The sequence below is a fragment of the Myotis yumanensis genome, unplaced genomic scaffold (genome assembly GCF_028538775.1).
Source record: "Myotis yumanensis isolate MYYU_CA2020_CCGP unplaced genomic scaffold, mMyoYum1.0.hap1 SCAF_16, whole genome shotgun sequence".
Lineage (NCBI taxonomy): Eukaryota > Metazoa > Chordata > Mammalia > Chiroptera > Vespertilionidae > Myotis > Myotis yumanensis.
In genome coordinates, this window is record NW_027223767.1 from 22,714,615 (window position 1) to 22,771,745 (window position 57,131).

Sequence of the window (57,131 nt, forward strand, 5' to 3'; positions counted from 1 at the left end):
TGATATCCCATTACCCCCGAATACACCGGAGTATCCTTCCTAAACACAAGGCCACTCTCCAGCATAACCTTCCAGGATCAGGAAGCCAACATTGGCTCAGCATCACCATCCAATCCACACCACATTCACATTTCATCAACTGCCCCAACAATGCCTCTTTTTCCTTTCTGGTCCAGGACCCAATCTAGAAATACACCTTGCATTTATTTTTGTAATATATTTTTATTAATTTCAGAAAAGAAGGGAGATGGAGAGAAAATCATTGATTGACTGCCTCCTACACACCACCTACTGGGTATCAAGTCTGCAACCCGGGCATGTGCCCTGACCGGAAATCAAACCGAGACCTCCTGGTTCATAGGTCGACACTCAACCACTGAGCCACACCAGCCGGGCGACATCTTGCATTTAGCTGTCATGTCTCTCCAGGCTCTTTCAAACTGCAACATTCCCCACTTCCCCCCCACCCCCATCTTTCATGTCTTTCCTCAACAGCCATGTTTTTATTTAAGAGTAAAGGCCTTTCATTGTGTAGGGTAACCCTCAACATGAGGCAGTTTCCTTATGAGGAGACAGGCCATGCACTCTTAGCAGAAATTGGGGTTCATTCGCATCAGGAGGCCCATGAGGTCAACCTGCCCATGCTGAGTTAGGTTAATTTTGATCACCTGCTCTACTCGAAGTCTGCCAGGTTTTTCTCCCAGAAAGTCACTATTTTTCCCTTTGTAGTTGAAAAATATTTTCTGGAGATACATTCCAGTACTTTACCAATATCCTCCTCTTCAAACATTCACCTGCCAGTCTTAGCATCATTGGCAACTCCAGCCTGAATCAACCATTACCAGGATGGTTGACTAATGTTGATTTTTCTTATATGTCCATCATTCCTTCTACAGTTATTAATTGGCAACCTCTTGCAAGAAAGAGCTTTCCCATCTCTCCTATTAATGTATTCATTCACTTAACTATGTCTATATGGACTCATGGAATCCTATTTTACTCAATGCCCTTTACCCAGTTATTTATATGTTGATGCTCAGCTTGCCCAGGTTTGAGCAGTAAGAGCCCCTTCTAGCTGATCCCTGTGCCTGTCTATGTCTTCATCATTCCTTGAGCACTTCCTTGCTTTCTGGCACAAGATGCTCCAGACTCATCTTGTCCTTTCCCTGCTCCCTCTCTGGAAGCAGCCACTTCTCCGAGAAGCCCTGGTTCACTTTAGTGGAGAATGGTGCTTAGAAACCGAAATCTGGGAGCTTGGCGTATTCCTCATGACTGGAATTTTATTGCTCCTAGCTCCTCTAGAAACTAAGAAATGCATGTACGTATGTAAATATATGTACACACGCCCACAGCTACACATATTTCCATATATGTACTTAAATGCATGGTTTTGATGTGTGTGCAAATATACATCTATCAATGAGATCATACTATCTAGCACCTCAGGTTCTTGCTCGCCTTCCCCCTTTCCATGTTTGCAGCTCACTTCTCTAACAGCAGGAAACCTGGCTCCCATTGGCCTCAGTTTATTCATTTATTCGCTCACTGTAGCCAATCTCCCAACGGCCCTCTCTGCTCACCACACCTGTACTCATCCCACCTCCACCACCACCCGGCCCACTAACGCCTCTGTAAAGCCCCAACACCCCCCTGCCTCAAACACCAGGCATGCCAACACCGCTGCAAAATGCTCTTTCTGTATTGTCACTTCCTGCATTTTCCCTTCCTTTTGTATTAATTGTAAAAGCCGTTTAAGGCATAACACCTGTTCTCCTAAGGAAGGTGCCTACCAGCATCTCACGCGGCCATAGCACGAATCGCCAGCAGGTGCGGGAATGCTAAAGGGTTACAACGACCCCTCCCTGTGCCTCCTTTGCACCTACCCCCGACCCCTGGCTGCAGCTTCCAGGGAAGTGGCCTTGGCAAGGGCCCCTCTGCCTCTTAGGTGCATCTTTCTAGAAGGCAGCCAGCCCCTCCCAGGCACCCCGAGGCCTTTCACAGCTCATCCCTAGGGGGACTAATCCTCAGCCACAGGAGCACCTCCTAACTGAAGGGGGAGCCCCACAACCCAATCCTCCTCTTTCTCATCCTCACAGACCCAGCACCAAATTTTGTCAAACCCAGAGAGAGACGGCGTGGGAGCAAACATAAGAAACACACAGGTCTGCTTTGACCAAAGCGGCTTTTATCTTAGAAAGCTGGACCGTCAACGTATCGCTTATAGGTGAGCAGAAAAGCCACAGAAAGATGGTAGCAGCAAGAAATGACAGGTTCTGGGGTCAGAACCCAAGGGTGGGGGGCCCTACACAGAAGTAGCCAGAGTGGTCCTTCATCCCCGGCCCCGCCCCCCCACCCTCTCCAACACACACACAAGCTACCCCAGAGAACAGAGGTCACCCAGCCCTGGGTCTAGTCCACAAATGAAGTTCAGGGTTATGAGTTCTCTCCCCTCCTCTTTTAACTTCTCCGCCTCCAGTAGAAAATGGTGCCGGGGGAGGTGGGCCCCCCTCAACCCTTCATGGCCAGCCAGGGGCCTCTGGGAACGTCCATCCCACCCTCTCCTTCCTTCTCCTCCAAAGCACTCACAGAACCAGCTTGTCTTGTTCACCCCTCTGTGCCCACTGGCCTAGAGCCCAACCTGGCCCACCTCAGAAGGGACCAAGGCCGGCGCCCCTCCCCCGATCCTCAAACCGCTCCAGCTCCTCACATTTTACCAGAATTAAAATGTTTGAGGGCCACGGACTCACCAAGATTCCTAGAGCTTAAGAGGCACTTCAGAGAAGAGGTTGTCCCAAGGCTCAGAGAAGGTGTGACCAGTCCAGGATCAGATGCTGGCTGAGCTGGAACCAGATTCTGGCTCCACAAGTTCAAGATCCGAAGCTGGGGGGACCCAAGACCAGGACCTCCTCCAACTGGCTTCTCAGGAGACGTGGGCTGAGCCAGGGAACCTGTGCCTGCTCAGGAGCATCACCTGCGTGCTTGTTAGAAATGCAAATTCGCAGACTCCACCCAGCCCTGCGGAATCAAAGTGTGGGTGTGGGTCCATCAAGGGTCGTTTATCAAGCCCCTGAGGTGACTGAACCACTGCCCTACGCTAGGCCAATGGTTCTTAACCCCCATGTCCATGAAAATCGCCTAAAGAGGCTTTCAAACATACCAGTGTCAGGGCCCAAAGTGCAAATTTAACAGGTCTGTCCCTGCGTAGGCATCTATAGTTTTAAAAGCATCCCAGCCTGGTTGGTGTGGCTTCAGTGGTTGAATGTCCACCTATGAACCAGAAGTTCCCGGTTCGATTCCCTATCAAGGCACATGCCTGGGTTGTGGGCTCAATCCCCAGTATGGGGCATGCAGGAGGTAGCAATCAATGATTCTCTCTCGTCATTGATGTTTCTATCTCTCTCTCGCTTTCTCTTCCTCTCTGAAATAAATATTTTTTAAAAGAATTGTTTAAAAATAATAAACAAATACATAAGTAAGTAAATAAATAAATAATAAAAGCATCCCAGGTGAGTCTAAGTTGCAGCCGGATTGAGGACCCTGGATCACACCGCTCCATGTTGGTCCCTCAGCTGTCTCTAAAGTTGGGGAGCAGCTGCCCATAGTGGGAAGCAAAGCAGAACTCATTTCCAGCTAAATTCCCTGGTGCTTGGAAAGCACAGTCACTCCCCACAGCTTTTTCATCTTAATAATAAGAACTAGGATTTATCAGCACGTCCTCTCTGCCAGAAATGGTGTGGAGAGCACTTTACAAGCATCATCTCATTTAATCCTCACAACAGTCCTCTGAAGTTAGAGTTATTATCCCCATTTTTCAAAGCAGAAAGTCTCAGAAAGGTTAGGAAAGTCGCCAGCTACTAAATGTGAAGAGCTTGAACTCTTAACCATTAAGTGAAACCGTCTCTCCTTAAATATAACCTATTTCCCCTTCCACCAGCCTCCTGACTCCCCATCAGGCAGAGAACAGCCGGATGTCCCATCACTAGGCACTAGGATTAGTCAGGGGTGAAGGGTGTGGAGCACATTGAAAAGGCTGGGCGTTTGACCTTACGGAGGAGGTTTGTCTTTCTGTGGGAAAGTTTGGGGATGAATGAGGATGATTAAAAGAATATTAAGCAACCTGGAGAACAATAATGCAATGCTGAAAGCATTAGCTATTCATGGCAGCTGCCACAACAGACACATCTTGAAATCTCAGTGGCTTAGCCCAGAAAGGTTTATATTTCATCCACATCACAGGCCTGGCTCTCCTCCAAGTGGTGACTCAGGAACCCAGGCTGCTTCCATCTTGCAACTCCACCACCTCAGAGTCCCTCACTCCACCTGCCTGGAGGGGAGAGCAGAGTGTGGAGAAGGCCTCGGGCTGCCTTGGACTGAAAGGGCCATATCACCTTCACTTGCAAAACTTAGTCACATGGTCCCAGATGAATTGCAAAGGAGGCTGGGAAATGTAATCTCCCATGTTCGCAAAAATAGACAGGGAGATGAACTACATAGCATTTTTCCCTACCATCTTATATAAGAAATAAAATGTAATCATTGTACCTCACATGATTCAGCTTAGGATAATATTTACATAGTCATAATAAGGCAAACACTGGATGTTGTTCAACCAAAAATCACAATATAGCCTGGCTGGTATGGCTCAGTGGTTGAGCGTTGACCTATGAACCAGGAGGTCACAGTTCGATTCCCTATCAGGGGACATGCCCAGGTTTTGAGTTTGATCCCCAGTAGAGGGTGTGCAGGAGGCAGCCAATCAATGGTTCTCTCTCATCATTGATGTTTCTGTCTCTCCCTCTCTGAAATCAATAAAAATATATTTTTAAAAAAAGAAAAAAATAATAAAATAAAAAGAAAGGGGAAAAATCACAATGTAACTGCATTAGGAGGACGAAGAGAGCAGAAGTGAGGCAGGCCACAGTGCAGGGAGCGGGACTCAGGCAGAGCCAGGTGGACACCCTGATTGAGGAAACTGAGGCAGGTGGATTTCACTGGACAGAGTACCAGAGGAGAGAGCTATACAAAGGGAGAACTCCAGAGACCCTAAGTGTCTCTTGACTTCATCGACTTCTCTCCATTCTCTCTGCCATCCCGAGCTCAGACCTCTGTCATCTCTCACGAAGATTCCTCAACACCCCTGCAATCTAATCTCACCGCACAAATAAATACGCGTGTGCTGGGCAAACACTGCTGTAGCTCCCCACTGCCATCAGGATGAAGTACAGACTCCACACCTCTGCTAATAAGGCCTCTGAGGATCTGGCCCTTGACTGTTTTGCCAGCTCTCTCTTCTTCCTCTCCCAGATCACGTTTCAGATCCCAGCCAGAATGAATACTCCCAGAATGCATCAGACTCACTCTTGCCTCTGGCCTTTGCCCATACTGTTTTCTCTACCCATGCTTTCATCTCTTCCCTCCTCCCCTTTGCCTGGCCAATTCATTCCGATATCTCCTTAAGGTCACTTCCCTGGGGAAACGCCCTAACCCCGCAGACCGCACTAGGTACCCCTCCTGCAGGCTCCCCAGGCTCCCCCGGCTCCGTGTCCCTACTCCTAACACCGCATTGGAAAGGTGTTGTCTGTCTTCTCTGCTAGGCAATGAGCTCCCGGAGACCAAGGACTTGGCCTTATTCACAGCGGGCTTCCAGCTCCCAGCACAGAGCAGGCACGCAGTAAACACTTGTCGAATTATTAGCTGCCTTAATAAATGAACGGCGGTCACACAGCTCTCTTACAGCGGCCAGCACGTCACCTGTCTGCCTCCAAAGTCCCCTCCCTTTCATTTCTCTGGGACACTTGAGACGGGCTAGAGAGAAGTTTCGGGACAGATGATGTGTGGAAGGTGACCTGCAAGGCTGTGTTTTTTTGTTTTATCTTTACATTTTTAGGTGACTTCCATTTCCGTTCTCCTTGGTTTCTAACGTTGGCTGCACTTTGCAATCACCTCGGGAATTTTAAAACCTGCTCATGCCCAGGTCTCTCTCATCCCGGGAGGTTCTTATTGGATGGACTCTGGAGCAAGCACGTGAAACTCACAGCCCGCAGGCCGCAGGCCTTGTTTATTTGGCCCCTGTTAGCCTTTGAGTTTGACATGCTTGGTCTGGAGTGTAGCCTGGCTCCCCTGAGGACTCTAGTCACCTGGCTGGGTTGGCGACTGCCCCAGGGTTTGCTCCCTTTCAATGTGGCTCCTGTCTACTCTTCAAAACCCAGGGCAGAGGGCTCCTCCTTGGAGAAGGCTTCCCAAGTCACACTATACACACACACACACACACCAGAAATAGTCACTCACTTCTTAGTTCTTTAATGTTGTAAACATATCTCCAAAGTGGCACTTGTCACATTTTATCTCTACCACCACCCCACCCTGCCCGCCCCCAGCACAGGGGTGCTCGACAGGCTCGTGGAATGAATGCACAAATGCACGGGTGAGCCAGTTCCTAAACTGCACATCCTCCTTGAGGTCCCAAATCCCAGGCAGACGCCCGGCATTAGCACGCAGTGGGCGGCGGTGCCGGAGAATGATGGTCCCTCTAAACCAGCTGGAAGGACGCTGCACGCGGAGGAAGCACAGCGAGACACAGGGTAATGGTTGTTCCCCAGAAATTAGGTCTAAAAAGCCAAAGGGATGCATGATCATTAAGCAGGGTTTTCTCTTTGGCACTTTCACAGCAGGGCTGAGCAGCAGTTATGAAAAATATCGAGTCACTAATGAAAGAATGGCCCAGGAGGCCTCTGCCTAGGAGAGCTCACGCGGTCGTTTGTACCAGCAGGAGCGCAGGTTCATCGAATCTGGCAGGTGTGCTAGGTCCTGCTCTCAGCTGAGGCCCTGAACAAGCCGCTTTCCACAGAACACTGGGGGTTATAAAGGCTTCGGCTCCGAGGCTTCGACGCTGCTCAACTTACTTGCCTGCACGCAGCCACGTTCCCAGGGCCTCACCCCTTACCTGTCAGAAACACCGAAGAAGACTTTTGAAAATAACCACCCCAGCCTCTCCACTCCCCCACCCATGTGCTTCTGGTTTCATTGGTCTCCGTGTCAGCTTGGGGGGCTGGGAGTGTAGCAGCTCCCCCTGCCCAGGTGGCTCACGCACAGCGGGATGTGAGAAACACTGATGGGCACGTTGTGACCTCAGGGGCGCGGGGAATCGCACCTGGCCCAGCACACCCCCTCGGTGCCAGGAGGGCCCTCATCAGAGGTCCTCACAGCGGTTCTCAGCCCGAAGGCCCGACCAGAGTTATCTGGGAGCTTTGAGGAAAAATGGATAATGGAGCCCAACACCGGATTTTTTGTTGTTGTTAATCTTCACCCGAGGATACTCTTTTCTATTGCTGAGAGAGAGAGACAGAGAGACATCGATATGAAAGAAACACATTGACTGGTATTGATTAGTTGCCTCCGGCACCTGCCCAGATCAGCTGGGAGTTGAACCTGCAAGCCAGGTACATGCCCTTGACTGGGAATTGAACCCGAGACCCTTCGGTGCACGGGCTGACGCTCTAACCACTGAGCACACTGGTCAGGGTGAACACCGGATTACTTTAAAGCCCCAAGTGAGTCTAATGAGCAGCCAGAGTTGAGGCTCACTGGGCTAAAGCAGCACATCCCCCACTTGTTTGAGAGTGAGACTCACCTGGGGGGCTTGTTAAACATACCAGATTCTGCCCTAAAGATTCTACAAGAGGATCAGATCCCCATCAGATCCTCATCAGATCCTAACCAGAACCTAGCCAGAGAACATGGCAAAAGATCCTGTACAGAACCTGGCTACAGAACTTCACTGGAGAACCTAGCAAGAAAATGGCAAAAGAACCTGCATAAAACCTGGCTAAAGATCCTGGTGACAGAACCTGCCTGGAGAACCTAGACAGAACATGGCAGGAGAACCTGGAGAAGCTGGATGGAAAACCTAGCAAGAGAACATGGCTACAGAACTTGGCTGGAGATCCTGGCTAGAGAACCCAACTCTACTGATGAACTGAACACTGCCTTCATGTCATTCCTTCTTCGCCGACTCCGTCCACACCTTTGGGGACCCCTGGACCCACTGGGATTGGACCCCAGCAACTGGCGCCCGAACAGGCGCCCAACGTGGGGCACGAAGGTAAGTCCCCCCGTACTTGGGACGTACTTGGGATGGATAGGACTGCACCATAGGGTGCTGCAGACCCCTCCTATAGAGGATAAGTAGGGTAAGCGGGTAGTTAGTACAAAACTTAGATTGACAAGATGGGTCATACTGAGTCTAAAGAAAAAAGACTGTGTTAATCTTTTAATGCATCTGCTTGCTAGCAGAGGAGTTGAGATTACTCCCAGTCAGATAGAAAGTTTTATAGAATATGCATGTCAATGGGTTCCTGAGGATGGAACTGTTAATTTAACAACTTGGACTAAAATAGGAGAGCAATTTATGAATTATCACACCTTCCATCCGCAGGACCAGAAGGTCCCGGAAAATGCCTTTCCCCTCTGGAATTTAATTCGTGGCATCTTGGCACCAGAGGCAGAAACTATTGAACGTTCTCAAACTTTAAATAGTCCCTCGGATCCACCTAGAGAAGACACATCATTATTGTCTCCAGCTCAATCTAAGAGCAATTTAGCTATGCCTACTGATCGGAAGGAGAATAAATATTATAAACATGATCATTGTTCCTTTCCAGTCAGTAGAGAGGAGAGAGGCCCTCCCATTCAAAACAGGCTCCCTAAATTAGAAAGGAAGCCTAAACCAGGTCCTGCAGCTCCTAGGAGCTCCATGTCTAAATTTCAAAGGGTGATAAGAGAAGCTGAAGCTAATGGAGATCTTGAGTTCTCACTCTGCTTCCCAGTTGCATATGAGAATGAGTTTGATGAGGACGAAAGCCCCACCTGGGAGGCTATACCTTACAAAATACTTAAAGAATTAAAATTGGCCTGCTCTGAATATGGACCTCTAGCTCCTTACACACTAACCTTGGTAGAAACCCTAGCCAATAAATGGATGACTCCTTATGATTGGTCACAGTTTTGTAAATCCTGTCTCTCAGGAGACAATTACTTATTATGGAAAACTGAATATGATGATCTTGCTAAGAAAGCTGTAGCCACTAGCAAAAAATCCAGAGGAGGAGTAACCCTAGACATGATATTAGGAGAAGGTGATTTTAACACGGCTCAGGAGCAAATGTATATGCCCAAAGAGGCACTTATTAAAGTAACCAGTTGTGCAGTAAATGCCTGGAAATCCCTACCTTATACAGCAGGAAAAACAACCTCCCTTACAGAGATTAAACAGAAGGTCGAGGAACCATATCAGGATTTCCTTTCTCGCCTCATACAGGCAGTCAAGAGAGTAATCAATAATGAAGAGGCTGCCGATATCCTAATCAAACAACTGGCTTTTGAAAATGCTAATAATACCTGTCAGGCTTTATTAAGGCCAATTCGCAGAACGGGAACTATAAATGATTTTATAAAACAGTGTGCTGATGTAAGTCCAGCATTTATACAGGGTGTAGCTATAGCTGCAGCTCTCAAAGGGGAGACATACCCTCAATATGTACAGGGCATAGGACAAGCCAGCAATAATACAGGTAATAAAAGAAATATGAACTGCTACTCTTGTGGCTTATCTGGGCACTTTAGCAGAGAATGCCCAAATAGAAATAATAATACTCAAGCCAGATGGCAAGCTCCTCGACAGCCTGGAAATACATCAGGGAATAATATTAATCCTCCAAAAACCGTTTGTCCCCGATGTCAGAAAGGATTCCATTGGGCAAAGGAATGTAGATCGAAATACCATAAAAATGGTCGGCCTTTAAATTCTACAAATCGCTCCCAAGGAGGTTATATCCCATCACCTCAATTGGGAAACTTGAGAAGGGGCCGGCTCCAGGCTCCTGCAATAATAGGGGCATCGACCCTCAACCCCTCTGCTGCAAATTTCAATCCGTCAGTGACCTCTTCAGAGCAACCCCAGGCAGTGCAGGATTGGACCTCCATTCAACCACCCACGCAATACTAACCCCAGACTCGCCAGTAGCAGCCATTCCTACAGGAGTGTCTGGGCCGCTGCCTGAGGGAACTGTAGGATTAATATTAGGGCGGAGCTCCACTTCGTTACAGGGGATCTTCATCATCCCAGGAGTTGTTGATGCAGACTACACAGGAGAAATACAGATTTTACTTTCCCCACCCACCACAACTATATAGATTCAGCCCAACCAGAGAATTGCCCAATTACTCCTGTTACCAATACATAAAATAGGGACAGCTGTTACCCAGGAAGCCAGAGGGGCCGGAGGCTTTGGATCTAGTGATGCAGCATTTTGGATACAAGAAATCCATGCTACTAGACCTACAAAAATTTTACAAATTCAGGGAAAACCAATTGAAGGCATATTGGATACAGGAGCAGATGTTTCCTGCATAGCAGGGAAGGATTGGCCCTCTTCGTGGCCCACACACACCACCTCCACTTCCCTAGTAGGACTAGGCAAGGCATCTAATGTAAAAAAGAGTTCTCAGATTTTAACTTGGGCTGATGAAGATCAACATTCAGGAATATTCTGTCCCTATGTAATTACGACTATCCCCTTTACATTATGGGGAAGAGATATCTTGTCTCAAATGGGAGTTCTATTATATAGCCCCAGTGATAGAGTAACATCACAGATGCTAGACATGGGATTTAATCCAGAAAAGGGATTAGGAAAAGAAAGTAATACCTCACACTCCTCGACAGGATTTATAATTGGGGCCATTGCCCATAAGACTGCTGATCCCACAGTATGGGTCGAGCAATGGCCCTTAACATCTGAGAAAATATCAGCAGCCCGACAATTAATTGATCAGCAATTAGCAGAGGGACATATAGAGCCATCAAATAGTCCCTGGAACACACCCATATTTGTAATAAGAAAGAAATCAGGCAAGTGGAGACTTTTGCAAGATCTAAGAGCCATAAATGACACCATGGAAGATATGGGCTCCTTACAACCTGGATTGCCCTCCCCTGTGGCAATTCCACAGGAGTATTGTGTTGTTGTTATTGACTTACAGGATTGTTTTTTTACTATACCTCTTCACCCAGCTGATTGTCAAAGATTTGCATTCAGCATACCATCAGAAAACTTTAAACAGCCTTATCAGAGATATCAATGGAAGGTTCTCCCACAAGGGATGAAAAATATTCCTACATTATGTCAAAAGTTTGTAGATCAGGCATTGCAAGTTATTAGAAATTTTCAGATCTATATCTTATTCATTATATGGATGATATTTTAATAGCTCATAAAGATCGGGCTACTTTACAGGAAATTCTTACTCAGACCGTCCTTGCTTTAGAAGAACATGGTCTAAAAATAGCCCCAGAAAAGATTCAGACTGAACCTTCTTTTTCCTACTTAGGCAGAATATTACATACCTCTACTATCACCCATCAGCCTTTACAATTAAGAAAAGATCATTTAAACACATTAAATGATTATCAGAAACTATTAGGTGATATCAACTGGGTCAGGTCATATCTAAAAATAACCACTCTTGACTTAAAACCTCTATTTGACATTTTAAAGGGAGATTCTAACCCTAAGTCTCCCCGACAATTAACTGTAGAAGGAGAAAAGGCTATAGCAAAAATAGAACAGGCCATCAATAAACAGCAACTACAGTATCTAGATTATTCCAAATCTTGGACCTTAATTATTCTAGCCACTAAATATACTCCTACAGGATGTTTATGGCAGGAAGGACCATTAGAATGGATACATTTACCTGTCACTCCTAGGAAGATTGTACCATCCTATCCCTCCCTAGTGGCCACTCTCATTATCAAAGGTAGACGACGCAGTATCGAACTCTTTGGAAGAGAAGTTACTGAGATAATAATACCTTATAAAAGAGAACAATTAGACACACTATTACAATTTGAAGAAGAGTGGCAAATAGCTATAGGTAACTTCCCAGGACAAATTTTACATCATTTGCCAAGATCACCTATATTGCAATTTCTCTCCCTACATCCGTTTATATTTCCTATTAAATGTTCAAAAGAGCCATTATCACCTCCTGCCTCCTTAGTATTCACAGATGGCTCCTCTAATGGTAAGGCAGTAACAATCATTGACTCAATAAGCCATGTTCAACAAACCCTAGAGACGTCAACCCAGAGAACAGAGCTTTTGGCAGTCATTTATGCCTTTGAACAATTTCAACAGGTTCCCTTTAACTTGTACACTGACTCTCAATATATAGTTAAATTATTTCCTCATATTGAGACCGCCTCTCTCCCACAAGGAAGAACAGCCATTTTCTCTTTGTTAACTCAGCTACAAACTTACATTCATAAACGAGAAAAGGCTTTCTATATTGGACATATTAGAGCTCATTCCTGTCTACCAGGACCCTTAAGCGAAGGAAGTTATCAGGCGGATCTACTAACTCACCCAATAGTTTGTACAGCTCTAGAAGAAGCCCGGCGGTCTCATGCCATTCATCATCAAAATGCTTCTGCTCTCCGTCTATATTATCGCATATCTAGAGAAGCTGCTCGAAGTATTGTGCGTGACTGCGGCCATTGTCCTACTCATTTTCCTAGCCCTGCTACTGGAGTTAATCCAAGAGGACTTAGACCCTGTGATTTATGGCAGATGGATATTACTCATGTCCCATCTTTTGGCAAACTTTGCTATGTGCATGTTTGTATTGATACCTTTTCTCATGTTATCCTTGCTTCTGCACGTACAGGAGAAGCCTTTAAAGATGTAAGTCAACATTTATTCCAATGTTTTTCCTACCTAGGAATACCAAGGGCACTTAAAACAGACAATGGGCCTGCCTATACCTCTAGAGCTTTTAAAAACTTATGCTCTACATTCGGCATCGCACATACTACAGGAATACCTTACAATCCTCAAGGCCAAGCAATAGTAGAAAGGGCTCACCAAACTTTAAAAACACAAATTAAAAAAGTACAAGAAAATGAGTTTAAATATTCCTCTCCTCATCATGTTCTACAACATGTGCCTCCTTTTTGTCTGTCCTTATGTTCCAGCTTTGCCCCACATCTCCTATCCTTTTTCTTTTTTTTTCTTAATCTGACTACTTGTTTGCTGGTTCTTTGGCCTTTCTCCTTCTCTCCTGAACACAGCCTTTTCTAGAATCTCCCTACCCTACTGTTCCAGGAAGGGCACCTCCCTTTTCTGCCGTGACTGGGGGTGTCTGGTATATGTCCCATACAGGAGTTGTCTTGTGCCAAGAGCCTGACATCCTGGGCTGAGAAAGCCCTGTCCCGGGACTCTCCTTTGTCCTATATTGGCCCCTCTTTCCCTTGTGTCAAGAGGGACCCTCTTCTCACAATCCAATTGCCCACAGCTGTTGCCTGAGTTCTCTGTTAATGCTGAGGTCACGGTGGCTGGTACCATGGATCTGTCTCTCGCCCAATGGAGTGATCTGGGTTCTCTCTGGAGAACGAATAGAGACTTGGCCCAGCTCAGATCGGGAACAGAAAGAGACTTGGTCCAGCTGAGATCAGTACCTAGATAAGAGACCTGGCTGACAGCAGCTGCCCTCTCACTGCAACAGGACTTGTTTCCCATTTCTACCTTGGACCACAGGGAAAGGGGCAGATGAAGGAAAGGGCTGTGTCAGGATGCTGCCTTCTTCCCTTTCTTCTCCTTCTTTTTTCTAAACATTTCCATGCCTTGTAGTTCTTTTGCTTTCTTTTCTTTTTCTCTCTACTACCCTCCATCCATAACAGCTGACCCAGAGCACACAGCTTACTCTTCCTTGGACACCGACACCACCATCAAGCACGGCCCTGATGGACCCTTTGATGCAGCCCTTCAACTCGCTGACACGTCGGGAAGCCCGTCGCCAGTGATGCTGCCCGCTAGCCAGACCAACAAGGACAACCAAACCAACAACTTGAGGACAGCTGAAATCTCTTGACTGAAGAGGCCGGCAACCTCCTAAGGAACGGGGCTCCTTGTGCGCTTCATCCACTATGTTTATAGCTATGCTTGTTGTCATTGCTTGCCAGTCTTCTTCCGAGTCTTAAACAGCACAATCTGAGAGGTGGCCGCTGATTTGCATGTGCTATCATTTAAAAAATAAAAAAGGGGGAATTTGCAAAAAAAAAAAAAAAAAAAAAAAAAAAAAAAAAAAAAGATTCTACAAGAGGTCTGTCTGGGTGGGTTCAAAGTAGATATTGTTTAAATAAGCACCTTCTTGCCCTAGATGGTGTGGCTCAGTGGATAAAGCGTCGGTCTGCGGACTGCAGGGTCCCGGGTTCGATTCCAGTCAAGGGCACATCCCCAAGTTACAGACTCAATCCCCAGTAGGGGGCATGCAGGAGGCAGCTGATTAATGATCCTCTCTCACCATTCGTGTTTCTATCTCTCTCTCCCTCTCCCTTCCTCTCTGGAATCAATAAAAACATATTTTAAAAAATAAATGAATAAGCACCTTCTTTGTTCTTCCTTTCCTGCTAGTAGCAGTCTCCCATGACCTGGGCTGGTCTGCCTCGCCTGGAGGACCATCTCCAGGAACTCCCCAAGAATCTAACACTCTCCCAGCCAGTGTGGCTCAGTGGTTGAGCATCGACCTATGAACCAGGAGGTCACGGTTCAATTCCCGGTCAGGGCACATGCCCGGGTTGCAAGCTCTATCCCCAGTGTGGCAGCCAATCAATGATTCTCTCTCATCATTGATGTTTCTCTGTCTCTCTCTCCCTTCCTCTCTGAAATCAATAAAAACATATTTTTTAAAAGAATCCCACCCTCCCATAACTCTCCTTCTCCTTCAAGACCTGCTCTGAGCTAATGTTGCTGAGGAGCAGAACTGACCTCCACCCTCTGTTCTACCCCCCACCCCTGGACACACGTCTGCCAGCCCTTTTACAATAATAATGGCAGATATCTGTCGGACGGAGACTAGCTCTCCTAGGGGACGGAGACTGTGGCTGGTTTATCTTTGTAACCCTAGTAGCTTGTTCCTGGGGGGCACATGGTGGAGGCTTACCATTTATCAGGGCAGAAAGACACGCAGGCAGATACTCAGCAAGAAGTGCTATGAGAGGTAAATAGTTACAGTGAAAACACCAGCACCGGGGCCAGACTTGGAGCTTGTCTCTGTGGGGGACAGAGAGAGGAATAAAGCAAAATCCTGTCCCCAGAAGGCCCCCCCCCACCCCCGGCTAGGAGAAGAAGTGGGGAAGGGACATATCATTTCCGGTTATTAACCCGGGGATGCTTCAAGGAGAAGTAGTATTTTTTCTTAATTTTTCAACTACAGTTGACAGTCAATATTATTTTATTGAATAACTAGAGGCCTCATGCACGAATTCGTGCACAGGTAGGGTCCCTTGGCCTGGCCGCCAATCAGGGCTGTCTCGCCCAGTCCCCATTGGGGCCAATTGGGGCCAGCCGGCCAGGGGGAGGGACCGCGGGAGGTTGACTGGTCGCAGGAGGTTGGCTGTGGGAGCACACTGACCACCCAGCCAACACGGGGAGGGACCACGGGAGGTTGGCTGGCCGTGGAAGGTTGGCTGTGGGAGTGCACTGACCACCAGGGAGCAGCTCCTGTGTTGAACATCCGCCCCCTGGTGGTCAGTGCACATCATAGCAACTGGTCATTCAGTAGACTAGTCATAATGATCACTTAGGCTTTTATATATATAGATAGTTTCAGGTGTATAGCATAGTGATTAGACACTTGTGTACTTCACAAAGTGTTCCCCCAGAATTTCTAGTACCCACCTGGCACCATATGTGAGAAGTGGTATTTGAACTTGGACTGAAAGGGAGGATTGCAGATTTGAAACAGCAGACATGGGAGGGCAGGGCACGCCAGGAGGAGGGGACAGTGGGAGCGACGGTCTAGCGGCAGGAGCCCGGAGGATATATCTAGGAGGGTCTCAGGGGACGTATGACCCGGAGCAGAGCATCTGGGAATTGGAAAGTCAGAGGCAGGAGTCTGAAGGGACCCCCCGCCTCTCTCGTCTTCATGGCTCCCCAGAGTCGCCTGTTCTCCCTTTGTTATTGCCACACTTGCTAGATTTATACCTCTTAATTAAGTCCATTTCCTCAATTCCCACATTCTCAGTATTTGCAACATTTCCCCGGGGCCTCCAAAGAGCATGAACGCTGGCTTATCCGTGTTGCACAGCAGTGGGTGGGGCTGCCTAGGCAGGGCCCGGAGGTGGCCAAGTAGAGTCTCATTGGGGAGACTGGACCTGCACTGGTTTTGTTCATAGGATGAGTTCAAACTAGATCACAGGTTCCGTGAAGGAAGAGGCTGGCCTTCTCTCCTGATCCCCAGGGCTGAGGCCAAGGTCACGTACCCGGGTCAGAGCCCAGTGAGCACCAGGGGACCTGGGCCCAGACCCCAGGGTCCTGAGTGACTCACATGGGGAGCCATGAGGGTGTTGGGCAGCCCTGGGCCCAGGAGTGGTTGGAGGGAAGGAACCAGAAGTCTGTTCTTGAAATCCCTGAGCTGAGGGAGAAAGTGGCAAGAGCACTAACCAGGAGGGAGCCGGGCCAGAGGTCTGAGTAGCTAATGATTGCAGCAACACAAGAGGACAAAAGTATCAAGGGCAGAGGTTAGAGATCATCACTAAGTGAGGATAAGATACAAGCTGTGTGCTCACCAGGATTCCCTGCAACAGGGGCTAGAGACTCAGATTCCTCTCATCTTCAGTCTATGCCCTAAATATGTTGTGACCGCCTATGACGCACAGGAGAGCTAGCTGGTAGCAGATGGCTGGGTCCGTGCAGCACTGTCCATAAGACATTCAATGCAAGCCACCTATGCAATTTTCAATTGTCCAGTGGCCACATTAAAAAGTAAAAATAAAATTTAAAAATTCTGGCCAATGTGGTTCAGCAGTTGAGCGTCGACCCAGGAATCAAGAGGTCGCCAGCTGATTCCCGGTCAGGGCACCTACCTGGGTTGCGGGCTCGATCCCCAATATGGTTTGTGCACATTGATGTATCTATCTCTCTATCCCTCTCCCTTCGTCCCTTTCTAAAAACCAATAAAAATATTTTTTTAGCCCTAACCGGTTTGGCTCAGTGGATAGAACGTCGGCCTGCGGACTGAGGGGTCCCGGGTTCGATTCTGGCCAAGGGCATGTGCCTTGGTTGTGGGCACATCCCCAGTGGGAGGTGTGCGGGAGGCAGCTGATCAATGTTCCTTTCTCATCGATGTTTCTAACTCTCTATCTCTCTCCCTTCCTCTCTGTGAAAAATCAATAAAATATATTTTAAAAAATATATGTATTTTTTAAAAATAACTTATTTTTTAAAAGTAAAAAAAAAGCAGATGGAATTAATTTTATAGATGTATTTTATTTAACCCAAGCTATCCAAAAAGTTTAAATATGTAATTTATATTAAAATTATTAATAATATTTTTGCATATTTTTCCAACTAAGTTGTTATTATTTTACATTTCCAGCACATCTCAGTTCAGACAAGCCACATGTCAAGGGCTCAAGGGCCTCGTGGGGCTGGTGACTCCCTTATTGGACAGGACAGCTTGAGAGTGTCAGACTGGTGGCCTGTCTTGCAGATGTGAAAGAGATGAGCATCCTTGCCTCACCCAGGACCAGAGTTGGAGCAGTGTTCATGGCTGGCTAGAATGGTGTCCCCTCTGTCCTCACTGATCCTTCACATCCCTCCTGAACACAAAGGACAAAGGTGCCCTTGCAGACAGAGGTGGATACAGACATGGTGTGCTCCCTTCTGAACTCTCCAAACCATTGCTCAAGGCCCGCATGCAGGGCAGCATGAGGTAGGTCTCATGACTTGATCAGCATTAAAAGAGGAAAGGCTTTTTGCAAGGACAGCAAAAGGCAAGGGTATAGTCATCTACTCAGACTGCCATAACCGAGAGCCACAGGCTGGGTGGCTTCAACAGCAGAAATGTGTTTTCTCACGATTCTGGAGGCTAGAAGTCCAAGATCCAGGTGCTGGCAGGGTTGGTTCCTTCTGAGGCCTCGCCCCTGGACTTGTAGACGGCCGTCTTCTTCCTGTGTCTTCACAGGGTCTTCCCTGCTTGTGTGTGTCTGTTGCTGATCTTCTATTCTTTTTAATTTAATTTTTTTAATCCTCACCAGACGATACTTTTTCCATTGTTTTTCTAAGAGAGTGGGAGGGAAGGAGAGGGAGAGGGAGAGAGAGAGAGAAACATCAATATGAGAGAGACACATCCACTGGTTGCCTCTCACACTTGCCCCAACCAGGGCTGGGATTGAACCTGCAACTCAGGTATATGCCCTTGACCGGGAATTGAACCTGCGACCCTTTGGTGCATGGGGCAACGCTTTAACCACTTGCCACACTGGCCAGGGCTGATCTTCTATTCTTATAAGGATAAGAATCTATTGGGTTAGTGGGCCACCCTACTGGCCTCATTCTAACTTAATCACCTCTTTAAAGATCCTTTCTCCAAATACTATTGTCATATTCTGAGATATTAGAAATTGGGACTTCATCATATTCTGAAAGTTCCCAAGATCCTGGAGACCTCCACGGAAAGGCAGAAGCTGAAGGGGTGGAGGAGAATCCATTTTTTAAAAGCTTCAAGCAGGTCTCTATTTCCCCAGAGTGGAATTCATCTCTGGCGAAGATGGCCTGTTCTTGGAGGACAAATCCACTCCCGTGTGTCTCACAGCCGCTAAGATGTAAAGCAAGTGTTCCTGCAGCTATGGCGATAGTGAGACAGCCGTGGCTCCCGGGAACCAAGCGAGCCCCTGAGACGCTGGGGAAGGGTATCTGTGGAGTGGAGCAGTGCCCTGCAGACGGCATGTCCTTCAGGGAAATGGTCCTTGCGCTGGGCATGGGTGTGGACTATCCTGTCCCGTAAAACCGTTTCTTACCCGGAGGAAGTTGTGTGGTCATATGCAGGCATCACACAGAGGGGATGAGAAAGTGGGGCCGGCCTGGTCTTCACTTGGAACCGAAGAAGAGGCTGGAAAGAGAACCTGGACTCGGCTGTTAGTGCCCCCCTCCTGCTGCTGTTCAGGACTGAGGTGGCTGAGGCTGGGCTGGGTCATTGCGTTTTCAGGTGTAAGGCACACTGTGCTCTCAGTGCAGAAGGGGGTGGAGTCATTTCCCTACTACAGTGGTTCTCAACCTTCTGGCCCTTTAAATACAGTTCCTCATGTTGTGACCCAACCATAGAATTATTTTCGTTGCTACTTCATAACTGTAATGTTGCTACTGTTATGAATCATAATGTAAATATCTGAATATCTGATATGCAGGATGGTCTTAGGCAACCCCTGTGAAAGGGTCGTTCGACTGCCAAAGGGGTCGCGACCCACAGGTTGAGAACCGCTGCCCTACCAGGAGTAGACATCCCCACTGTCAGTCATCCTGGGAAGAGGTCATCCTGCAATACAAAATAAAGACGGGGGCCACAGGCAGTCACTAATCCTATATAATAAAACCCTAATATGCAAATTGATCAAACGGCCGAACAGCTGCTTGCCATGATGCACACTGACCACTAGGGGGTAGATGCTCAATGCAGGAGCTGCCCTCTGGTGGTCAGTGCTCTCCCACAGGTCAGTGGAGCCTCTCCCAGCTCCACTGCAGATGGGTGGTATGGAGCGAGGGGTCCCGGACTGCGAGAGGGCGCAGGCCGGGCTGAGGGGACCCCCCCTCGCCAGTGCATGAATTTTGTGCAATGGGCCTCTAGTATAATAATAAAGAGAAAGAAACTAATGTCCTCTGTGAACCTGCAAGAGTATAGGACAAAAGCTGGGCAGATGATGACCAGGCTCTGTGACATGCCCACTGACCCATGTCCTGTCCAGGACGGCTGAGGTGGCAAGTGACGACCAGGACAGAAGAGTTGAACACAAAAGTACACGTACACACACACACACACACACCTCAGAGAGAAGGCAACCAAGACCAGACTGGTGTGACTATATGGATATTAAATGATAAAGTGATCTCTTTCTGTAGCTACTGTCTGAGGCTTGAACCTGATTGCTCCACTTCCGCTGGGCTGCAAGTTCCTGAAGGCCACACCCCTTACTTATCTTTGTATTTCCAGAATGGTCCTGGCACAGAGAAGGGCTTCCCTCATAACATAATGCAGGGCATCGGAAGCCAAGCCCAGTCCTGCAGCCAGGAAGGCTGAGGCACGGGGTGTCAGGCTGTCAAGGGTCGGAGAGGAACCTGGGGAATCTGGGATGCTGTTTTTTCTCTCTGCTTCCCAACAGAAACAGGCAGCCTGCCCCCGATCCTCGAATATGCCTTTTAACAGACAGAAGTCGCCTCTGAGAGAAACAGTATGGAAAAGCCAGCAGAAAATTGTAACAGAAAAGAAAGAGGAATGGTTAGCAGTAAGCCTGCGTCCAGGCAAACATTCTTTGGATGAGGAAGAAAAATAATCAGGAGCAAACCCCTGGACAGGGCCAGACCAGCAGGGCCTCCCTTTCCTGGCAGTGACCAGTTTCTGAAAGTAATTTCTCTCCCAGGAACCCCAACAAGGAGGAGGAGCTATAGCATCCCAGACATTACCCGGCCTGGACTAAAGCCAAGGAGAGACGAGGAAAGAGCTGGGGCCTGACCCGCTCGTTAGAAAAGAGCTCAAGAGTGAGGCAGCTTTGCCAACAGCACCCAAAAGCAAGATGGCAGGCAACCTTGGTCTCACCATGCTCTGCGGCCCTTTCGATGAAAACCGGCAGGGCTCTAGCACCAGCTGGTTAAACAAACAAAACAAAAAAAGAAAAGTATTCAAGAGCAGACTTGCCCTAGCCAGTTTCACTCAGTGGATAGAGCGTCAGCCTGCGGACCGAAGGGTCCCCGGTTCAATTCCAGTCAAGGGCATCTACCTCGGTTGCAGGCTCCTCCCAGGCCCTGGTCAGCGCATGCAGGAGGCAACACATCAATGTGTTTCTCTCACATCGTATTTCTCTCAGTCTTTCCCTCTCCCTTCCACTCTCCCTAAAAATCAATGGAAAAATATCCTCAGGTGAGGATTAAAAAAAAAAAAAAAAGAGTAGACTTGAGGCCCAGCTGGTATGGCTCTGTGGTTGAGCCTCATCCCATGGAACAGGAGGTCCCCAGTTTGACTCCTTGTCAGGGCACATGCCCGGGTTGCAGGCTCAACCCCCAGGAGGGGGCATGCAAGAGGCAGCCGATAGATGTTGGTACATCGATGTTTCAATCTCTCTCTCCCTCTACCTTCCTCTCTCTAAAATCAATAAAAACATTTTTTTAAGAGTAGACTTGAGACAAAAAAAAAAAACAGAAGTAACACCCAAAACCATGGCCTCAGAAGGAAACTATGGCCAATGCCAAGCTCTAAGGGTCAAGAACCTGTCCCCCTGTCCATAGTGCAATCATGGAGCAGCCAGCGCTATTTTCCCTTCTGCATCAGAAACTTGACCTTGCTACCTCTGGGAACCACCACCACTGCAGCCGCCGCCACCACAAGCTGGACACCTCTGCTGCCGTCCACGCCAGCAAATACGGCGACTTCCCCCACAGCCTTTTTCTTCCTGTGGCTCCCCTCTGGACCAACATTGCACCGTCGCATCCGATTGCTGATTGGTGGGGCTCGGTCACAGGCTGGCATCCCAGTCCCAGGGCAGGTACAGATATGAGTTCTGACTTCCTCACTGGGGAGACAGAAGAGGAATTTCCGCAGGAACAGAAAGACAATAAAGTGAAAAAATAAAAACATCAGCACTGCAAGATGAGAAAGGCTCTGTGGGTGGATGCTGGTGATGGCGGCACCAGGTGAACGTACTTAATGCCACTGACTTGAACACTTAAAAATGGTTAAGGTGGTAAATATGTTATGTGCATGTTACCATCATTTTTAAAAATTTTAAGTTAACAACTGAAAATAAAAGGAAACATCCGACAGCTGTGAATATGACAAGTGGCCACCGCTAATCTCAGTAAATGTTTGGCAAATAAGTAAGTACAGGTATTAGGTGGGGATGCTGGGCTCCCAGACACCACACAGTAGTTGGAACCCATCGCTGTTCGACATCTCTCAGTTTACTGCGCATTTTGAGTGCACTTTGTACTTCCTGCTAGCACAGATCATGCCACATAGGGTGACTGTTGTTTATAAAACTACAGCTAATTTGTAAAAGCATTTCCAATGTGTCTGGTGCTCACACACGCTCTCTCAATCACTCCCTGCACTAATCTGTGGGGCAGGGGACGGGTGACTGTACTGCTCAGAAGTAACCATTTATATACTGGAGGGGGGTTGGCAGTATGAGAATAAGTCAACAGAAATAAAAAGCGAAGTCGGTGAACTCAGAATAACGTAAAGATCTAGAAGAACTCGCAGAGAACCAGAGAAAATAAGAAGAGAGGAACTTCGACATGTTTATGTTTTTGTGACCACAAACGTGAGAGGCCCAGAAGAGTCTGGAACACAGGGGAAGTGTAACCAGTGGAGTCAGGACTCAGCAAAGGCTAAACTGGGTATACCGACATCCGGTAACCCTGGCAACAGGCCCCCCACCTTATGCTATGACGTTATAATGAGAAAAAGCCACATGCAAATGAAGCCCAGGGTCACTCCAGACAGGCGCAGAGCATCCTTAGGGAACGTTCGGGGGAGGAGTTTGAGAGGAGGTTGTGCCACCGCATACATGGAGGTTGTGGGAGATTATCACCTGAGAGGAATACCTTGGACCTGCACACTAAAAGGAACCTGTGGGTTCAGCCCATACCTGCTGGCTGTCCCACTGAGGTTGGTCAAAGTCAGCTGTGTGCTCACTTACCCAGGTGGCCTCAGGTGCTCTTCCCCCGGCACCTCTGCCTGGAGGGAGCCCAGACTGGAAAAGGGGAGAAGTTCGCTCCCCCAGTTTGGATTGGACAGCTCTAGGAACCTGTTGCCTACACTGCTATCTTGACCCCTACCACCCAGCCAGAGCCTGCCCAGAAGAGATTTGGGAGTAGAAAATTCCTAGGATTCCCTTAGGAATGGGAGGTTAGACTGGTTAATTACCATGCTCAAGATTCCCCAGCTAGCAAGAGATGAAGCAGGGCCTGGCATGGCTCAGTGGTTGAGCATCGATGAACCAGGAGGTCACAGTTCGATTCCGGGTCAGGGCACATGCCCGGTTGAGGGCTCGATCCCCAGGGTGGGGCGAGCAGGAGACAGCCAATGATCCTCTCTCCTCACTGATGTTTCTGTCTCTCCCTCTTCCTTCCTCTCTGAAACCAATACAAATATTTTATTTTTTAAAAAGAAGTGAAGTGGGGATTTGAACTTAGTCTAATTCCAAAGCCCATCCCCTTAACCACCAGGAACGGTGGCAGGTGCCTGTTCAGGCGGTAATTAGCTGTGTGACCCTAACAGGTTCCTTTAGCTGAGTCTGTTTTCCCATCAGTAAAAAAGTAACAGAAAGATTTACCCGGCGGGGTGTTGAGAGGATTGGAAACCATGTATGTCCAGCCTTAGCTCTTTGTCAGGCTCCCAACAAAGGAGAATCAAGGAGCAAAAGCACCATTCTCGTTTTCAGGTGTAAGACTCTCAGCCTCATAGGGTTGAAGAACATGACCAGGGCCACATATCCATTTGCTATCAAAGACAGATCTTGATCCTGGGTTTTTACCCCAAGTTCCACACCCATCTGGCTCATTTGAGGGTTCAGGTGGGAATGTGGGGAGAGCTACATCTAAGGGCCCTCGGTAAGAAACTCAATGTTGTTTCATTGAGGCCAAGACTGTGTGCATCTACTCTGTGTAAAGACCTATGGCCGGCCCAGCCAGTGTGGCTCAGTGGTTGACCGTTGACCTGTCACGGTTCAATTCCCGGTCAGGGCAGATACCCAGGTTCTGGACTCGATTCCCAGTATGGAGCATGCAGGAGGCAGCCAATCAATGATTCTCTCTCATCATTGATATTTCTATCTCTCCCTTCCTCTCCCTTCCACTCTGAAATCAATAAAAATATATATTTTTTTAAAAGAGAGAGCTATGGTGGGCACTGCAGAACGGGACAAGGCGAGGGTGACCCAGCTCTGTCCTCAAGGGCAGTGGTGCGTGTGGCCAGTGAAGTGGGCCTGGTGCAAAGGTTATAGAAGAGTGCTTTTCCTTTCTCCTTCCAGGGGGGAAATGGCTGTAACTATGCCAGTGATTCTTAGCCTTGGCTGCATATTGTTATCACCTGGGAAGCTTTAAACATGCTGCTGCCTGATCCCAGAGGTTCCAATGAACTGGTTAGGCGTGCAGCCTGGGCATTGGTGAATGGGCAACCAGGTTGAGAACCCCAAGCTAGGCAAAGATGAAGTTCCAGGACCAACTGGGACATGGGGGAGGAGGGAGCATGAGGGGGTGGCCCAGGGCTGTGACCTCTAGGGCCCCAGACACAAGACCCAGGCACTCAAGACAGGAGCAGGATGGGGCCTCTGCCTCCCAGTGGGCAGCTGCGAAATCACAGGCGAGACCTCAGACCTGCGGTCAGGATGCAGCCAGAGACTCCGCCTTCATTACAGAAGCTGTCACTAGGCCACATGGAAAGGAAAGGTGTGGCTACAGGTACGGACTGGCCTTCCTGGCCGGGGGAGGCGAGAAGCATGGCCACCTGGAAACAGTATGTTGCATCTCCAAACACAAAGTCAGATAAATAAAATGCATGACTATTTTATTAGCGACTCTTAATAGCTCCCGCAGTGGTGTGAGTTACAGCAGACACCACTAGTTTTATAAATTTACTTTATGTGTTTGGTACTTAATTCCACCAACTTGCATTACAAGACGCTCAGCTGTAACACATTTTTACTATGTTATGTTCTTGCACATTAATCAGACTTTATTGATTAGTCACAGCTGGGGTTTTCAGAAAGCAGTTGTCCTGGTTCCCACAATTCCCCTCGTTTTTTAGTGTTATCTGGCCACCTTTGTTCTGCAGGGTTTGGTTTCCAGGTTACATTCTCTTTCATTTTCAGTCTTTCATTAGTGTTTTTTCTATGGTTTCTCGGAGTTCTTACATATTATTCTACTGCTACCAATTCAAGGTTTGTGTGCCCAATGCTTCAAAAAAATGCCAATATCCAAATGTCAGAGTTTGGCCCTAGCCGGTTTGGCTCAGTGGATAGAGTGCTGGCCTGCAGACTGGAGGGTCCCAGGTTCTATTCCGGTCAAGGGCACATGCCTGGGTTGCAGGCTCGATCCCCAGTAGGGGGCGTGCAGGAGGCAGCCGATCAATGATTCTCTCTCATCATTAATGTTTCTATCTCTCCCTTTCCCTTCCTCTCTGAAATCAATTTTTTTTAAAAAAAAATGTTTTTAATGTCAGAGTTTGGAGTATGGAAAGGTCTATTGATGGAGAAGGCACCAGCTTGTAAAAATGGGAGCAGAGGGGGTGCATAAAGCTTCGACAAATGCATCTTAAGAGAGCCCAGAATTCAGGCGTCTTTTATGTCAAGGGAGGGAGGAGGCAGGCCAAGAGGTACGTGACACCTAGGCGCCAAGCAGGATACAAGGAAGTGCAGGGAAATTTCTAAATCTCTTTGTTCCCGTTTGTTGACCGCTGCTGATTTGAGTCTGGTCTTGATGCTCCTGCAAATTTTTACCAAAAACTCAAGCCTCGAGCAGAATTCCTCTAATAATTATATCTATAGCAGGAGCTATTTGCCTGGAGCCACGGGAGAGATGCAGGCTAGAATTAAGATAGAGTCCAGCCAGTGTTGCTCAATGCCTGGTTGAGCGTCGACCTATGAACCAGGCGGTCATGGTTCCATTCCCAGTCAGGGCACATGCCCAGGATGCGGACTTGATCCCCAGTACAGAGTGTGCAGGAGGCAGTCGATCAATGATTCTCTCTCATCATTGATGTTTCTCTCTCTTCCTCTCCCTTTCTCTCTAAAATCAATAAAAACGTATTTAAAAATAAAAAAGAGACAGAGAACGAGAATTTCACTCTTACACTACTATGCTATACTCTTAAAATACTAAAGCATAAGGTTATTTGAGTCAGGAACGTGGAAAACACAATTTTTATAAGTGCTTTTATGTTCTGTACTAAGTCCAAAATTGGTGGCATGTTGAACATTACCTGATGTAGAAATTCTAACGTTGGCTTTTCAAACACTAAACAAAAACTCAGAAACGTGCCAACGTTAGAATTATGGATCCAATCCTGTGAAGAGAGGAAGGAGGAAAATAGAGCAGGAAATGTCTCAGGCCACAGTGCAAATTATGCCCCAAGTCTTGGACAACCCGGTGGGGAGTGGAGCAATGTTGGCCATTCAAGAAGTCCCCCATGGGGCAGACGTGGTGGGTGTTGGTGCCTCCACCAGGTTCAGTCACTGGCGTGGGAGCTGCCTGGGAAAAGCATGAAGCTGGCTCAAATGGGGCAGCTGGAGGCTGTGGGCTAAAACATCCTCTCAGCTGAAAGCACTTCACAAGTTCTGTCTTGCTCGCTGCAGCTGCCACGCCCCTGACATCTCCTGACAATGTGAACCTTCATAAACAAAAAGACACGGCTTCACTCAGGTGACTAAATGCTTCTCTTCTGGGCCTGGAGTGATCAAATGAATGCCCTGCCCAGTTGAACTGTGAAGGAAATGCAATTAAACACGTTATACAGGGATACAACTGATTGACAGTCAGGGGTAGAACCATGGGTAACTGTTTTTCTTTCTGCTTTTCTCTATATTCCAAATTTTAGACAAATGCTCATTATTTTCCTTTTGATTGGAAAAATGTATAATGAATATTCTAAAACCTATCTCCGCAATCATACCTTTTTGATCCAAAATGTTATTCCGCCCTAGCTGGTTTGGCTCAGTGGATAGAGTGTCGGCTTGAGGACTCAAGGGTCCCAGGTTCGGATTCTGGCCAAGGGCACATGTCCAGGTTGCAGGCTCGATCCCCAGTAGGGGGTGTGCAGGAGGCAGCCGATCAGTGACTCTCTCTCATCATTGATGTTTCCATCTCTCTCTCCCTCTCTCTTCCTCTCTTAAATCAATAAAAATATTTTTTTTAAAAATGGTATTCCCCAATTTGGTAGCTCAACAATTGCTTCAAAGTAGGAGAACATTGTAGGAGACCAAGCGTGGCTTGAGCTAAAACAGATCTGAGCTTGAACCCAGGCCCTCACATGACTACCTGTATATGGGCAGGCTCTTACCTTCTCTCAGCCTCAATTCCCTCACCTGGAAAGGAAGTCACCTGTCCTTACTTCCCAGCATTGCTTTATTAGCACCAGATCAACACCTAGTAAGAAACCAATCCGTTTTAGTGCCCCTCAAAAATTGCTGGAAGTTTCTAAAAATCAAGTCCACATTCAACGGACAAAGAGCAGCCTTAGCTGAGGAATTTCAAAATAAGGTCATAGGAAAGTCCCAAAAACAAATTCTAAAAATCTCCTTGGCAGCAATTCCACTTCTAGGTACACACCCCAGAAAGCCCGAGAGCTTTTAAGGAGACATCTGTACACCCATGTTCATAGCAGCATTATCACAACAGCCAAAAGGTAGAAACAACCCAAATATCCAAGCATGGATGAATGGATAAACTAAATGTGGTGTATGCATACTGTGGAATATTAGTCAGTCTTAAAAAGGAAGGAAATGGGAAACTCTGACATATGCTACAACATGGAAGAATCTTGAAGACATTACGCTAAGTGAATAAAGCAGACACAAAATACTGTGTGCTTCCACGTATGTGAGGTACCTAGAACAGTCAAATTCACAGAGACAGGAAGTAGAATAGGGTTACCAGGAGCTGAGGGGAGGGGGAATGGGGAGTTATTGTTTAATGGGGACAGAGTGTCAGTTTGGGGAGATGAAAAAGTTCTGGAGGTGGATGATGGTGACGGTTACACAACAATGTGAATGCACTGGATGCCACTGAACTGCATACTAAAAAAAGATAAATGTTACATTATGTATATTTTACCACAGTAAAAAAGTAAATATTTTTAAAAACCTCCTTGGCAATATGATATTACCACTTTGTATAAAGCAAAGCTAAGCAACCGGCAGGTGTTCTGCACAGAGCAAAGCAACATCGAGCTTGTGCAACTCACTGCATTTTTTATAACTTTTCATTATAAAAATAATCACATTATAGAAAATTTTGAAAGTAAAGAAAAACTCATAACCCCATCTCTTTAATATGGTTTTTAATATGATTTTTTATTGATTTCAGAGAGAGGAAGGGAGAGGGAGAGAGGGATAGAAACATCAATGGTGAGAGAGAATCATTAAACAGCTGCCTCTTGCACACCCCCTACTGGGGATCGAGCCTGCAACCCGGACACGTGCCCTGACTGGGAATCAAACCATGACCTCCTGGTTCATGGGTCGACGCTCAACCACTGAGCCACACCAGCCAGGCTGCATGACTTTTTAAAAACCTAGTTATAACCATAGTGTTTGGACACTATGGGCTCTGAAGACAATTCCAAAAATGGTTTCCAGAAACCTCGTTGGCAATTCACAGAGCAAGATGCACACTATGATTTCTCTTGGGCACTCAGCCGTGCTTCCCACAGGATGGGAAGCAGCCATACCTCTGGCACATGTGAAGGTAGAGCTGTGGGCCAGGGAGGGTGAAGACAGGAAGAATGAAGGCTAATGGCTAGTTTCCCTTATAGTAGCACCAGGTCTTAGGCACATGCACACAAGCGCACACGCACACATATATCCCTACCTCCCCATTTTTCATGTTTTTATTATATTCATTTAAACATGGCTGGCCCATTACAGAGCATTCAGACAGAAACAATCATGATTAAATTCAGTCATGTTTACTATTTTGTCAATTTCAGCAATAGGAATTACATAGCTATACACATTATTTGTACACATACTTCCACATATTTTTAACGTTGTCATTTCAATGGCACGTTTGTCAAGGTAGGAGGATGGAACACATTTAACACTTTGATAGCTTGATTCATAACTTTTAAATATTTGGCTACATGGTACATGGGTCTCCTTTTGTGTTTTTGTCCTGAGTTTGTCTGGAGTAGGGGCAGGCCTGATGAGAGGCACTGTGGTGGCCCTGGCTGTGGGCAGGGAACCCATTTCTGGCTCCAGGAAACTCCTGCAGGCAGAGGGCACCAGGCAGGTGAGTCAGGATGTCCTATTTGAAAATGTCAATCCAGCCCTATAAAGTTAGTTCCTGGGAAGAAGGTGCTGGGCCTTAAAGGCAAACCTACTCAAGCTGCCGAGGGAAACTTAGGCATCAGAGGCCTCTCACTCATGGCTGTCTATGTCGAGTCAGGGCTGGACGATGGGTAGGTTCGACAGGAGGTTCTAGAGAGGAGGCTGGGGATCACGGAGGAGAAGGGAAAGCCACTGCTACTGGCTGGCTGTGCATGAGCCAAGTCTGAGATTCACTCAACAAACCTTTCCAGAGTGCTAACCATATCATCACCATCACCATCACCATCACCATCACCATCACCATCTCATCAAAACCAGCGAGCACTGACATCCCAGGTCCTGGGGAGGTGACTTTTACACAGAACCACACAATACATGTTATACACAATCGCCATATGAATTAGGTACTATTATTCCCCCAATTTTGCAGATGAGGAAACTGAGGCTTGATGTTGGGCAACGTGTCCAGGTCAGATAGTGTGTACGTGTCAGAGCCAGGGTTTGAATCGGGATAAACATGGGCTTATCTGGGTCTACACATTGGACTGTGTGCCAGTGTCGAAGTTATAGAAGTGAGTCAGCCACAGTCCTTACCTGCAGGGATATCATGGTCCAGCGGGAAAGTCAAATATGCACGTAGATGTGTTTGGATAAAACTAGATAATCAGGAAGGACATTAGATAAAGCAAAGTTAATGGGCTGGGGTGGCAGGTATGTCACTGGAAGACAGTGAGAGGCCTACCAGATTCTAGAAAAGGTTCCTATAGAAAGACAGTAGGCGAGTGTTTACCAAGTTAGGACGGGAAGACTTCTAATTGGAAGTCCTCTTGGATTGTGGAAGACTTCTAACACTTACCGTAAGAGTTTGGACTTGATCATTCAGTTCATAATAAGGTAGAGAAGTTATATGAAAAGCACAGCCTTAACATGTACTGTCTCCTCTGGTTGGGTGTTGGGTAGATGAAATGGCAGGGCGACCTATGGACCAGTGAGGAGGGCCCTGGCATGTGATGACCTGGCCTTAAGGCAGGGTGTTAACAGTCAGGTAAGGAGAAAGGAATGGTTACGATGAGCGTAGCAAAGGAAAAGTGGACAGGGCTTGCAGCTGGTAGGCCATCCAAGAGAAACTAGTTAAGATAAAGACCAAGAAGAATGCTAGGGTACCTACAACCAGGAATGCAATCAGCGTTTTAAAATTATAATTACGAACACTACACAGCAGTATTGAGAAATGCTTATGATATAATGATTAGTGAAAAAAACAGAATTGCTTCAAATCACAATGACTACAAATATCTTTTTAAAGCACAGGAAAAAATAAACCCAAACAAATTAAGTGACTCATCCCACCCCCAAAGACTTATTTCTTCTTGGTTAGTGTTATGGGCTGAATTGTGCCCCACTCCCTCAAATTAATATGTTGAAGCCCTAACTCCCCGTATAACTGTATTTGGAGACAGGACCTTTAAGGAAATAAAGTTACATTAAATCATAAAGGTAGGGCCCTAATCCAATAGGACTGGTTGTCCTTATAAAAGGAGGAAGAGTGTGTGCTCTGTCCGCCCTCCCACAAAGAAAAGGCCGTGTGAGCACGCAGTAAGGAGGCCCTATGTCCAGGCTAAAGAGCAGGCCTCGCCAGGAACCAATGCTGCTGGCACCTTGATCTTGGACGTCCCGCTTCCAGAACTGCGAGGAAATGCATTTCTAAACCACGCAGCCTGTGCTATTTTGTTATGCAGCCCAACAGACTAACACAGTTAACCAATCAGTCACCAAGTCCTGTGGATTCTTCCTTCACAATTCTTGCTGCCACTGCCCCTTCCTTCCCATTCCCACTGCCAACATGGCTCAAGGCCACCTTGTTCCCAGAAGAATGTAAAACACCCCCTCCTCTCTGGCTAGCTTCTCATACTCCCAGCCACCAATTCTTACCTTGCTCCATCCTATCATCTCAAACATCTGAGGTGTCTGAATCTGACAACTGACATTTTCCTCCAGAACCAGACCTCAGCTCCCTCTTTCTAGAACTCTCTGGGCTCACCCCTCAGATGCAAGCTCTCTGACCTCCCCAGGTGAACTATAGTTTTTCTGTTGTAATTGCAAAAATTAGCCCAGTTCAGACAAGTGGGCATGAGGACGGGTTCTTTTTCCCTCTGGCCTCATCTCTGTGTGTCTCCTCAGGGCCATATTCCCAGGCTTCTGTTGCAGGGAGGGAAAGAGAACTACCAGCAGCCTTAAGCCCAAGTCATCCCAGTTTACCAGACTTTCTGGAAAAACAAAGTCTCTTTCTCCCGGCGTCCATATATCAAATTGCAGGAAGGACTGCAACTGGTCCTTCTTGGGCCACAGGGCGGCTCATGAGTCCATCACTCTGGCCAAGAGAAAAGGGGATTCTATTGGGCCAGGGCTAGGTCACGATTCAATACTTTGCAAGAGCAAACGAAGCCCCTATTTTACCAGAAGAGGAGAGAGATGTTGAGCAGATAAAAACAGAAGTCTCCTCTCCCAGGTGACACCTTCCCCAGGGTCACCTCACTGACTTGCCACATCCCAGCAAGAGTGCATCGGACGGCACCTCCCCAGACAGAGCCAGACGCGCTGAGCTGGCCACACCTCGGGGCCGTGGGTAATCCATTCCGATTAGTGATCCAGCAGGGAAGCATCCATGTCAGCACTTCTGGGGACAGCAAGGCTTTTCTTCTACAATGACTCGTACCAACCTGGCCGTGGGGTTTTACCAGGAAAGGAAAACTGACATCTCTGATGCAGAACTCTAAGTCCTCCCAGAACAGATCTGAGCCTCGGTGTGACAGGAAGGATTTGGTTTGCCATCCAAACAGGGACAGTCCCCTGGCTTTAAGGGTTCAGCTTACACTGGGTCAGAGCACAAAATAACTGCAGGAGCGGAGCCTGGGAGAGCCTTTACATGCGCAAACCAGTGCCGGCACTGGGACAGTGAGCTGGGCACACGGGCGCGTCGCAGTGGGGTTGTAAACCAGTATGAGCTTTTCCAAGAGCATTTGGCAATCATGTCGTTAAAATGCCAGTACCCTTTGACCCACAGATTTCATTTCCAAGAATCTACTCCAAGAAAACAAAACAAAATGCTGCAGATGCTTTATGCAAAAAATAAAGATGTTCACTGTGGTATCCTATGTAATAAAAGGCCAATGACCATAAGCGTAATGACCGGAATGACTGCTCGACCAGTCACTATGAGGTGGGGGGCTGGTGAGGGGAAGCTGATGGCTGGCAGCAGCAGCAGGGTGGGGCAGGACCGGGACTGGCGAGCGAGCAGAAGATAGGCCTGATCGCAGGCTAGGCCTAGGGACACTACCTATGCACAATTTTGTGCGCTGGGCCTCTAGTCTATAATAATAAAAGCGTAATATGCTAATTAGACAGGACATCCTTCTGGACAACCTTCAGGACGAAGCCGGGGCTATGAGGGAAGCCCGGGTCCCAGGTGCCAGAGGGAAGCTGGTGCTGGCAGCCAGCGGGAGGCAGGCCTACTCTTGCATGAATTTTGTGCACTGGGCCTCTAGTTATTTATAACAGTGAAAGTTTACATACAACACAGAAATGGTTAGCTTACATTATGGTAAATCCTCTCCATGGGATAGTTTTCAGCAATTAAAAATAATGTCTAGTGAGTTCGCAGAAAACAAAGCATAAGTGGCTCTGCCCCGCCGGTGTGGCTCAGTGGTTGAGTTGGTCAACCTATGAACCAGGAGGTCACAGTTCAATTCTCAGTCAGGCACATGCCTGGGTTGTGGGCTTGATCCGCAGTAGAGGGCGTGCAGGAGGCAGCCGATAATGTTTCTCTCATAGATGTTTCTTTCTATTCCTCTCCCTTCCACTCTCTTTAAAATCAATAAAAAACATTTAATATAAGTATATATATATATATATATATATATATATATATACATATATATATATGCAGCTTTGAAAGGTTAAGCTTTCTTATAAGAAAAATGTATATTAAAACAAAATTGGAATACTATTTTTACCTTTCAGTTTGTCACAGGTCAAAGACATTGTTAACACTCTGTATTGAAAATGGTATAGGGAAACAGGTACTTTTATATGTTATTGAGTTTAAATCCGTACAACTCCTATGGAAGGCAATCTGATGGAATCTATCAGAATTTAAAGTGTACTATTTTATTTTTTTAATATGTTTTTATTGATTTTAGAGAGAGAGGGAGAGAGCATGCCTCCTACGGGGATTGACACAGCATGTGCCCTGACCCAGAACTGAACCAACAACTTCTCAGTACATGGGCTGACACCCAACTAACTGAGCCATACCAGCCAGGGCTCAAGTGTACATTTTCAAATGCATCTGTTGACCGAGCACAATTTCACTGCTAGGGATTTATCCTCCAGATATTACTAACACGTGTGCACGAAGGGCAAGCCTGTTGGCTGACACACTGTCTACAGGAACAAAAGAAAGGAATAGTCTTCCCTAGGAGTCTGGAAAACACATTACGGTACATGCACGCAGTATATACTATTAGCTGTTAAAAAGAAGAAAGACCATGTCAAAAGCATATGTGCTTTTGTGGGATGATTTCCAAGACATAGTAAGTGAAAAGGACAAGAGAGCAAGGTGCAAAACAATAAGTCTGCTATTCTAGTATTGGTGTAGAAAAGCTTATTTATGTTTAATATGCACAGAAGTCCTCTGAATACATAAAATATTGACAGTGGCTCCTCTGGGGAGGAGACTGAGGTCAAGGGTTGGAACACCACCCTTCATTGTATATGCTGCACTATTTGAATTTTTTAAAATCATGAGTATGTGTTTTCTTTTAAAAAAAATAGCCAATAAAAATAAAATGCATTGCCTATAAAAGCATATATTTACAGTTATATGAATAAATACCCATATTATACTCTTAAGAGAAAAATATAACTTTAACATTGCTCAGACAGTACTATATTCACAATTACATAAAATGAAAAAAAAAAAAGGAAACATCTACCAAAATATTAACCTTGGGACTAAGAGTGGTTTATCTTTCAATTTTTTCTGTCGTTTCTAAAATGTCTTTAATAATCACATTTTATCCTTGTGACAGAAAAAATAAGCTTTTATGTTAAAATAAAAATTTTAAATTATGTTAAATTAAAATATGCGCAGAAGGGGAGACAAGAAGTTAATACACCACTCGAGTTCTTTTCAGCTCCATGATTCTGCATTAATGAAATTTGTTATGGTTTCTGAACTCCTTTTTACTTTTTTCCGGCTTGGCAACTGCTGCCGATCAGGACAACACCCAGGTCATAAATCAGCCGAGAGAAAACTGCATTCATCATACCCAACCCCAATGAATACGCTGTTGGATGAGCTTTATCAGACATTTTTGCATTGCAAATTGATACCACCTTTTTGGAAAGCAGTCTGGCTGTACGAATCTGACGCTATAGAAAGTGTTTATGCCCTATGACCCAGTTATTTGCTTTCCGGAATCCTAAGGGGAAAACCTGAAATACTGGAGAACTTTCTGCATAAAGGTCTTAATTAAGAGTGGTATGCGGTCATAAAAATTACAGTTATGAGTAGCACGTAGCGACTTGGGAAAATGTTCATGATGCAGTGCTAAGTAAAGGAAGAAGAATACAGAGATGTGTGTATCCCACAATTACAACCATTTAAATGCTGTGGAAAAAAACCAACACGTTCACAGTGCTTGTGTTCAGGCGGTGGGATCTTAGGGGAGTTTGGGGTTTCTTTTCTCCTTTTCTCTTCTCCAAAATAATTTTTTAATTTATCTTTATTGTTGAAAGTATTACAGATGTCTCCTTTGTGTTTTTTTCCCCATTGACCCCCTCCACCCCATACCCGCTCCCAGGCCTTCACTGAGTCCATGGGTTAATCACTCCCCTCCCACTCCAACCCACCCCACCCACCCCCGCCTTCCCTCTGAAATTCCTCAGTCTGTTCCATGCTTCTACATCTCTGGTTCTATTTTATTCATTAGTTTATTTTGTTCACTCGATTCCACATATGAGTGAGATCATGTGATACTTGTCTTTCTCTGACTGGCTTATTTCACTTAGCATCAGACTCTCCAGGTCCATCTATGTTGTTGCAAATGGTAAGAGTTCCCAAAACATTTATAATGTATTCCTTTTTAAAATAAGTTTATAAATACTTGAAAATCTGACACCTGGGCTGTTGTGCAGGAAATTATTACTTTCTATGTCAATATTTCCCTTTGGTGAAAATAAGTCCCTTCATCTCATGTAATAACAGTCACTGATACTTATTGAGCAATCATTTTGTGCCAAGCTCTTTGCTTCCCTTATTTTAATGAAGCCAATGAAGTGGAAATTCCTGTTACCATTTTGCAGATGGGGAAAACTGAGGCTCAAACAGGCTAAATGACCCAACTAAGAGGTGACAGCGTCGGGATTCAAAGCCAGATCCTTCTAGCTTCAAGCCCAGTTCTCTCCACCGTATCACAATGACTTCCCATGACAAGGAAAATCCAGACACTCTGAGCCTGGGAAGCTGGGCAACGTTTCTGGCACTGCCACTGTCAAAAAAGAAGCCTCTGGCGAGAAGGTGAATGCAATAGGAAGTGGGCTCCCAGAACTGGCCGGGCTGGGTGGGGTCAGCTCCGGGCACTCTCACACACCTGAGCCCCGGCTGGATAAGCGAGCTGGCTCTGTGCTCAGAGATGTCCACGGGGCCTGGCCTACGGCCAGCACAGATGTCACGTCCTCCTGCCAGCGCTGACAGTGCTGGTGTTAACCTGCCAAAAGGCCTTTTAAAAAAGCCATTAAAGCTCTCTTTAAGGATTCCTGGTTCTGGGGTGTGGGGCATAACACTGCCTCCAATGCCACCTGGCTTGGCAAGAGAAGGGGATATCTAACCACACTGACCCACCCCCCCAGAGCCCCCAGGGCCCCAGGGAACAAATCTGGAGCTACGGCTGAAGCTCTCTGCCGAGAGCTCCCAGAGGCTGCGCCAACAACACGAGCAACAGCTCAAACTCTCAGGAAAGCAGGAAGTCCAGGTCAGCCTGGCGGTGACCAAGCCAGAGAGACTCAGGCCAGAGGTCAAGTGAGACCTGAGTACAGCCAAGGGGCCCCTGAGATGTGGACACAGCTGAGTGGAAGGCAAACCAGCACCAAAGAGAGCTTAGGATGTCAAGTGCTGGGGACCCCCACGCACTGTTGACAAGAGTGTCAATGGACCCATGCCTTCAGGAAACGTTTTGGCATTATCTGGTCCACACACAGTCCGTGACCCGGCAGCTCTACTCCTCATCATGTTACCTAGAGAAACCCTCCCACCTCGTGGGCCCCAGGTGTTCACAAAAACAAAAACTGCAGCCCTGGACAGTGCGGCTCAGTCGGTTGAGTGCTATCCCATGCACCAAAAGGTCGCCAGTTTGATTCCTGGTCAGGGCACATGCCCAGGTTGCAGGCTCAATCTCTAATAGGGGATGTGCAGGAGGCAGCCGATCAATGATTCTCTCCCATCACTGATGTTGCTCTCTCTCCCACTGAGGAAAAAAAAAAACAAAAAACCTGCAAACAGCCCAAACACTCATGGACATGAAAATGGATCAGAAAATATATCATCATACAATGGAATACTATCTAGCCATGAAAATAAATAAGCTATAACTTCATGAAAGAATCCCATAAACACAATGTTGAATGGATAAAGCAAATCGCAATGTAATGTATACAGTGTGGTTTCATTTCATAGAAATCCAAAAACTCTCCAGACTAAACAGCGTGTTGACCAGGAACATGTGCCCATGTGGTAAAACTGTACAAGCCAGAGAATGAAGAACACAAAATTCAGGATGGTGATTATTTAAAGGGGTGAGGAGGAAGGGTGGGATTTGAAGGGAGCACGTGGGAGAGGAGCATGAAAAGTATTGAAACATTGTCTTTGTTAAGTTAGGTGCTGGGTCCAAGGGTTTTATTTTTATTATTATTCTGACCCCATCCATGCATTATATACACTCTTATGTATATATAAAATATTTCAACTTGCAAAAAGACTTAAGAGAATCTGAGTGGGGGGCTGCTGCTTGCTCAGTGGAGGAGGCCCAGCAGCTGGCAGCCTGCCCAGTTCTGAGCAGCCCCACTGATGCCAATGCCCAGAGCAAAGGGTAGGGGCACAGACTCCACTTGGCCTAGAGAAAGGATATGTGACTTAGCACAGGTCTGAAGTCAGGGGGACGAATTCAGATCCCATCTTTGCCTTTGACCGACTGCATGACTCTGGGCAACTAAATAAAATTCTCTGAGATCAAACAGCTGGCATCTGTAAATGAGCATAAACTAAGCCTCTAGGCTTTTATTACTGAAGCCTCAGCGCCCGGCATCTTGTTTGACAGAGAGTGAGTGATAAATACACATCAAAGACCAAATCTTATCATAAAAAAAACATCAGATAAATTCCAACAGCAGGCCATCCTACAAAATACCTGACCAGTAACTCACTCCTCAAACTGCCAAGGTCAACGAAAAAAAAGAAAAGTCACAAGAGGACAAATACTGTACAATTCCACTTCTATGAGGAACCTAGGATAGTCAAATTCCTAGAGAAAGTAGAGGCTACCAAGGCCTGGGTGAAGATCCTGAGCAATGGAACTTCCCACACTCCTGGGAAGTGAAAATTGGAACCACCTCGGGAAACCCTTTGGTGGTAAAGCTCAGCATGTGCATCATCTATGACCCCGACATCCCTTTTCTAGGTCTATGTCTAATAGCAATCGTATGTGTTTCCACCAAAAGACATAAACAACAACGTTCAGCCCGGCCGCGGGAGCTCAGTGGTTGAGCATCGACCTATGAACCAGGAGGTCACGGTTCGACTCCTGGTCAGGGCACAAGCCCGGGTTGCAGGCTCGATCCCCGGTTGTGCAGGAGGCAGCCGAGCAATAATTCTCTCATCACTGATGTTTCTATCTCTTCCTCTCCCTTCCTCTCTGGAAGCAATAAAAATACTTTTTTTAAAAAAGAACTTTCAGAGCAGCATTCTTTTTTTTTTTATTTTTTAGCAGCATTCTTCATAATAACCTCAAACTGGACATAACCCGTCAACAATAGATAAGTGGTGGTATATTCACACAATGACACAGTATTCAGCAATGTAAATGAGCAAGTTACTGCTATGCAGTAATGTGGATGGATGTCACGTTATAGAATATAACCTGCCTAGAGTATAAAGTCAGACGGAAAAACAATATAAATCATGTGGCCAACTTAAAGTTCAGAAACAGGTAAAACTGGTGTGCAAGCAAGACTTGCATGCGGTTGTTCATAGCAGCAGCATTCATGATAGCCCAAAGGTGGAGACAACCCAACGTCCATCAGCTGATGGATGGATGAAGAAACGTGGTATGGCAATACAATGGAGTGTTATTCAGCCATAAAGAGGAATGAAGTTCTGATACGTGCTACCACGTGAATGAACCCTGAGAACATCATAATGCGTAAAAGATGTCAGGCACCAAAGGCCACATACTGTCCGATTCCATCCGTCTGAAATATCCACAACAGGCAAGTCCCTAGAAACAAAAAGCAGACTGCTGGTTGCCAGGGACCGAGGAGAAGGGGGACGGGGAGTGAGTGCGAATGGGATGGGTTCCCTTTGCAGTGATGAAAATATTCTGGAGCCGGGTCATGGTTACGGTTGCACAACACTGTGTGCGTACTCAATGCCACTGAACACTTAAAATGGTGAATTTTATGTGACATGTATTTTACCATGATAAAGGCAAAAATATAAAACTAATTGGTGGTGTTGTCGGGACAGGGGTTACCCTGGAGTGTGGAGAGGGGTGAGTGGCTGGGAGGAGCACGGGGCTGCTGGGTGCTGGTAATACTCCTTTTCTTTGTCCACCTGGTGGCGGTTTCATGAGTGAGTTCATTTTGTAAAGATTCGCTGAACTAGGAGAGACAAGCATAGACAATTCTTTCAGCGAGTTTTGCTGCGCCGTGGAGCTGTGAGAGTGGACAGGAGCTAGAGGGGGAAGTGAAATCTAGAGAGGGTTGTCTTCAGATGGGAGGAGTGATAGTGGTTTTCGTGCACATGACAATGATGGGGTGGAGAGGGGGAAACAGACAATGAAGAAGTAGGAGAGAATTGCTTGCGTGGTCCTTGAGTGAGGGAGAGGCGACAAGATGCCATGCGTAGGGGGGGGGGGGGGGGGGTCTGCAGTTCGTCCATCCACAGTAACAAGCAGGCAGCTGATCACATGAGTGTCAGTGCTGGTGGGTGGGTGGGTGGACAGTGGTTAGTCTGTGGAAGTTTGCTCCTGGTTTAGTACCAGGCTTCCTTTTCCATTTCCCAATGAGCAATCTGAGATCCAGGGAGAAGAGAGGAGCAGAGTCTAGGTCTTCCTGACTCCAGGGGCACGACCCCAAGCTGCCCAGGAGCCTCGAGTCCACCTCTGCACTGCACAAAAGAGCACTTTCTGTTCTTTGCCCTGAAACAGCTTCTCAAGCTTTCGGGAGTAGCTCCCTAGGCTTCTAAGGATTCTGGGAGTTGATGAGCAAGTCTGTCCCACCTCACCGATAGCGCCTTTCACATAAAGGACTTTAATGACGTCCCTCCTCAGCCTCCGTCTTCCCAGGCTGAAGAATCCTCACTGGGGAGCCTGCCCTGATGGTAAAAGCCCTTCCTCACTCCACCGTCTGGCTCTTTTCCAGCTCTATTGCGTCTTTCTTGGAATGCAGAGGCCACAGCAGCACAACCCACAGTGGCCTCCATTTTGAAAAGCGTTCTGCAGGGACAAGGGCCCCATTTGTATATTCAAACTGATGGTCCGCAAGGCTGCGGCTTGCCCAAGGTCACAGAGCGACAACAATAGAGCCCAGCAGAGGAGAATTCCAACTGCCACGATCTCTGCCCCATGCCCAACGGCCTGCCTGCGGGCAGGGCTCCAGATGGGCACACGCATCAGGCAGGGCACATTCCGGCACATTCTGCAGCAAGAGGCAGGGGAAGAGTCACGTCAAACTGGCTTAACCCAATAAGGGGATTGGCCGAGTTAAATAACTGGAGGTCCCCACGCAGGCAGGCTCCCAGGTTGGCAGGCAGGAGTCCAACGGTGTCATCATGGTCCCCATTTCATTGTCTTGCCATCCACAGAAGCGGTAGTGCAGGGGCCGGGAACCTCTTCCCTGCCCAGGGCCACTTGGATATGTATAACATCATTCAAGGGCCATACAAAATCATTACCTTAAAAATTATCCTGCTATATTGGGTCAAACATTTAATTAACTCACCCTTAATGCCTTGGCAGGGCCAGACCAAATGATTTCTCAAGCCTTATACAGCCCACGGGCCAGACGTCCCCCACCCCTGTTATAGCGGGTTGAACGGCAGCCTCAAAAAAGGTATGTTTCCCTCCTAACCCTCAGAACCTGTGAATGTGACCTTATTTGGAAAAAGAGTCTTTGTGAATGCAATTAAGTTAAGGATCTGGAGATGAGATCATCCTGACTTCCCCGGATGAGTCCTAAACCCAATGACAAGTATCCTTCTAAGAGAGAGAAGACGGACATGGAAAGGAGAGGCTGTGAAGACAGGCAGTGACTCGTGTGAGCAGCCACAAGGTAAGGTCGGCTCGGGAGTCACCAGAAGCTGAAGTACTCAAGGCACGGACTCCCCACCCCTCTCCCCCTAGCCTCGGGAGGGAGCAGAGCCCGGCTGATAATAGGATTTTGCACTTCTAGACTCCAGAACTGTGAGAAAACAACTGTTGTCTTAAGTTCATGGTAATTTGTTAGGCAGACCCAGGAGACTAACACAGAGGACAAGACATACAATTATTCAGGTCGCCTTAGGCTTGAACCTCATGCCCTGCCCGTGCGTCCAGGGCAGGGTTAGCTTTCCCCAAGGTCCACGAGCTGCACAAGAGGTGGAGAGGCTCCCCGAGTGTCCACAGCAGACACCTGCTCTAGAAAGGTTCCATATCCCGAGCATCTGCTGGGAGAGAGCAAAGGAAAGACGAAGACTGCCCTAAAGGTGTGACCTGCACATGTTCAAGGTGCGGGGCTAACACCGCCCAGGGGCGTCCTCCAAACCCTGGAAACACAGTCGAACTGGAACATGGAGCACCTTCCTCTTAAAACAGCGGGTGTGGAAGTGTTTATGGATCATAAAAATCATTCTCACTGAAGAAACCATTCCATCCACCTGGCTGCCCAGGCCAGGACGTACCTCAAGGTCACCCAGACTCTTTCACCCTTCTCTCACAAGCAATCTGTCCCCACTCCTGTCAGCTCTCCCTTCTATAAATAGTTCCAGCTCCCTCCATCTCCATAGCTATAATGCCAGTTTAGGTCACCATCCTCTTATTACAACCCTTGACTGGCCTCCCTGGCCTCAGGCTCAGCCTCCTCCCACCACTCTCCACCAGGAACTGGGAGGATCTTCTAAAAATGTCACATTCCTGTCAAAACTCTTCAAGCCTCTTCATAGCTTCCAAGGCCCCTTGCTTACCTGACTTCATCCCTCACCTTGAACCCTGTCAGATCCCCAAATATACAAATCCTGTCCCATGAGGGGAGGAGGGATTGTGGGGGGGGGGGGGGGCTCTTTGCAAGAGGCAGGGGAAGTAGCTCACTTGTGAATAGGATTTGCTTCTGACTCTATAGATGAATTTTCTCAGAAAAGGTTACTATGAGATCTGGGGTCAGGGCTGTCATTGTGACCACTCAGTGTCTACCCCAGAGTCTGACACATAGTAAGTGCTTAATAGATGCTTGCTGACTTCCACCAAAGTGTGCGTACGTGCAAAGCAAAGTAAATGCATTGTGCTGCACCTCTGCCAGGTGATATGTTAGGTGACTTTTCTTATGAAGTAAGGCTTCTCTGCCTGGAATATCCTCCCCCACCCCTTGCCTGGCCAAGTCCTCCAGGATGCAGCTTCGAGGTTGTCTGCTTTGAGGGATTTCCTTGGCCTCCCACCCCTTCTTCGGGGTTCCCACGGCTTGTGTAGTTCTCCTGCGGTGCTCCGCACGTGTGCCATCACCTCGCCCCCGGACTCGGAGCTCCCCACTAACAGGAACCAGGTCCTCCACCTCTCCCTCCTGAGTACACAGTACACAGCAGATATTCAGAAACAAACTGATGAATAAAGATCAAAGCTACACTGGCCCAGCCGGCACGGCTCAGTGCTTGAACGTCGAACTATGAACGAGATCACAGTTCGATTCCCAGTCAGGGCACATGCCCGGGTTGCAGGCTCGATTCCCAGTATGGGGCATGCAGGAGGCAGCCGATCAATAATCCTCTATCATCATTGATGTTTCTGTCCCTTCCCACCTCTCTCCCTTCCTCTCTGAAATCAATAAAAATATATTTTTTAAAAGCTATACTGGATTCCCTTACTTTTTCTGAAACAAAATTCATCCTAGACTTTTGCTAAATCTAGATCTCTCCCACCCCAATAGAGCAAACCTGCAAGCCCAAAAGCTTCAGTCAGATGACCTGGGTCACATCTGTGTGAACCTTGGCCAATTATCTTACTTCCCGGGGCCTCAATTTCTCTTTCTGTAAAATGAGAATTAGAAGCCTTACTTCATAAGAGAAATCACCTAACATATCACCTGGCAGAGGTGCAACACAATGCATTTACTTTGCTTTGCACGTACGCACACTTTGGTGGAAGTCAGCAAGCATCTATTAAGCACTTACTATGTGTCAGACTCTGGGGTAGACACTGAGTGGTCACAATGACAGCCCTGACCCCAGATCTCATAGTAACCTTTTCTGAGAAAATTCATCTATAGAGTCAGAAGCAAATCCTATTCACAAGTGTGCCAACTGGCAGGAAGTCCACTAACAAGAAGGTCACCCTGAGCCAGCTCTACTTCTCCTGGAGTGTCCCCCCACCCCACCCCCACCCCCCCAGCTCATGCAAAAGAGAGCAGAATCACTAGGTCTTTACTGCCACCTGCTGGAGGAACAGAAGAAGGCCACAGGCCGCAGCCAGAAATTCAGATGCCTGCCTGGAGTTGCCAAACATATGGCCCTAACTTATATCTGCCACATTTGTTCAATAGCTAACGAGAAGCTGTCAGAGGAAATTGCTTTTGAAATCGAAATCACCTCACCAGGAAAAAAGGAAATCCAGCAGCACCTGTAATGGTCAGAAAGTGGAAGCAGGCCTCCTGGGGAAGTAACCTCAAAGGGAGGCCCAGACAACCCTGTACGGTGGAGAGAAATATCACCTTCTGAAACCACGGCTGCGTTTTACCTCCCAGGACATCATCCAGCACAAATCCTGCTAGAGTTCTCCAAACCCTGGTGCCCTGGAACCCCACTGAACTGCCCCCCTGCCCACAAGCACCTGCAGAATCTCGCTCAGTCCCTCAGTCCCGCAACAGCTCGGTGGAAACTGCCGGAAGCAGGGAGGCCATTCTTTCCAAAGGCCTTGGCTTTGCAGCCAGACTCACTAAGTCAACAAAGCAGGAGCCAGCCCTGCCGCTTGCCTTCCTGTTACACCCTCCAACTTCTTCTCCCTGGCCTGCCACACTCACACACGTGTTCTCCCTCTCTCTCTCTCTCTCTCTCTCTCTCTCTCTCTCTCTCTCTCTCACACACACACACACACACACACACACACACACACACACAGTCCTCCAACTCCAGCATCCTCACTTATTTGGGTGGGAGTCTGTTCTGGGAGAACTGGGAAGCAGAAGCCAGACGGGCTGCAGCCAGGGTGGGGTTTGTTTTTGTTTTCCCTCTTCCCCACGTTCCAACCGCTCTGTGGGAAGCTGGGCCCCAGAAAGCAAACTCTGGGACGCCAAGGGCGGCAGTGCCAAGGCATTTCCTTCGCCAGCGAGTGTGCTTCCGGCGCTGGAAGATGGGCTCGATGCCCGCGGGGCCTGGCTGAGTCCAGCCACTTGCTTCTGGACATGGAGACAGTGAGTGGTCTCCGCAGACCCTACACTCAACCCACCAGCCACGCTAGCGTCTGAGAGCGAAGTCTGGGGAAGCGCTGCCCACCATACCCGCTTCGGGTCTCACGATGACCAAACTACCCCCACCATAAACAGCACCAAGCTAACTGGGGGGAAGGGGAGTAAAAGGTTTGTTCCCCTACAATTTCCCAAAGGGAAGAAAGTCCTAACAGACAGAAACATGCTAGAGCCATCAAAAACACACAAACTGCCCACATGAACTTGAATGGCAATTCTGCCACAGAACAAAAACTGCAAGTTTTTTGTCCAGATAGAAAAGCAAAAGAAAAAATCAGCACCCATGATGATACTTAAAACACACCATCTTTACCTAGCTGATCTGTCCCCCGGCCCCAGCAGGAACTGGTTCCCATCCTTGCTTGTTAACAGCGCATCTCTTTTATCTTGGAGGTTCAAGAAACAGAAGTGTGTTTCTCTCTGACCATCCTAGTTCCTGACCCCACGCTTCCATCCAGGCGGCCTTCGGGGTTCTCCTCACTTCCGCATGCAGAGCCAAGGCAGATGGGGTGGACACCAGGTCACCCAATGTCCATCTTCAGGGTCCACCCTGTCCCACGGCCCCTCTGGATCTGCCAGGCTCTCTGCAGGCTCAGGGCTTGGGCATCTTTTGCGAGATGGTCCTGACTGCCTAGAAGCTCCAACTTCTATCAGTCTGAGGACTCAACCCCCCAGGGACACACCAGGAAGCAGGGCTCACACTGGTCCTGCTCTTAGCATCCCCAGGTGTCTCTCTTCTTCAAATCTTTCTTCTCCCACAGGGTTCTGTTTGTGTGTTTGTTTGTGGGGGGGTAGGGGGAGGATGGGGAGTTGGCCTGGGGAACTTTCTTTCCCTCCAAATGTCTTCAAGACACATAATCTGATGGCATAAAACTCATTGCTTCCTTATTTTTAAAAAAATACATATTTTTTTAAACAAAAGCTAGAAAGACTTCTTAACTGTTTTCGACCCTGTCGCTTGCCTCCACGAATGCAATGAGCAGAGGGCCACAGCCACACTGGATAAACACATTTTTAATCTTTTCCAGTCACCCAAGATTTTTGCTGTGGTCTGTTGTGACCTCCTGGTTCATAGGTCGATGCTCAACCACTGAGCCACGCCGGCTAGGCTACACACACTCTATTTTGTAGAGAACAATTCACTTGGTCATTGAATAAAAGCTTTCAGATTAAAGCACGGCTGCAAAGCTCACTGCTTCCAGACATTTCTTCCTCTTCTATTCCTACACAATTTTCAAAAATAATAACTTAATAGAAAAGGAATCCTAAATAAATCCCAGTCAGATGTAACAGAGACTTCTTAAAGGTACTTCAAATACTTTATTCATCACCGGCCTGGGATGTTCAACCGAAAATACAAGGGTGTGCAAAAGTAGGCTTATAGTTCTTCGTACGGAAAATACAATAATTAATAATACAAGAATAAACTCTGTGTTTCGAGTACTCACCACTGTAAACCTACTTTTGCTCACCCCGTACAGCCAAGGCAAATAGTGCACCATTACTGCAGTAGATTTGTGCCGGTATTTACTGAACAGTGTCATGCTGGGCTCCATCCATGTCCTGAAACAGGGATGCTGAGGAATATACGTGGCCCTATGTGCAGAGCTCTTGCCCTGAAGAGGGAGGCAGACGCTTAAACCGTGACAGCAGCAGAGTGGGGAGGCGAGTGGGATACCTGTCAGAGAGCAGGGAAGACTAGGCAGAGGAGGCAGCTCTATGGCTAACATCTTGCCTTTATTTTAAATACCTCCTTGCAAAATCTGTATTAAAATAACAAAAATAAAAAAGCAAACTGCCTCCACCTCCACCATTTAACCAAATTGTTTCATCTGTCCATATTTGCAACATTATCAGAGTTCTACGATCTGTATTTTCATTTATCATGTCATTAATATTTTCCCATTTCACTGCCTTTTCTCCTTACTCCTACCTTACCCCCTTCAGATAACCAATGTTCACAGCCTGGGCAATTATTTTTCTCTATCTTTCTCTATGCTTGATTAATCCTACTGGGGACACTAGAATAGCGATATCAGAACAATTGACTAACCTCCCCCCTCTCCCACCTTTTCTTGTTCTCCTGACATACTCCATGTTCAGCCATAAAAGCCCTTGTTTTTATTATTTTATTATTTTTTCATCTTCACTCAAGAATATGTTTCCACTTATTCTTAGAGATGGGTGAAGGCAGAGAAAGAGAGAGAGAGAACATTGATCAGTTTCCTCTCGCATATGCCCTGACAGATTGAACATACAACCTAGGCATGTGCCTTGGCCAGGAATTGAACCACTACCTTTTGATGTACGGGACGACACTCCAACCAACTGAGCCACCCAGTCAGGGCTGCTTTTATTTTTAACTCTTAAAAGTTTCCTAGGTCCTTGCTCCAGTAGACCCCACTTCCCTCCCACCTGCTTTGCTGAAAATAACCAGGAAGAGAAACCATAAAGATTCATTTCTAAAAAGGAAGAGAGTTCTAGATCCACATCTGCTCCGTGGATCAGCAGCAGCAGCTTGTGCACATTCTCTGCCGTTACTTATGCACGGGCGCTTTTCAGACTATTTTCTTCCCTCCCTCTTCTCCTCACCTCGTGACTCCTGCTTTTTTACTGTTTCAGCTTACACACGGGCCAAAGGAACCCATCAATAACACAACCTTTCCATTCAGCAATTCTATCATCAGTTTCTCAAGGTCACCTTGTCAGGCCAGACATCCTCCTATTCACACCCGTCTCGCTAGCTTGGCACTGGGAGGAGAGCAGAGTGGGGACAGGGTCTGCGGTGGTCCCTTCAGCAAGGCCAGTGGGAGGAACATTTCGTCTCCCTGGGACAGCCTTGGCCATGAGGCCCTCAGTCAAAACCACTGCCTTTCCTCATAAGGTCCTGCTCTGTTCGCACTTTGTGGCGCCTCTGAAAAAATAGGTGAAATGGTTGAATGTTCATTTGACTGCTGTGGAGTTGACTCAGACTTCAGATCTGAAACTTTTTCTTGATTCAGCTTCAGTAGGAAGGCAGGGAGGTGAGAAGCAATCCCTCAGCCTGCCAAAAAGGCAGAGGTGACTTAGTCCCATGCATCGCGGACCGGCCACGGCATGGCCCAGGCCCCGCCCCTGGGCTCTCACACACACAGGGCCACCCCAGAGAACAGGCGTCCCGTCACGTCACCCGTGGGGTTAGGTCCCAGCTCCGCCGGTTCCTGCTTGTGTGATAATGACGAGGTCAACATTTTGAGTCTTATTTTCTTCATCTCTAAAAGGAAGTGAATGTGTGTTTTTTAAATAGTGACTTCGTTTAGTATTTGTAAGCAATGAACATGATATGGAAAATAATTTTAAAATCCTTTAGGCCAATTGAGGGTTATACAAGTGCTGGTTTAATTTGCCATTTAATTTTCCAGCCTACAGAAAGTCCTTGTTGACTAAGTAAATGGTCAATTTTCCATCAGCAGGAAAAGAAATCAGCCACAAAGTCACCAATGTTTCTTGGATTCCAATCCCTGGCCAATGTGCCAGATCTACAGAAGCAAACCTGAAAGAGTATTTTCTTTCACAGAGTAGTTTTAAGGCTCCAAGTACTCCCATCCTTAAATGTAAGTCAGGGGTTTTACATGAAGGAATAAGACTTTTCTCAGAAGTATCTAATTAAATGGGGGGTTGCGAGGGGCGAAAAGTAGACAAAAGCACATTGATTTTTTTTTTCTACCTTTATTTATAAAGAACACAACTCCTCCTCCTAACGCAGAAACAAACACACATCTAAAGAGGTAACACACTCATGAAAAACAACAACAACAGAACGAGGGGGCAGTGGGACCTTATTTAACACCAGTCTGTGTGCCTGGCTCAGGAATCACTGGGAATGTCTCCTCAGACACGACATCTCACCTCAAAGAAAAGAAGAAAGACCTTAATCTTGAAGACCCATGTACCTGGCAGGCAAAAAGTTGTACCCTCAGTCTTCAGCGTCATCGAACTGTCCCGTTTCAAAGACCATCTTGGAATAATGGGGTATCAGTGGAGGTGGATGATGCCAACTGGGGTCATAGATCATGTCTCCTTGCGGGGCACAGCACACCCAAGGTTTGACCTCTTGAGGAATGCAGCCCTGGATGTCATCAGCATCTGCAGGCAGTTTTAAAAGAAGATTAAAGCAGTGGTTCCCAACCGTTTTTGGCCATGCCCCACATAAGCATCTCTTAAAATCCTGATGCCCTCCTCCCCAGGACATATAATTCTTATTATTCAAAAAGTGAACGCCTATTCACGTGGAGGAAGCCTAAACGGCCATTAACTTGGTCTAAAAAGGCTTCCCAAGAACATGGCATCCATGAAAGAGAAAAATAAAAGAACAAAAGGACAGTTGAAGTACTGAGGAAGAAATCACTAAGTTGTTAAAAAAAATAATAATAATATGAAGTGATATGAAAAAAAGCAAATAAAGTTTCAAAAAACTGAAATGCATAAATGTCAAAATATATATTTCTATACTGTATAGGAGGCCCCCTATAACCATAAGAAATGCAAAAAAATTCACATTAATAACTCATTCTCGAATTGCCCCCCCTTAAAAATCAAATTGCCCGCCTGTGGGGCATGTGCCCCACTTTGGGAACCACTGGATTAAAGGAAGAAGGGAAGGAAAAAACGAATAGCCAAGAAATGTCTAGGAGAATCATACTTTGCACTCAGTTTAAACACACACACAGAGTCCTCCTTTCCTGAGGAATTGAAAGCATGTTCTTTCTGAGGCAACCCATGGTTGTGCTGTTCAGCTAAGAGTTCTTCACAGTGCAGAGGAAGCAAATGGATAATAAGGCACTTCTGTCTGCAGCTGCTCAGTTCATACTAGGATATTTGGAGAGAGTAACATTGTTTCAATGTTAAAGGTAAATGACCATTATGGAATCAAATGTAAAATTTCCATGTGTTTTTTTTTTCCAATATGAAAAAGAAGCTGTCACAGAAACTGCAGATCTGTAACAGGTTATCAGGCTAAGCTCGCCAATGTGAGTCCCTCTTCCAAACTCTGCCTGCCTTTAAGGGTAATCTGGTAGGAGGGTCTCGAACCCTGGCCTAGGACCCCAGACACTCCACACCTACCATACGGATTCCCTTGATCCGATTTCAACTCCAAGTCCCAGTCCTCATTAAAAAGATCAGCAGCCTGTTCCCTAGGCAGACGGCTGGACACCCCTTCTGGCAGCTCCCAGGTATTCAGTTCCCCATCAGAATCTTCATCCTCCATAGCAAAGCCTTCCTCTTCAGAATGGGTGCCCTCATCACCGGCAGGACCACCATTAGGGATGCTCTGTGCTCCACTGGCTAAGAAATCAACAAAAGGAAGGTCTTAAAACAACCGGCAAACCAGAGCGCCTACTCGTGTGCTTGGAAATTTTTGGCAGACTTACTAAGAGGGCAGCAGTAAAACAAGTGTACAGAGTTCTTTAGCCACCTGAGCACTTAAAAAAAAAAAGAAAATGTTCTGTTGACATTTTTAGAAGGAGGGCTGATCAATTATTTATAATAGGATGTTTTGCCTTAAATCAGGCCAATAGCCGAAACCGGTTTGGCTCAGTGGATGGAGCGTTGGCCTGCGGACTGAAGGGTCCCGGGTTCGATTCCGGCCAGGGGCATGTACCTGGGTTGTGAGCACATCCTCAGTGGGAGATGTGCAGGAGGCAGCTGATCGATGTTTCTCTCTCATCGATGTTTCTAACTCTCTATCTCTCTCCCTTCCTCTCTGTAAAAAATCAATAAAATATATTTTAAAAAAAAAAATCAGGCCATTAATTGCCTGATCTGGCAATTCACACAAGGAATCGGGCACAATTTACATTGTAGGTAACTTACATGTCATTAAAACAAATGATCAACTTTCAGAATACAGGTGCGAACTGAGTTTTTGCTCTTCTATTCCTCTTCCCTTCATCCTCAAAGAGCATGTCAGAGGTGAGCACAGGACAAGGGGGATGAGAATAAAGGCTGACAGCAGGGCAGAACCCATCTAGACACAATGGACCGCCACCACGTCTCCTCCCCCCAACACTGAGAGGGCTGGAAGGTACATTTTCAAAAGGTCTCAACATAATGGAGGGATGTTTGGGAAGGATAATGAACCTCCAAGCATATAGGGCTATGGTGATATCAGGTCAGAGCTAGCAAAAGAATCAGCTAATTAACACTGCACAATAATGACAGCTATAAGCAATAAAGTCATGCTTTCAGGTTATGGGCTCTGAAGGTAAACTGCCTGAGTCCAAATCCCAGTTCTGCCAATTACTAAATGTGTTACTGAGCTGAAATGTACTCAACTGATTCCCTCAATAGCTTAAATATAGAATTAACATACAACCCACCCCTAAATGTATACCCAAAAGAATGAAAAACAGGTGTTCAAACAAAACTTGTACAAAAATGTTCACAGCAGGACTACTCACAATCACCACGAGGTGGAAACCACCCAAATGCCTATCAACTGATGAATGGGTAAGCAAAACTGGGTTTATAAGAATGAGGGGATTTATTCAGCCATCAAAAGGAATGAAGTATAGGCATACTTCATTTTATGGCATTTTGCTTTATTGCACTTCACAGATGTGGTGTGTTTTTTATACACTGAAGGCAAAACCCTCTATCAGCACAAAGATTACAACTAGCTTTACTGCAATAGTAGCTTTATTGCCATGGTCTGGAACTAAACCCGTAACATCTTCGAGGTATGCCTGTACAAGGTAGACAGGCTACGTGAATTAATCTTGAAAATATTATGCTGAAAGAAGCCAGATAGAAAAGGCCACAGAGCGGATGATTCATTTGCATGCAACTCACATTTGCCTGTTGAGCGGAGGTCAATCCATAGAGACAGAAAGCAGATTAGTGGTCGCCAAGGGCACAAGGAAGGGGAGGCTGGGGAGTGACTCCTTACTGGGTACAACATTTCCTTTTGGGGTGATGAAAATGTTCTGGAACTAAATAGTGGTGGTGGTTACATAACACTGTGACGGTGCCGAATGCCACTGAGCTGCATGCTTCAAATTTGTTAAATAGTAAATTTTATGTTGTGTCTTTTACCAGAACCAATTTTTTTTTTAACTCTGTGCCTCAGTTTCCTCATCTGCAAAATGGAGGTATGATTGTTGTGAGAGTTTTTAAAAACAAAAAAAGGAGCTCAGCCTGCATGGCTCAGTGGTTGAGGGTTGACCTACGAACCAGGAGGTCGAGGTTCGATTCCTGGTCAGAGGACGTACCCGGATTGCGGGCTTGATCCCAAGTGGAGGGCGCACAGGAGGCAGCCATCAATGATTCTCTCTCATCATTGATGTTTCTATCTTTCTCCCTCTCCCTTCCTCTCTGAAATCAGTAAAAGTATATTAAAAGTGGAAACAATTTTACCTCCAAAGCCCATATCCTTCCTGCTTCCCTAAGCTGTCTTTCTCAGTAGAAGGGACGGGTTTGGACACAAGCTCAGGACTTCCCTTAAGAAAGCTCCAGTGAGGCTTCCAAACAGGGCGCTATGGAAACACCAGCAGAAAAAAGGCGACATGGCAGCCAAGAGGAGGGCCGGCTGGAAGGAGAAGGTACAAAAGACAGAGCGACTGTCCTGTCGCTCCCCCAGTCTCTGCCGTCTACTTGCCTAGTCGATCCGTGGCTTTCTCAGTCTCTCTCTCCTGACCGGAGTGGTCATGCGGGGCAAAGCCAGCCTGCCGGGAGAAGAAACAGTTACCCAGGACTTGGACACCTGGGGCATCCCGTTTTCAGCTTTGTCTCAGCTGAACCACCCCCCCCCCCATCCCTCCTCCCCTTTGTGTGGGGGGCTGAGACTCTGCAACCCACACTTCTGCTCTGCAGGGTTAGACTTCGCAAGGATGGAGGGGGAAGAGCTTTGCTCCTCCTTACTCCTGAGGCATCATTCCAGCGACACTTCACCCTGGAAGCAGGAGCAACCTTCCTACAGCGGCCTAGGAACCCAGCTTACAGCTTGCCAACACTCGCAAAGCCAGCCTCATCCATCACCCTGCCCAACCTACAGAGGTCTGACTCCCAGGCCCTCAGGACCCTCCAAGCTCAGAGACCACCCCCACCCCCCAACTGGGGCCACGCCCCCTCCTCTGAGGCTGGAATTCCAGCTCTGCAAAGCCTCACCTCTGAGCTTGTAAATTTTAACCATTCCAACCTCATCCCTTTGTTCCCTCAGCCAGAGGGCTGGTAGCTGTTTCCTGCAGCTGCCACCACCATGTTCATTTTTAACTTTTCGGTTACTTAACAACTTCTTATCTAGTTAACTCTACATATGTTGATTTCAGAGAGAGAGGGAGAGATAGAAACATCAATGATGAGAGAGAATCACTGATCAGCTGCCTCATACACACCCCCTACTGGGGACTGAGCCCGCAACCCAGGCATGTGCCCTGACCAGGAATTGAAACGTGACCTCCTGGTTCATAGGTCAACACTCAACTACTGAGTCACACAGGCCGGGCAGCTAACAACTTTTTCTATCAAATTCTGTCTCCTGACTGATACACAGGTGCAAGAGAGATTTTGCTCCTCAGCAATGCTGAGGGAAATCTTTCCCCACAGCCAACCGCATGCCTCTCTGCTCTCACCACTCAAAAGTTCCTGAAGTCTTGCCCTGGCCAGATGGCTGTTGACTGGAGCATCGTTGCATACATCAAAAGGCTGAGGGTTGGCCCGGCTGGTGTGGCTCAGTGGTTGGGCTTCAACTTATAAACCAGGAGGTCACAGTTCGATTCCTGGCCAGGGCACATGCCCGGGTTGCAGGCTTGATCCCCAGTAGAGGGTGCACAGGAGGAAGGAGATCATGATTCTCTCTCATCATTGATGTTACTATCCCTCTCTCCCTCTCCCTTTCTCTCTCTGAAATCAATAAAAAAAAAAAAACACATTTTAAACAAGGTTGTAGGTTTGATTCCCATCAGGGCACATACCTAGGTTGTAGGTTCAGTCCCAGTTTGGGGCGTACCAGAGGCAATGGATCGATGTTTCTCTCTCAAATCAACATTTCTTCTTTCTTTCCCCCTCCCCCACCTTCCTCTCTCTCTAAAATCAATAAAAACATATCCTCGGTGAGGATTTTTAAAAAGTTCCTAAGGTCCTATCACCTCTAAAACCTCTTCCTCACTTGAACAAGAAACGTGAAGCCTGCTGAAGACCTCATTTCAGTCCCAGTTCTGCCATTCATTCAGTGCATGACCCTGAACACATCACTTCGACCACTCTGCCTGGGTTTCCTTCTCTGGAAACTGAGGGTGATGGTTCTGACCCTGCGGGGGACTTATAATGACCTAACATTTATGAAAATACCTAGCATGTAGCAGGAATGTAACATCTGTTGACTCTAAGCCCAACCTTCTTTGCCCCTACATCTACACTGCCCTTGGCACCTGCCCCAGATAGCTCACGATCTAGTCACACCTGGATTTAAAGCATCAATTCCACCTCCTGTGGTCAGTGACAACCCTCGGTGACCAGTGTGGGCCAGCTGGGGGGGACCTCTCACTTCGACCACTGCCATGACTCCATAGCTGCCTCCCCATTCATCCACCCTGCCCACCGTACGCTACTAATCACTCCTCTCCTCAAAAATCTTCAACTCGCCCTAGCCAGTTTGGCTCACTGAATAGAGAGAGCATCGGCCTGCGGACTGAAGGGTCCTGGGTTCGATTCCAGTCAAGGGCACGCTAGGGCTCGTGCAGGAGGCAACCAATAGATGTGTCTCTCTCACATCGATATTTCTGTCCTTCCCTCTCTCTTCCACTCCCTAAAAATCAATGGGAAAACAACCTTGGGTGACGATTAAAAAAATAATCTTCAACTCCACCGGGGAAGCATAACATTGCCCATGGTATTCACAACCCTCCCTCAGCCCCTCAACCTGTTGGGCACAGTTGCCTCCCAGCTCTGCGACCCAGGCTCACAGGGATCTGCCCTGCATTTCGGCACCTCCACACCTCTGCAGGCAGCGCCGCCCCCCACCTTGGACAGGAAGCACACAGCCCTTGCTGCTATGCCCTGACAAATCAATCTCATCCCACCTGCACTCCAAAGTAATTTTCTCTGTTAAGTCTTATCACTACATTTTTCTTACTTTGGTTACGTACTACCATCTTTCATGCTCTAACACGCCATGCCATTCCTCCAACCAATTAATATATGTGTCTATCGTGTCGGGCACCATGCTAGACGCCAGGCTCAACAGCAGTTCACAGGAGGTTTCTATCCTCCAGGAGGTCGCCATCTCGCAGAGGTTACTGACTGCAAACAAGGGCAGGTTGTGGCTGTAATAACGGCCTTGGGAAAACCATTGGCGCCAATGGAAACAAGTTTCTGGAAACCCTGCGTCAAAACAAGCCTTTGCTTTTCGTTGAGTAGGAGAGGAGAGAGCGCATGAGACATCACCTGGTGCTGTGTTAGCGGAGCATCCCACCAGTGGACGCAGGTCCTTAGGGAAAAGTCTCTTCCCCTCGCCACCCTCACCTGGCCTCGTGCAGGCCCTCCAAGGCCGCCCCCAGCTCTCGGCCACCAGCATCACCTCCCAGGTAGCGAGGACGCGGGGGCGCCCAGGAGACCGAGGCCTTGCTTCCCCGCCCCGCGCGCCCACCCACGCATTCGGGGTGGCTCCAGCCCCGCGCGCCCACCCAGGCTTTGGGGTGCCTCCAGCCCCGCAGCCCGCGGCCCGCCGGCCCGGCCGTTTCCAGCTCGAGCGCGCGCTCAACGTTCGCGCGGCGGCCCGAGGCGCTTCCCCCGCTCCGCGGCCCCGCAGCCCCCCGCCCCGGGCGCAGGTGGTGGCCGCGCCCGGCCCGGCGCTCACCTCGGGGCTGGGGGGCGACTCCCGCGCGCTCGCCAGCGGCAGACCCCGAGGCGGCTCCGCGGCCCCCAGCGCCAGGGCCCGGGCGGTCTGAGGGTCCATGCCCGGCGGCCCGCGGCTCCGCGCCCTGGACGCCGCGCGGCCACGTGACGCGCCAGCCTGGCTGCGAGCCCGAGGATACGCCGCGGAGGGCCAATCAGCCAGGGTGCTCCCGGCCGAGGGGGCGGGACCGGGGTCACGAGGGACCCGGGGGCGGGGCGGCGCGGGAGGGGCGGGGCGCGCCCGGGGTGAAAGCCCACCTACTGGCCCCAAGCCTGGTTTTTGAAGCTCGGCCCGTGGGGTGTCCCAGGACTGAGTCTGGAATATCAAGGGTCATCCCTACCAGCTTCACAACCTCCCATCCCTGCCACCCGGGTCTACTCGGCAACTGTAGCTCCAACCACATTTCACTTCTGATCTTAGACTTCTCAGAACTCAGGCTGGATCGGCCGTCACTCGCCCACGGATGGGGGAGACCACTGAGCAGCCCTGTGATGATGCTCCACCTTGAGTTAATGACAGTTAAAGTTAGGCCATTAGAAAATGGACTAAATGATAAAATGGGGCAAATGATAAAAACAAACTCCAACAATGCATTGGACACAGCCTATGTGGGCTATGGCAGTCACGGTAACCCTAAACCAGGGGTCCTCAAACTTTTTAAACAGGGGGCCAGTTCACTGTCCCTCAGACCGCTGGAGGGCCGGACTATAGTTTAAAAAAAAACTATGAACAAATTCCTATGTACACTGCACATATCTTATTTTGAAGTAAAAAAACAAAACGGGAACAAATACAATATTTGTATTTGCATGTGGCCCACGGGCCGTAGTTTGAGGACCCCTGCCCTAAACATTCAGGGCTGACCCTAGTCTAACCTGAGAGAAACTCTTTTTAACGCCCCAGCCTGGCCCTGCACACTCTTGTAGGCTGCAGAAGATAGGCAAGGACAGCCTTCACTGCTCTTCCCCACGCACACTGCCTAAACTCTAACAAACCTACTCAAGGTGGGACAATCTTGTTAACATCTAAGTGGCAGAAAAGCTATAAACTGGGATTCCTTCCTTACCAGGACACCTAATCAATCTTTGAGAGATCAGAGAGCTGGTAGGTACTTTGAAGGAGATGTTTGTAAACTACGTAAGACATTTGAAAAAATTAGTGTAACAGCTGATATATATTTTTCTTTCCCACAGGAAAGAGAATGTGACAGATTAATATGTGCTCTGTTCTGACACATGAGTCAGTTTCCTCAAATCTAACTGGATTTATCTACCTCAACTCTATCCCAAAGAACCTGCTGTGATGGTGGGAATAAAAAAGTTCTATTATCCGTGCTGTCCAATATGGTAAACATATGGCTAGTAAGCACTTGAAATGTTGCCAGTGTAAATGAGAAGTTGAATTAAATTTAATAAATTTAAAGTGCCATATGTAGCTAGAAACTACCATATCTAACAGTATAACTTCAAGTGAACTAGCTAAATGCATTTTCATAACCTGCAATGGTGAGAACCAGACATAGGGTTATGATAACCCCAGGAAACCACCTTCTTAGCCTTGCTATAAGAAGCCAACCACCACCCTCTTACATGCAACATATATCTCTTTCCTAAAATAAAACAGCCACGCAAGGATTTAGAACAGTGATTCCCAAAGTGGGCGCTACCGCCTCCCGGTGGGCGCTGCAGCGATCCAGGGGGGCGGTGATGGCCACAGGTGCATTTGGGGGCGATGAGTAACTGCTATTAAAATTTTTAAAAAATTAATTTCCAGGGGCTGAGTAATATTTTTTCTGGAAAGGGGGCGGGTAGGCCAAATAAGTTTGGGAACCACTGATTTAGAATGATAAACATCCCCAAACTTAAGAGGGAAAAAGAAATTGTTTCTCATTTTAAAACAAATGACAAGTAAGCATTTACAGTGCAAAAACTCAAAATAAAAATGCCCTAAAACAGATGCTATTATTCATAGGAATTTAATACATAATAAAGGTATTACCACACATCAACAGATAGAAAAATGGCCACAAATAAAAAGGGTTATCACCCTAGCCAGTTTGGCTCAGTGGACAGAGCGCCGGCCCACAGACTGAAAGGTCCTAGATTCTACTCCAGTCAAGGGCACATACCTCGGTTGCAGGCTCGATCCCCAGCCCTGGTCAGGGCTTGTGCAGGAGGCAACCAATCA

At 47.4% G+C, this 57,131-nt stretch overlaps 1 protein-coding gene and 1 long non-coding RNA gene across 2 annotated transcripts; both read right to left on the reverse strand.

The window, feature by feature from the left end:
- Positions 1–6,324: 6,324 nt before the first annotated feature.
- On the reverse strand, positions 6,325–43,548 carry LOC138993811 (uncharacterized). Its single transcript, XR_011468345.1, has 6 exons — positions 43,438–43,548; positions 18,860–21,619; positions 17,918–18,120; positions 15,738–15,925; positions 15,001–15,110; positions 6,325–6,943 (listed from the first exon to the last, which is right to left on the reverse strand). It is a non-coding gene; the product is annotated as an uncharacterized lncRNA (long non-coding RNA).
- A 4,202-nt stretch (positions 43,549–47,750) lies between these two features.
- COPRS (coordinator of PRMT5 and differentiation stimulator) lies at positions 47,751–55,054 on the reverse strand. Its single transcript, XM_070395602.1, has 4 exons — positions 54,906–55,054; positions 51,708–51,774; positions 49,175–49,396; positions 47,751–48,196 (listed from the first exon to the last, which is right to left on the reverse strand). Exons 1-4 carry the CDS (start codon positions 55,002–55,004, stop codon positions 48,027–48,029), a joined length of 558 nt encoding a protein of 185 aa, XP_070251703.1. The 5' UTR covers positions 55,005–55,054; the 3' UTR covers positions 47,751–48,026.
- Between the last annotated feature and the right edge of the window lie 2,077 nt (positions 55,055–57,131).

Bases quoted from the DNA above. Each gene is read 5' to 3' on its own strand.
- COPRS (XM_070395602.1), bottom strand. From the start codon at position 55,004: ATGGACCCTCAGACCGCCCGGGCCCTGGCGCTGGGGGCCGCGGAGCCG. The intron at 49,397-51,707 runs GCAAGTAGACGG...TTGATTTCTTAG, and splicing joins GAAAGCCACGGATCGACTAG to CCAGTGGAGCACAGAGCATC. The intron at 48,197-49,174 runs GTAGGTGTGGAG...AACTGCCTGCAG, and splicing joins GGATCAAGGGAATCCGTATG to ATGCTGATGACATCCAGGGC.